The sequence below is a fragment of the Carcharhinus amblyrhynchos genome, chromosome 13 (genome assembly GCF_965287045.1).
Source record: "Carcharhinus amblyrhynchos chromosome 13, sCarAmb.v2.hapA, whole genome shotgun sequence".
Classification (NCBI taxonomy): domain Eukaryota; kingdom Metazoa; phylum Chordata; class Chondrichthyes; order Carcharhiniformes; family Carcharhinidae; genus Carcharhinus; species Carcharhinus amblyrhynchos.
Window position 1 is genome coordinate 73,437,792 of NC_137336.1, and position 60,948 is coordinate 73,498,739.

At 44.3% G+C, this 60,948-nt stretch overlaps 1 protein-coding gene across 1 annotated transcript; it reads left to right on the plus strand.

Annotated features, from left to right (window-relative positions):
• Positions 1–20,413: 20,413 nt before the first annotated feature.
• LOC145351982 (NACHT, LRR and PYD domains-containing protein 3-like) lies at positions 20,414–60,646 on the plus strand. Its single transcript, XM_080201829.1, has 9 exons — positions 20,414–20,523; positions 24,916–25,005; positions 26,392–26,558; positions 34,348–34,516; positions 34,620–34,685; positions 42,022–43,753; positions 54,313–54,399; positions 60,046–60,213; positions 60,369–60,646. Exons 2-9 carry the CDS (start codon positions 24,942–24,944, stop codon positions 60,454–60,456), a joined length of 2,541 nt encoding a protein of 846 aa, XP_080057955.1. The 5' UTR covers positions 20,414–20,523; positions 24,916–24,941; the 3' UTR covers positions 60,457–60,646.
• Positions 60,647–60,948: the final 302 nt, after the last annotated feature.

Consider the following 60,948-nt stretch of genomic DNA (forward strand, 5'->3'; position numbering starts at 1 on the left):
GCAGAATTCTCAGCATGCAAGTCACTGGATGTATTCAGAAAGTAGAATTACTTGTATGATTTTAATTTGAAAGAGGAGTATGGGGACAATGCGCAAAGATGGGGTTGAGGTCACGGATCAGCCATGATATTATTACATTCTGGACCCGACCCGAAAGTCGAATGGCCTATTCCTGCTTCAAGTTTCTATGTTACTCCATATGCATGTGCTTTGCTGTAACATAGAATCAACGCGTATGATCCAACAAAATGTATGTGTTAACAATTTCAACTTCGCATATTGCTCTCATGCCCACGTGTCCGTCCTAAGCCGACTGAAATGCGCTATGATGCCCAACGCAAACTGGAACCTAAAAGATCCGCCCCCCGCCCCCCCCCCCGCCCCCCCCCCGCACCCCCCCACCCCCCCCCCCCCCCCCTCCCGTGTTGATCTTGGAAAAGATTTTCCGGACCCATCTCCTATTAGGCACGTTACACCCTTCTAGACTCAATATTAAGCTCATATTGCTTCTAATTGACTCCCCTTTTGTTTTCTGTTGGGCTGTTCCCTGGCTTGTCTCTGCGCAATTCGAGCACTTCCCACTCATCCTTGGTTTCATGTTTTCTGCCACTGAGCACTGACCTTTGTTTTCCTATTAACGCATACTGCTACCTTAATTTTGCTATGATTAACACTCTTAAGTCCCGCAATTCATTATTAACATCCTCTTTCTCTTATGCCTATTACCTAAATGTCAATCTTGTTTTAGCTCCAAGCGATCGCTGACTTTCTATTCTGTCTTAACACCTCTCCAAATATGCAATTCGTAATATTTATGCCTCTCTTCAGTTCTGTAGAAGAACTGCATATGGACACCAAACGTTAACAGTATGTCTGTCCCACTCGAAGCCACCAGGTCTGTTTATTTTATGCAGCACTTTTCATTTGTTATTTCAGATTTTCAGCACCCACAGTATGTTGCTTTTATTAGGCACATGTAGTAATTGTCTTCGAGACGAATCACCGTTGTACTTACTCCAACTGACACTTCCAACATATTTTCTCCCTTATGCATTTATCCCAGTTCCACTGAACTACTTATAAGCAATTCTCTCCGAAGCCCATCACGGAACAACTTTCTGTCGCCATAGCATTAACGATTTAATCATCGGCTTCTTAATGTTTGGATTATTTTGATGAACCCATGATCTGGACTTCTGTTCAGAAGAGTTCATGGATGAGAAGGGCGTGAAGCGATATGGTTCGGCACAGACAAGAAGGGCCAAAAGACCTGTTTCTGAGTTGTAATTTTCTATGGTTCTAAGAGTCTTTCTCTCTTCTGTTGCATATTATTTAAAATAAAATCTCTATTCCTCAGATCTCAGTCTTCTTCAAGCCCGAGAGACGCACTGAGCAGTGTTTCATGTTTTAAAAGATAAAAATGCGTTCCTTGAAATGTTTAAAATTTAACATAGATTTAATGGGAAATTGTGAGAGAGAATTAGGTAAACACGTGGAAAGAGAAACCAAGTCTGTGACAAAAGGTATCATAGAATACTCACGGTGCAAAATGGGAGCATTTGGCCTATTGTGTCTACACAGACATTGAGAAAGAGCACTCCACCTAATTCCCGCCTCCCCCCTCTCACCGTAATCCCCCGCAGTTACCATAGCCATTCAGTCACCGAAGTCTCGAGTCGAACCCGGGTCCCGAACGCTGTGAGGCACTATTACACCTGATGCCTGAATGGGGTCTGGCAGCAACGATATTTCGTTGTTTCGCACAGACACGGAAGGCAGAACGGCCACGTCCATGGGGTATATGACTCGTTGTTTCAACAATTTCCTGGCAAATGTGGTAACTCCACACTGGAAGTGGCCAGAACAATTTTAGTCAGGACACAGGGAGACCTCACTGCCATGGGATTTCTTTATATCATATTGAGGGCACAGGAAGGGTATGAGGGCTCTGAATGGTGCTATCCCCAACAATGAAAATCTTTCTTAGTACTGCTGTTCGTAGCTGCCTGATTCAAGCAATGTTTTTGCCAAGCTGACATTTCTGAAACCCAACTCATTTCAAAGGATCATGGAATCATAGATTTTCTACACTGCAGAAGGAGACCATTCGGCCCATCAGGTCTGCACCGACACAAACCAGCCCTTCCCTACCCCCTTAACCTCATGCATTTGTCCTAACTAGTCCCCCTGACACGAAGGGACAATTTAGCACGGCCAATCCACCTAACCCGCACATTTTTGGAACTGTTTTAGCTTTTGCAACTCAATGACTTTGCATTGTCGTAAATTCCAGGGCACCGAATTTTACTCTTCCATTTGGTTGGGGACCAGATCTTTTAGAGATTTTGCTTTAGTTCTAATTTACTTCGATTCTGCTGTGGTGACACAGTCGTTAGCACTGCTGTCTCACAGCGCTAGGGATCCCGAATCAACTCTGGCCTTGTGCGGCGTTTGCAATTTATCCTATTTTTTGTGTGGGTTTCCTCCGGGTGGCCCGGTTTCCTCCCACTGTCCGAAGATGCGCAGGTGACGTCATGCTAAATTACCCCTTAGTGTCCCAAGACGAGTAGGTTAAAGGGATTAACCATGGTAAATATGTGGGGTATTTATTGGTTGAATCTTATCTCTAGAACTGTAGGATGTAATTGCTTTGTCGCAATGTTAATTATGTTGTTTTCCATGTATGTTGTTTTATTTTCCATTTAAGTGCAGACTATCTTAAGATGGGCATCCGATACGTGTTGCACACTCATAACGTAGACCAAATTCATTGTTTAAAATACAATATTTCTCAATAACTTAAGGATTCTCCTTCAACGGTTTCTATCAGGCGTAGATATATTTTCGGCAAGAGATTTATCATTATTCTTACTGACCTCAACATATTCCTACTACTGATCCGCAGAGATTTCGTTTAGGCCTAGTAATCCTTCTGTTCCTTCTGACGCTTTTGGAATTCGGGATAGCAATTATTGTTTCCATTATTGGATGCACCGCGCTACGGAACTATTCTGAAATGCAGCAAAATAAGGTTGGTTGTTAAAAATCAAAACTTGCATATCGACATTTTCCATTATCATGCATGGAAATTAATCGCGAACGATGACACTCAATGGGCAAAATCGTACCGCGTCCAAATTCTACAAAGCATGCAACGTTTAATTTTGCTGCAGCCAAAACTCGGCACTGTAGAGAATGGAGAAACGATCCCCTGATAACTCTTTGCCACCAAAATTCGAATCTTTGCCTCCAAACTTCTAGTAAAATGTGCATTAATTCGTAAAATAATCGAATGTTTAACTTCCTTCACATTTAACGATGACAATGTACCAAATTGCTTTGAATTTCTCTTATGAAGCAATTGAAAGAGAAACGCAATTGATCTGATTTATTTGATTTGCTTTGATTTATTCTTGTCAGATGTACTAACACACAGTGAAAAGTATTGTTTCTTGCTCGATATACAGACAAAACATATCGTTCATAGAGAAGGAAACGAGATAGTGCAGAATGTAGTATTACAGTTAAAGCTAGCGAGTAGAGAAAGATCAACTTAATGGAAGGCAAGTCCATTCAAAAGTCTGACAGCAGCAAGGAAGAAGCTGTTTTTGAGTTGGTTGGTACGTGACCCAAGACGTTTGCATTTTTTTTTCCGATGGAAGAAGGTGGAAGAGAGAATGTTTCGGGTGCGTGGGGTCCTTAATTATGCTGGCAGCTTTGCCGAGACAGTTGGAAGTATAGACAGAGTGTCTATGCTGGGCTATTGAACGCCAGTGGCAGCGAAATTATTATTTGCCTTCTGATCACACTTCCTGCTATTCAGTGGATGAGGGCGTCACTTGCTGGACCAACATTTATTGTCCATCCCTAATTGCCACTGAACTCACTGGCTTGCTAAGCCAATAAAGAGCTCATTTAAGTGTCAACTGCGTTGCTAAAAAAAAATCTCGAGTTACAAGAACCAGTCCAGGTAAAGATTGCAGATGCCCATCCCTGAATGATGTTATTCTACCTGATGAGTTTTCACGACAATCGACAATGATTCACAATTCATCATCAGGATTAGTTCCAGATTATTATTGAGTTGAAGTTGGTGGTATTCGGACCGGTGCGTCTCTGGATTGCCAGCCCTGTGGTAGTTCCACATTGCCCTCCCCTTACCACAAGAAGAATCATATTAAAACCGTAGAACCTACAGTGCAGAAAGAGGCCCTTCGAGTCAGTACCGAACACAATCCCACCCAGACCCTACCCCCCATATCCCTACATATTATACCCACTAATCCCTCTAACCTACGCATGCCTGGACACTAAGGGGAGAATTTCTTAGCATGGCCAATCAACCTAACTCGCACATCTTTGGACTGCGGGAGGAAACCGGAGTACCCGGAGGAAACCCACGCAGACACGAGGAGAATGTGCAAACTCCACACAGACAGTGACCTGAGCCGAGAATCGAACCCAGGAGCTGTGAAGCAGCAGTGCTAACCACTGTGCTACCGTGCCGCCCAAGTTGCTGAAAGCCCAACTGTTATTAATTCAGCGTTACGTGGCAGAAATCCAATAATAGATGTTGCGATGAAAGCTTGATCAGGCGACTGGAACTCGTGTAGTCTAAAATGAAACGCATTGAACATTGAGGCTTTCGAGTGGCCATTCATCCTGGTGTGCCTATCCGTATGGTTGAACGCCCCATGCAATTCTCACCCCCTCATTAATTCTCCAGAAACACATTTTTTTTGTTGACTTTCCACGTAATATATCATGTCATTTTAATAATTACTGTGAAATGTTCTTCAGCTCCCTTACTGGAAAATGAATGTACAGAGCGAAAATAAATCCAGGACACTTGACCGCCAGTTGTCGCAAAGAAACCTTATTTTAAATTAGCAACTTAACTACAGGTTGAGGGATCATAATATTAATCGAGAAACTAGGAATAGAACCCCTATCGGTCCTCTAAATACTACCAGGTACTCAATGTCGAAATGCGAAAACAAACGGCGCCTCTGTGTAACGCCTAGTCATGAAAACAAAACACACATATGCTGTATATTTTACTGCTCATTCATTCATTTTCATTTTGTCTAACATTTACTTTTATTTCTTTGTCAGGCTCCAACAAAATCTACAGGTGAGGAAACTGCCTCCCAATCGCCAATATATGAGGATTCAACTTGTCTCAATGTGATGTCTCCGACATCTGTCTAGAGTGGATTTCAATCATTTATTTACAGATATAATAGGAAGACTAACTGGTGTCGCGGCATCCATCATCCATGTAAGACGGTTTTGCTTCATTGTAAACGAAAGTACTCGTGAAATACACTGACCTGAAGAAGTATAGAGAATCTATCAATGAAAAAGAATAATTAAATTTAAAAAGCGAAAATGTGATAAAACCTTCGAATTTAGAAGTGTTTTTTTTTCCAATTTTTGTCCACCTGTGATGGAACCTTTCTGCACATCTTAGAAAATAACGTTATTGCTTCCTGTTCCATTGTATTTTCCAACATATTTTTAATGTTGCTACAGAACCAGTTTCCAACATCCATTCAGACAGTGAATATTCCTAAAAGCTTACAGAAGTATTTAAGCGCAAAAACGAGTGTAAGGACAGACTGTTTTTTGATTATTTCCTGCTATGAATTCACAGAACAGAACGACACAATATCACAGCGACAAAACCTGTTTGATCCGTTGGACGTCATCGAAAACCAATTCAATTAGTACAATCGCCCTGATTTGCCCCATTGTATTCTCAGCTCCAATTATTTACCCCGTATTTGTTTTAACATTGAAACCTTTCTTTTTTTTTACATCTCACCATACGATAAATCAATGCATTGCGAATATTAAGCAATCTTTGCCTTTTTTTTCTCACCTGTATATGTTACTTTCTTCTCAAGGATCACTCAAACCTGCCAACTCATAATCAAAATATAATCCTTGAAAATATGTCCACCAATGTTTTCTTTGATGGAGACAGCTTTTTTCTTTAATTTTAACTAAGTTGATACAAATTTCCCCTTGCCATGTCTTCTTGATTGAGAAAATGTCTAGCTTCTCCAGTCGGTAAGAAAACTTCTATCTTCTGAAATGAGTCAAGCACTTCCTCAAATGTGAGTCACAAAAATCGACAAAATATTCCCCAGAGCAATGAAGTATGCATGTTAGCATAGCTTTCTTGGTTATTGCGTTATATTTCTCTACTTATTAAGTCTAAGATCGCTCATACTTTACTAACTGCTTCGTTAACTTGGCCTTCCTCGTTGATTTATGGAGGTGTGCATTCGAGACTTTCCGGACGCCCGAGTCACTTGCTTTATGCCTTTATCCAAATGAAGAGAGCCGACCACCATGGAGTCAGGTCGAGCATTCCATTTATATGTTCTTTCACGGGCATTCTTTTAATCAGTGTATGGGCTTGTTGGCCAGGGTAAAGGCGAACGAGATGCCAAAAGTTCCGTCCATAAAGTCCAAACTCTGAGGGACAGAAGACAATGTCACCACACACACACATACACAAACACACACGAAGATGAGGGAGAGATGCATGCCGGCTGAGTCTCGGCTTTCATCACAGGGCAGCCAATAGGTTTCGCATCTCTGTCCCTTCACCATTGAGTACAACTGTTGCTGTGAGCGGGCCCATTACCCAGCACGGTTCACCAATGCAACAGGACAAGGAAATTAGCAGACTACTTCCGAATCCTTTGTTAATGAGAGGTTTGGATCTACACGGAGTGTGAAGCAAATAGCTTGGAAGAAAGGAAATGCAAACACGAATGTGGCAATGGTGAATTCACCGCGCCTGCTTCATGTTCTAAAATAGAAACAACATCTGCCTTTTGCAATCAATCAGAATTAAGACTTTCCGAGGGCTTGTCCATGTTTCTCATAATGGGCAGAATTTCATGTTTGCCCACCTGTGGGTTTGCTGGCGAGTTTCAGTGTAATGTTTGCCTGCTGGTCTTCCCACAGGATTCCCGCCCGTTCCGATTTTTTTTTTTTAATTTCACGCTGGGACAGAGGAAGCCCAGGCCAGTCGTGGGGGTTACAGATAGTGTGACATGAACCCCAGATCCCGGTTGAGGCCGTCCTCATGCGTGCGGAACTTGCAAAATCTCACTAATTGTCCTGGCTTGAGACAACTCGCACCTCTTTTCCCAATGTTTAACCCTCCAGTTGTATTGTGTGTACCTGTGAAGACTTGATTATCTGTTAAGACTCACATTCCAACCATTACCATGTAATTCAGTTTGTGTCTATATATGTCCTGTTTGTGAACATGACTTCCATTCACTTGAAGAAGGAGCAGCACTCCGAAAGCTCGTGGTATCAAATAAACCGTTTGGACTTTAACCTGGTGTTGCAAGACTTCTTACCGTGCTGTTATTCAGTTCACATGTACCACAGAGGCATCTCTGCGGGCGAATCGTTCCAAAATTTAACACTGATTCAGAAACTCCCCTATACAGAGTGCCGTGAATTTAACTTTAAGGATCCCGCCATTGTTAGCAACCAACCCGAACCAATACGACTTTCATCCATCTTTAAAATTCTGTCTGACCGCCCACTGCCCACTCCAATTAATGACAAGCTCACTCCGCACGCCAGGAACTTCCTTCCAACACTCATACACCATAGTCCGCTCCACCTCCCTTACTCTCATCATCACCTCCCTACAATTGTCTTCTATCCATTAAACAACATCCACCCTACACCCAGCTTTCAACCTGTAGACTTGGTCAACTGAGTCACAACTGCACATGGCAGATTGGTGCGCGCCATTGAATTTATCAGGAAGGTGCAACTTTACTGATAATCAATGACGTTAAAATATACTACAAATAGAAACCCTCTGAATACGTCACCAACACATTGCTCGCTTTGACTCTGCCTTTCAAACCTCCATCATGGAATGGGAACCTCACATAGTGCCTATCTAAGTCGCTTTTCGCACTCTTATGGTCTCCACAAATCTCCACCCAGGTTCAACATAAATTGCATTTTTTTTCTTTACATCTTTCTCTGCTGTTGGCGTTGACCAGCCCTAAAATTTGTTATTGAATCACTGATGGTGAACCCATTAAGATATTGTTATTTTTACACGATCGAGCTATTATTTTATTTAAAAGATCTTAGCCACCATTTAGTTCCCATCATTAATTGTATTTGAACTGACTGTCCGGCTAGGCAATTTCAGAGGGCATTTATTAGTCAACCACATTTCCATGAAATTAAGAAAAAATAACTTCTGGAATGCGGGTGTCAGCCCATTCCTAAGTATTCTTAAACATTAGGGCAATTAAGACTCAAGCACATTGCTTGTGAACCGAGCACTCATGTGGGCCAGAGTAGTAAAGGATATTATTGAATCTGATGAGCTTTCACGACAATCAACATTGACTTCATGTGTATTATCAGATTCAAATGCCCACGTTTATTTTTTAAAGTTTAATTTAATGCCCACAGGGATGGATTGAAATGTCCGGTTTCGAAACAAGAAGTACTGGTATGGTGCATTCAGCAAATTATACTGGGCACATAGTGCCAAATTCCTCTAGACATTCCAATTCAGCTTCGACTTTGGGATTTAGGGCACAGGGGACCCATCGTGCCTCAAAGTATTTAAAGTATTTAAGTCGGGCCTCTCGGTCAACATAAGCCTTGGCCCTTGAACCCTTAATATTCCCTGAGCCTTTTTGGATATTTCCCAATGTCTTCATGTAAATTTCCAGTATCCATTTTAAAGATCTGTTGCCAATCCAGGTGGATTTTCTGGAGCCAGTCCCTTCCCAAAACGCTGGGCCCTGGTCCTTTCATCAATATGAAATATCGATATCGATTAGTGGCACGGTAGTAAAGTGGTTAGCACTGCTGCTTCACAGCTCCAGGGACCAGGGTTCGATTCCCAGCTCGGGTCACTGTTTGTGTGGAGTTTGCACATTCTCCCTGTGTGTGCGTGGGTTTCCTCCGGGTTCTCCAGTTTCCTCCCACAGTCCAAAGATGTGTGGGTTAGGTTGATTGGCCATGCTAAGAAATTGTCCGTTAGATGCGTCCGTTAGAGGGATTAGTGGGTATAATATGTAGGGATATGGGGATAGGGCCTGGGTGGGATTGTGTTCGGTGCAGACTTGATGGGCTGAAGGTCCTCTTTCTGCACTGTAGGGTTCGATGATTCGATGAATATTGAGGTTAGATGGACTAGCTGTTCCCTCGGGTAACTGGGGGCTGGACGTGGTGGGCAGATCCTAAGTTGGCCAGAGAAAACAGCTGCAGAGGAGTTATGCTCTCTAATGCACTTTGAGAATGCCTCTCACCTCCCCACACAGACATCAGATCACACTAACCCTCATTCCCCTCCCCCCATTATCAGCAACATTGCTACTCTTCACAAGAGTCCACACGCATTGCCTGCACGGGAGCACCAGGACCCTTCCAATGATTCCTCTGGTGGACGCCTGACATGCCCCCTCACCCATTATGATACCCTCCATGATTCAGCCCTGCAGCCTCCTTCCATGCATCCTTTTCCAGCCCAGGCACACGACTCACCCCCTTACATAGCCCTCTGTGCATGATATCCCCCCTCACAGTGTTCCACCCTGCATATGATCCCCCTTGCAAAGGCCCTCTGACGAACATACTTCTTCCAGAGCACCCCTTTTCTTACCACCATCTTGCATAGCCCCATGAATGTCAACCTCTTGCGAAGCTCTCCCCTGCATGAGAACCCCTGTCATTTTGCACACATTCCCTATCATAACCCCAAGCCTCAGAATCACAAAGTACTACAGTGTGGAAGAGGCCACTTTGCCCATTGAATCTGCACCAACATGTGAAATGCCCTGACCTGCCCACCTAATCCCATTTGCTAGCACTTGGCCCATAGCCTTGAATGTTGTGGCATGCCAAGTGCTCACCCCGGTACTTTTTAAAGGATGTGAGGCATCCAGCATCCTCCAGCCTCCCAGGCAGTGCACCCCAGACTGCCACAACCTTCTGGGTAAAAGGTTTTACCTCAAATTCCCCCTAAATCTCCCACCCATCACTTTAAACTTGCATCCCCCCTTGTAACTAACCCTTCAACTAAGGGGAACAGCTCCCTATCCACCCTGTCCATGCCCCTCATAATCTTGAACCACAATCAGGTTGTCCCTCAGTCTTCTCTGCTCCAACAAAAACAAATCAAGCCTATCCAAACTCTTTTCATAACTTAAATGTTACATCCCAGGCAGCATCTTGGTAAATCTCCTCTGCGCCCTCTCTAGTTTGTTCCCATCTTTCCTATAACGTAGTGACGAGAACTGCGCACAACGCCCCAGCTGTGGTCACATCAATGTTCTATACATCTCCATCATGAAATCTCTGCGATCGATAAAGGCAAGAATGTCTTATGCCTTCTTCACCACCCTATTAACATGACTTTCCACCTTCAGAGGTCTATGGACAAACACGCCTGTTCCTTGTTCTTCTGAACTTCCCAGTGTCAAACCTTTCATGGTATATTTTCTTGTCAAAGTGCTTCTTCCAAAATGCATCTTCAAACACTTTTCAGTGTTAAATTCCATCTGCCACTTAACTGCCTATTTGACCATCTCATCCAAATCTTCCCGGAAACCAAGACACTTAATCTCACTGTTAACCACCCAGGCAATCTTTGTGTCATTGGCAAACTTACTAATCCTATCCCACACATAGCCACCTATGTCATTTATATAAATTGCAAATAATAGGAGGATCCCTGTGACACGCCACTGATCACTGGCCTCCAGCCTCACCCCACTGACATTGCTCCTGGCATATTTATGGTGCCCAACCAGGCATGACCACAATACTAGATGGGCACTGCCAGACTGCCTTCCAGTCCACCCAGCGTGGCCATAACAACTGATCTCACTATTGAAGAGCAGAAGTGATTCACGCTGGCATAACATATCACCACTGAGGGGGGAAACATCTATGCAGGAACAAGTAAGTCCTTTTAACTTTGATTATTTTCATGCGATTAGGCTTTGCGACATTTCTGGGCGCAAAGCCATTCTTGCTGGCAAAACAGGGCCAGATACTGGTGCCTCCTTTGCACTGAACGATGTGTACTTTGCTGCAGGACACAATCCTGTTCACCTGAGCCGATCAGGAGTTGTCACCTTTCCCCTGCAGCTCCCGTCGCAAGCCCCTCAACAGCTCAGAGGAGAGTTCCAAGAATAGCTCCGAGAAAAGCACCCTACAGTTGAAGCAGACACCGACAGCACCACCCACCGTAGTAACAATCACCTCGATGGGACATGTTAGTGGGGAGGCTTCTGGTTCACATTGTGGTTCGCACTACACAACATAATGCACATCGGGTGGAGTGAGAGGGCTCAGGCACCAAGTAGACAGTTGGCTCCAGCTTGTTGCCAGGCCACTGGGATCAGTTTTCAAAAATCTGATGAAAATTCAGAAGCAGAGCCCAGGTTTGCAGGGGGTGTGTCAGCAACAGTTCAGCAACTGTAAGTCTGTTTGGATGAGACCCACAGCTGTCAGTGACCGGAGATAGTGCCAGCATTAATTACATTGTACCTGGTCAACAGTGCAAGGGTGGCGAGAGCAGTGGAAAGACTCAGGCAGGGAATTGATGCCATGGATGACAGGGTCCAAGGCATGGCCAAGTCCCTGAGGACCATGGCTGTGAACTTCGACAGCCTGGTCACAGCAGGCCATCGCTGAGGGCTGCAGAGTTTGACCCAGTCTCAGTAGACACTGGTGGAAGGGATCCAGAGCTTGGCTCCCCTGGACAACAGGCCATCGTTGAGGGCTCACATACCACGGGGCAGATGCAGTTGGGTCTTTAGGATTGGCAGAGCCAAGTGATGCCAAGTCATCTGGACATCACCCAAGCTGCCTGGCATCCCATGGCAACTCCCAGGGGCCAACAAGAGGAAACCTTGAGGCAGGAGGAAGTACTAAAGCCCATGCTGGGCCTTCCACCCACAAGATTCCAGCCATCTCCAAGCCCTCTAAATCCCCCATTTCCGACACTGGAGCATCTCATGGGCAGCGGGATGAACAGGATGGCATGGCTACATCTATGTCACCTGAAAGACGGCCATGACTCTCCAAGTCCTGGCCATCCAGGGGACACATGGCAAGGGCATCATAGACTACAGGGCACGGATCACTGCTGACCACCTCCACCTCTGATATTTAAAATTTTAACTTGAAAACTTTTAATTTTAACGTTTAAAATTAAAGTTTAAATTTTTAAAAATGTATTTATTCATGTCACAAGTAGGGTTATATTAACACTGCAATGAAGTTACTGTGAAAATTCCTTTGTGGCCACAATCTGTTCGGGTACACTGAGGGAGAATGTAGCATTGTCAATGTACCGAACCAGAATTCTTTTGGCCTGTGGGAGAAAGCCAGAACATCCGAAGGACACACACGCAAACACGGGGAGAATGTGTAAACTCCACATAGATAGTCACCCAAGCTGGGAATCAACGTGTATTTTGGGGACCACTGAGATGTCGCAGTCAGGGTTAAAATTTGCTAGAGTATTTGGGGTGGGTTTGAACTAAAATGACAGGGACATGAAAACCTTTGTGAGGAGTCAGAGAGGGGAATTAGGCACAAGAAGAAAAAAATACAGAAAAGAGAATAAGAAAAGTGATGAACAGAGAAATCAAAAGCCGGAGTCAAAAAACATCATAGTGATAAATACTGGGAATGGGACAAGTAATGTTAAAAAGACAAGCCATTAATGCTTTGTGCATTCACAATAAAGTGGATGAATTAATTGCGCAAATAGATGTAAATGGGTATGATATTGCAATTATGGAGACATGGCTGCAAGGGTGAACAGGGATGCCAATTGAATAGCCAAGTGTATTCAGTATAGCAGGAGGACAGACAAAAGGAGATGGTGGTGGAGATGCATTTCTAGTTAAAGAAAGAAAAATACAATAATGAGAAAAATTATTAGCTCTGACAATGCGTGGTACAAGCAAAGAAAAACACCACGTGGCAAAAATATATTAATTGGGATTGGATAGAGACTCTTAAACTTTAGAGTGATGTTGGGAATGATATTTAGCAAGAAATTAGCGACACATGAAATAAAGGAACATCTGTAATTATTGTTGACTTTAATCTGCATATAGGGCAAATCAAATTAGTCACAAAGCAAGTAAGGAGCATTTTCTGGAGTGGATATGAGATGATTTTAAGGTTACAGAAATTGATTGGATGAAGCCCGATACATCCCTGGAGCCTGATAATCTGAACCCCAAAGCACTTAACAAAGTAGCCCAATAAGTAACACATGTGAACAGAGGTAGAATTGAAAGGGAAATAATCTTGATGAATCTAATGGAAGCCTCTGAGGATGTAACTTCGAGGATTCTATAGACTCCAGAACAATTGTTGCAGATTAGCATCAGCTAATGTAAGTCTACAATTTTAAAAAGGAAGGTAGGAAGAAAACAAAACTATGGACCAGTCAGCCTGTTGTAAATCGTGGGGAAAATTCTGGAGTCCATTATCAAAGGTTTGATTGCAGAGCACCTGGTAACAGGAAAAGGAAATCATGCTTGACAAATCAAATGGAATTCTTTGAGGAAGTAACTAGCAGAGTTGATGAAGGGGAGTGAGTGGATGCAGTTCATTTTTCGGGATTCTCCCAAAAAAAAAAGTGCCAAATTTGTTAAAAACTGGAATAACTCCCATTGTTTCTTCAGTGGGAATTCCAAAATGAATTTCCCACACTATGAGCACTGCAGAGTTTTCAAGCATAATTCACAAATAAAGACCTGGAGTAGGGCCTATTTCTGCCAAAGAGCCTGGCAAATAGCGCTGAGCACACCACTGTGCACGTGCCAATCAGTCAAAGCGGAGATAGGTGCATGCGCAATGGCTCCGCACTGCTGGCCTCCTGAGCACTGGCCAGCTCAATCACTGCCCTGTCCTGTGACACTACACTGCTGCCCCTCCAAGTGCCTCACCAATTGTTGGCCACCAGATGTCTCTGGGACAGACCTAACCCCTCCACCCTCACCTATGGCCTGCTTCAATCTACTCCCACATCCCAGCAATCCTGGTTTCCCGATCACCCACACCCCAACAGCAGCCCCTACACCCCCACCTGCAGTCCCGAACCCCTCCCCTCACCATCCCGATGACCAACGCTGATCGCTGTCCTCCCTTCCTCTGTCACTGATTCTAGATGCAGAGTGGCAGCAGGATACCCCATCCCTGCCCCAACCTCACCAACAGGTCCCGCCCTCTCTGGCCCCACCACCTTGGCACTGTCCGATGCCCAGTGGGCATCAGCCAAGAGATCTCAATCAGATCTCAAGCAATTGCCAGTTTGCCGCTTGGGTGCTGCCAGAGTGCCAAATTGGCACTGCCAGGTTGGCAATACCCAGGAAGCACCCACTTGACCCCAACCTTCCGGGTGGATCTCCATGGCCTCCCTTCACTCCAGGAAGGTCGAGCCACCAGCTTCTGTTTAGTGAGGAGCTGTTGTAAACACCGCTGGAGTGAACAACTCCAGTGGTGGAAGGGGCTGGGCATGCGGAGGGAGAGGCTAGAGGGCCCAGTGACCTCAGGCCTATTATTAGGAAAGTGAATTGATACATTGGGGCCCACAATTTGAATGAATTGTTCAAATGGAATGGGGAGATGATATCATTTTTTTCTAATTATTAGATTAATTTGGAGAGCAGAACCTCCAGGTACAGGTCATAATATCACCGTGGATCCTTAATACAACACAACAATGCTTGGAATCAAAGAACAAAGAAGAACAAAGAACGACACAGCACGGGAAACAGGCCCTCCGGCCCAACGAGCCCGAGCTGCCATCTGAACAATGTGTTTTTCCTCCTCCACCCTTGACCCATGTCTATGCTTATGGTACCCCCGTTGGAAACCAGATTAAGGGGAGAATAATTTAGGGACAATTTGTTACACCAATCAGCCTAAGAGCACATCTTTGGAGTGTGGGAGGAAACCGGAGCACCCGGAGGAAACCCACGCAACCACAGGGAGAATGTGCAAACTCCCACAGACACTGGCCCAAATCCATGTATCAGCACAGCTAGCAGTGATAGTCACTGAGCTGTCACGGTGCCCATCAGCTGGTCCAGTTTTAAGCGTACACAAACATCGCGAAGTACTAGGCCACTCTCAAAACATCCAAGAGCAGCCCACGCACGACCCACCGTGTGCATGCCCCTCGTTAGACAACATGGTGGACCGACGCACCTGCGGAGTAGAAGAGAAAAAACATCAACACATGTAACATTAGATTTCCAGCAACGTCCCGAGGCTCTGATCCTTATTTAAAACAGTCTCCTATAACCCTCCATCCCTGTTTCGCTCATGTGTCTATCTAAGTAAACCTTAAACAAGTCCAGCGTGCCTGCCTCCACACATTACTTGGCAGTGCATTCCATGCCCCCACAACCCTCTGTGTGAAAAACCTCCCTCTAGCATCCAAATTATACCTCTCCCCCGAATCAGCAGGTTGTATTTATTTTGCGATGTTAGATTAGGGGATAACACTGTCAATAGTTCACATACAGGAAAACAACCTTCTAAGCAATTGTTGCCTTGTTGTTCCAGGTCGGTGCAGAAGAACCATTGCAGCTCACCGGACAGAGATGGAGAGTTGGAAATAATGCTTGAATTCACAATGCTCTGGCCTATCTCACTGTTCAGCAATTTAACATCAAAATGGATATTGAAACTTGCGACCACGGTACTGAATCCTGGATATTTTGGATCTGTTTCTGCGCAAGCAATAAATCAGAATCTGTAGAATCAAAATCTCTCGACAGAGACCCTCTCATTCAGAATTTTTAGTTGATCTGAGAATAATACCATCTGACTGTGTACAGGACGGAAAATTTGAGTGTTTTTGCTGAATTGTCATCTACAAAGCCCTCTTGAACCACTTATTTAATTTTTGTTGGAATTCTGTGACATTGGAAAAAATGTTACTCAGTTTAATCAGAACGGGGCGGCACAGTGGTTAACACTGCTGCCTCACAGCTCCAGGGAATCAGGCTCAATTCTGGCCTCGTTTGATCATCTGTGTGGAGTTTGTACATCCTTCCCATGTTTGTGTGGGTTTCCTCCGGGTGCTCCAGTTTCCTCTCACAGTGCAAAAATATGCATGCTAGGTGGACTGGCCATGCTAAATTGCCCCTCAATGTCCAAATATGTGTAGGTTAGATGGATTAGCCGAGGGAAATGTGTGGGCGTATGTGGATGGAACAGGGGAGAGGGTCTGGGGAAGATGCCCTGTCAGAGAATCAGTTCTGACCTGGTGGGCCGAATGGCCTCTTCTGAAATGATGGGATTTTTTGAATGTCATGAGTTCAAGGGGACTTTTCAAACCTCCAGAATCTTTACATTCATCAAATACTTCAATACATTATTCAGGCTTTCCTCTCAGGAGTCTGCTCACCCATCTCCTGGCCCTCAGTGAGAGCCCTCGCCCTCCTTCCTGAGGCTATGGCAGTGGCTGCTTCTGCGGTGGTGTCTCCATGCCCACCACCTCCTGAGTTGCCTTCTCCTCCTCCACTCCTGCTGCCAACATGATCGAGCAAACCAAGATCCATCTGCACTGTGGGGTCGGAGACAACACAGAGTGACAGATTATTCACATTGGCCACATAGACCCAGCACCACCCCAATGCCTCACTTGGATCAGTACCCCCACTTGAGGATGCTGGCACCATCACACACTCCATGGTGCCATGCGGGTTGTGTGAGATTCCCATCATGACAAATGCTGGCACAGATTATGATGGTTGATGTGCAGACGCAGGCAATGCGCGCCTTTGAGCCATTGCTACTGCAGCATCCATTACAGGCACGTGTTGCTGGTCCGTGTCACCGGGCAGGGACAGACTGTAAATCAGCACCAGTTGTGTGCCCACTGACAGCAGTTTCCGTGCAGTCCGTGTCTGAACCTCTGCACCCCGAGCTGGAGCAGCAGCTGCTTCATCTGGTTAGGTCTCAGTCAGCACATGGTGCACTCCTCTCCCACCCCGGAACACCAGCCCTCAGCGGAGACCTGACCATACCCCGCGACAAGACAACGCCACTGCAAAGTGCCCTGGAGGGGAAGGCTGAGCAGGATTCCTTTGCGGAACCTCACCCAGAGAGTTCTGAAAAAAATAAAAGCACCCCCCCCACCCCCCGCACCCCACCCATCCCCCACCCCCTGCCCACCCAACCCCACATTTAACTGGTCCATGAGCCTGAAGACAGCAGGAAGAAGCCCACCAGACCTCTCCAAGAGCTGTCTGCAACATCCCCTTCACCCCACTAGCAGCCCTTCCCTCATCCAAGGCTGCCACGCTAGGTTGAGACTTTTATATATCAACTGTGATTCGCAACAAAGTGACATTACGTCAAAGAAGTGAGAGACACAAACGTGGGCAGGGATTGCCCTGCCAATCCCGATAATGGCATGCCAAGGTATGGAAAGTAATGCAAATCAGCAGCACAACGGTTTTCTACGTGGTTCCGACAGTACCATTTTTTTCCAATTGGAAGATGCACGCGGGTCATGAACACTCGCAGCGAACCCGCAAAATGGTCAACATGCGTATCTCCTGACCCGACCCGCCAGAAAATATGCAATGAGAGAATGACCCCTGTGATTTCCTGCCAATTCAATGGCATTTTCCTTCAGCAGTAAAAATGATTGTGTTCTCTTGTAAAGGTGGTTGTATCAAAACATCACACACTGAGGGGGCGATTTCACAGGCACGATGTGGTGTTAAAATGGGGCATAAAACATGATTGGTGCCAGTTTTCGTAGCCAGCACCATTCTAGGACTGCCAGACTTCCAGTGCGGTCAGCTTCTTGTCAGAAGTGAACAAGAGGCAGCAACGTACATTTATTTTAATGCTGTTTCACATCTGCTCAGCTAGCTTGGCGCTCAATAATCTGGGCCTACCTCTCCTTATGACTTTGCTGGGAAAGGTTCTCGCCGACGGGGAATAAACACTCTCCATCTCAGTTGGGAGCAGTCAACTTGGCCTCGCCAGTGGAAACAGAGGCCATTGAGGCCTCCAAGGAGGCTGAGGGCAAGGGCAGGTGCCATTTGGGCACTGCCAGATTGGCAGTGCCACTCTGCCATCTGAGCAATGCCATGCTAGTACCTGGGCAATGCCGTAAGGGCAACTCAGCAATGTCCACTAGGCAATGGCAAAGTGGGACCAAAAGTTCGATTTGGTAGAGGAGGGAACAAATACAGAGAGAGACTCACAAATTCAGCAGCTGCGATCATTTAACACTGATCCCAATGAGCCGGCCGTGCTGACCCAAGAGAAGCAATTCCAGTGGGCCTTTGAACAGTCTGCCCAATTTTCTGCCTCGTGGCTGGTGAGAAAGGAAAATTTCATTGCAGTCATCACAGTGAAAATCATCATTTTAGCTGATCCTTGGTTCCACACACTGGTGAAATTGAATTTCAGAGAGAGAATAGAATCCTACAGTGCAGAAGAAGGCCATTTGGCCCATCAAGTCTGCACTGACTACAATCCCACCTAGGTCCTATCCCCGTAATCCCACATATTTACCTACCTAGTCCCCCTGACACTAAGGGATAATTTAGCACGGCCAATCTACCTAACTGGCACATCTTTGGACTGTGGGAGGAAACTGGAGCACCCGGAGAAAACCCACGCAGACACTGGGAGAATGTCTCAGCTTCAAGTTTCAAGTCCGCCCAGCACTTCAGAACAAAAATGGTACATCAGTGCAGATTTTCAACTAGTTTCAGATAGAAACGTAAAAATACATTTTTAAATATCTCTTATGAAACTGACCCTGAAACAGCACCGAAAGAATTGCTTGTAACTATTATTTTCACAACAGGCTGGATTGTTAAACCAGTTCAACTACATGTTATTACAAAAGTGGGAGGTAGCACAATTTTCAAATTACAGGTTTCAACTCCAATTATCAAGTTGTGATTTGCTGAAAGAAAATCAGGAACAACTTTGGCACTCATGGTATTGAGTTTACGAAGGCTCTACCTGGAAATAAGAGAATTCACTGATAAAGGTAAGGTTACTACTGTTCCTGAACCTGTATTCTGATTCTTTCTTTACTTTTTGTTGGAAAGGTGATTTGCTGTGGTGGGATTATGTTACTCAGAACATTGCAGCCATTCCTCTCCCTGATGACCATTCGCTAGATGGCCCTCAGACAGTGACGAAGGGTATTAAGTATTTTAACCGTGAAGGTCTCAGAATCAGCTTCCTCCTGGACTGCATTCTCCTTATATTTTCTGATTTGAATTTGAATTGATTTGATTTATAATTGCCACGTGTATTAGTACACAGTGAAAAGTATTGTTTCATGCGTGCTTTACAGACAAAGCATACCATTCATAGAGAAGGAAATGAGAATGTAGTATTACAGTCATGGCTAGGGTATAGAGTAAATTCAACTAAGAGGGATGGAATGAAACGAATCAATGTTATCCCATCTGAGACAGCCACGATTGGTGTGGGAACTGGACTCTTCCTCTATCAATGTTTCCACATGCTGCATCCTTTTGTGGATTTTTTTTAAGTCATGGAGGACCAGGTTTGCAAACTCTGGCAGTCTTCACCCACAGAGTTTAGCCGCACCCATCCACCCCCACAGCCCGTACTCAGGAATTCAGATTCCGAAAGAAGCCTCCGGAATTTGACTACAACTCAAAAAACAGGTTCCATCTTGCTGGAATCAAAATTAACGTGGTGTCTATTTCACTGATTGTCTTGAACAGGAAATGTTTTTTTAAAAAGAAACAACTTTTTCAACATGTTTAACCTTGTTTTGTCATGCTTTTGCCTAAGTTTCATCCACTGATGAGATTGATTTTATCTATTTTTTTCAGTAAAAACATAGCCTGTCCGATAAAAACAAACTGAAGCACATTGGCAAGTCCTTGTCCACGGGACCTTAGATAGAATCTGAGGGGTGGCACGTGGCACAGTGGTTAGCACTGCTGCCTCACAGCACCAGGGACCTGGGTTCAATTCCCGGCTTGTGTCGCTGTCTGTGTGGAGTTTGCACATTCTCCCAGTGTCTGTGCGGGTTTCCTCTGGGTGCTCCAGTTTCCTCCCACAGTCCAAAAATGTGCCAGTTAGGTAGCTTGGCCATGCTTAATTGCCCCTTAGTGTCAGGGGGACTAGGTAGGTAAATTGTGAAATTACGGGGATAGGGCCTAGGTGGGATTGTAGTCAGTGCAGACTTGATGGGCCAAATGGCCTTCTTCTGCACTGTAGGATTCTATTCTATCTTTCAAAATCAATCTCAGCAGTGTGTGGAACCAAGTAGCAGCTAAAATGATGATTTTCACTGTGATGACTGGTTGCAATGAAATTTTCCTTTCTCACCAGCCACGATGCAAAAAAATTGGGCAGACTGTTCAAAGGTCCACTGGAATTGCCTCTATTGGGTCAGCATGGCCGGCTCATTGGGATCAGTCTTAAATGATCACAGTTTCTGAATTTGTGAGTCTCTCTCTGTATTTGTTCCCTCTTCTAGCCATTTGAAGTTGCCTTTTTGCATGATCCGTGATCTCCTGTGGTAAATCTATCCTGTTGAAGCGATAACCATGGCTTAACTTGAACAGGGACTGAGAAATGCAGGAGGAGAGTTTCTTCGAAAGAATTGCGTAGTATAATACCCTGCTCTCAGCACACCACCCCTAGGGATTGCGTTGGCATGATTTTCCCTGCCCCTCATCAGTGAGGTTCTTGGTCAGGAGCGGGAACTTCATCGTTATCATTTTACGTATATTTTGCTACATTGCCCACCGCCCCCCCCCCCCCCCATGTATTTTTGACCATCGATGAGGTTTAAAAGAGGGTGATAGGGGGCGGCTGCAAATGTGAACATAGCCTCATCGGAGAGAGGCAAATGACTGGGCAGTGCACCCTGCCACAGGTTGGCACTGCCAGTTTCACATAGAGTGAATCTATGCCAGGGGCAGGACTAGGGTCAGGCCCTGAGAAGAGCCTTACGTGTTGGGACTCATTTATTTGTGGTATGGGGTGAAGTAGAACATAAGCTCAGTACAGACCCTTCACCCTCAGTATTGCACCGACCAGTGGAACCAATCTAATGACCTCCTAACCTAAACTATTCCAATATTATCCATATGCCTATCCAATGACCATTTGAACGCCCTTAAAGTTGGTGAATCCACAACAGCTGCAGGCAGGGCATTCCACGCCCTTACTACCCTCTGAGTAAAGAACCTAGCTCTGACATCTGTCCTACAATTATCACCCCACAATTTAAAGCTATGTCCCCTCGTGTTACCCATCACCATCTGAGGAAAAAGGCTCTCACTATCCACCCTATCTAATCCTCTGATCATCCTGTATGCCCCAATTAGGTCCCGTCAACAAAAACAACCTCAAGTCCCTCAGCCTTTCCTCAAAAGACCTTCCCACTATACCAGGCAACATCCTGGTAAACCTCCTCTGCACCCTTTCCAAGTGGACATCAGAGCAATGGGGATGCTGGGAGAGATCAGCGGGAAGGGGTTCGATACTGGCAATGATAGTAATGGGGCAAAGGAGTGCAATGACATTAATGATAGGAGGGGGTGCCAAGATGATTTGGGGGTAGTGGGCTGATTCAGGCTATGATGGAGGGAGAGTTTTGGGGTCGGACAGAGGGAGGACATGTCCCCTTTTCTTCATGCTCTGTCTCTTTTCATTTGGCTCACGTCCAACTCTTGTTGCCTCTTGTGAAGCCTTGCCCTTATATTGTGACTAGTTGCCTTCTTGTTTCCTGGACCTTTTCCATTGTTTAAAATTATTACTGATGTAAGTGTGTTCTTGTGTGGAATGGTGGATGGGAAGGTATATTCATGTGGGGGAAAAAAGATGTGGGGGGGTGGGATGTTGAGCGGAACCCCTGGTTGAAGAGGGTAGTGGTTGCCTGAGTTCTGCCAAAAATTTAGGTGGTTGAGAAGAGGTGGTGTGTGTTTGGCTCTGTGTGGAGTTTGCATGTTCTCCCCGTGTCTACCTGGGTTTCCTCCAGGTGCTCTGGTTTCTTCCCACAGTCTGAAAGATGTGCTGGTTAGGTGCATTGACCCGAACAGAAGGTGGAGTGTGGTGACTAGGGGAATTACACCGTAACTTCATTGCAGTGTTAATGTAAGCCTTACTTGTGACTAATAAATAAACTTTGAAACTTTAGGGGGAGGATGCTGTGAGGTTGGGGACTTATGTTGTGTTTCCAGGAACTGGGGTGGATGTTAAGATGGTATGTGTGTTGGAGAAAGACAGACCCAGCTGAACAAATCTCTCATCGGACAGTCCTGCTAACCCTGGAATAAGCATTCCCTCTATGACAAGTATTTCCTTCCTTACGTAGGGATGCCAAAACTGCACACATTAATCTGAGTGTGGTCTCACAAAGGCTCTGTATAATTGCAATAAAAAATCCTTAATTCTGAACTCAAATCTTCTTGCAACGAAGCTACCATTTGTCTTCTGAATTGCTTGAAGCACAACTATTCTTCCTTTCTGTTTTTCACACAAAAAGATGGAATTTTCCGGCCATTCATGTTGGCAGATTTTCTGTCCACTGCAGTGAATGGAAATTTAGCTTAGCGCCAATTTTTCAGGGGGCGATTTTACCATTGCATGTGCCCATTTTCAGACACGGCGCAGTGGTAAATTCGAATGGAAAGTATTTAGCGCAATTGACTCTAGTTTTCACGACCAGAACCATTTTACAAGCACCGGGTTTCCAATGCAGTCAGCCTTTCACCAGAAATCGGCAAGAGACAGGTTAATGCTTGCAAATTTATTTTAATGTTGTTTTGCAACTGCTTAGTGAGCCCAACGCTTAAACCTCCGGGCCCACCCTACTTTGTGACCTCACCAGGCTAGGTTCTTGCCAGCGAGGAATAGACATGCCCTTCATGAATGAGGAGCAGTTAACTTGGCCTCGCCGGTGGAACCTGTGGCCATTGAGGCCAGGGAGGCAGTGAACAAGGGGCAGTGCCAGCCTGGCAGTGCCACCCTGGCAGTTAGGCAATGCCAGTCTGGCACCTGGGCAATGTCCAGTGGAGGGGGCCAGCGGAGGAGCAAGTGGGGGAGGGGTCAGGGGAGGGGATAATGGGAGAGGGGGTTATGGACGAGGGAGCCCGCTGCTACTTTGCAGGAATCACTGGGAGGAGGATGGCGAGTCCACGATTGGTGGGGGGAGGGCAGCATTTGCGGGGGGTGGGTTGGTGGGGACTGCATCTTGGTCTGTGGGTCCCTGTGATTGTATGGGGAGCTGCTTCATGCAGCCTGCAGTAACACGGGCCTAACAGCTCTCATTGTCTGTCAGACCCCTACTTCTACTAATGCGCATGAGCAGCATCAGAGGCCTGCACATGCGCACTAGCTCCCTCTGCAGGCTTTCAGGCATGTAAAGCCCCGCCCACAGGCTTCTGCAGCGAACAACAGACTCACTCAAATTTGTGCAGGTGGCGTGCGTATGGGCCCTGAAAACACATCAAAAAGATAGATCTGAAACTCTTCCCGTTTCAATTCCACCCAGCACTGAGAGAAAAATGGTAAAATCGCCCAGTTTTCATTGGCAGCAGTGGCAGACATGAATGGCCAGAAAGTCCAGGCCAAAATATATAACTTCACATCTCACTACATTCTGCTGCACCTTCCATGTGTTTGCCCACTCACTAAACTTGTTACCTCCGATTCTCTGCTACACCAGTGGGCAATTTTGCTAGTGCAAAACATGTTTGGAATATATGCCATGCCGATATCAGGATTTACCTGAACAATAGTTGGGGTTCCTCTGGAGTTCGGGATGGAGGCTGCCAGTAAACGTAGGACACCATAGCAATGTGTCAAGGAAGCATTTGCAGTTGAATTTTACACATCAGCGTCCTGGAGGACATCCACCTTCCAGCCTCAGAATGTTCTGGGAGATCCATCTTCTTTCTCCAAAGATCTACCTTCCAGTCTCAGAATAAATGGGTGGCACGGTAGCACAGCGGTTAGCACTTCTGCTTCACAGCTCCGAGATCCTGGGTTCGATTCCTGCCTCGAGTCATTGTCTGTGTGGAGCTTGCACATTCTCTTCATGTCTGTGTGGGTTTCCTCTGGGTGCTCTGGTTTCCTTCCACAGTCCAAAGATGTGTGAGTTAGATTGATTGGCTCTACTAAGAAATTGCCCCTTAGCATCCAGTGATGTGTAGGTTAGAGAGATTAGTGGGTATAATATGTAGGGATATGGAGTGAGGTTGTGTTTGGTGCAGACTCAATGGGCTGAAGGGCCTCTTTCTGCACTATAGGGTTCTATGATTCTATAAACTGGGAGATCTATCTTTAGTTTCTTTTGTAATAGTCAGTAATGTTGAGTACCTTTTATTGAGTTGTTTTTTAATTCCACCATCTGCCATGGATTCGAACCCAGATCCCTACATCATAACCCTGAGTTTCTGAATTATTACTTACAAGAAAATTCCACTTTGCCGTCACATCCATGCCTGCCTTCATGTTGCCACTGTTCTTCTTATTCCATAGATTTCAAATTTTCTGCTAAGTCTGGTATGCTAAATACTTATTCCAAAGTGCACAGACATCACAGTAACCTCATTGCCCTTGACAACACTTCTTCTTATTTTCCCAGTGAGCCATGTCAGAAAATAGTACCCTGAAACTATACTTTGGAGTCTCATTGGATTTCAGCGATCTGCTCACCTCCTGATGAGTAGAGTTGTCCGCAGAACTTGGGAAATGCTTGATCCCACAGCCAGCAGCTATTTTAATGATGTGAAAAGGGGGACTATTTTTATGGCTAATAACACCATGTTCTCCTCATTTTACTATTTCAATCTAACCCTCCTAATTGTGCTATGCTTGTTTCAGAGCCTTTTAGAACAACAGGCACCACCATGGCTGACAGTCCAAATGAGACAGAAGATCCGATATCTCCAACAAGAGTGAAAATGAACTCAGGTAGATTCACGAGATCCTTTAAAATATAATTTCTATGCAGAACTCAAATATTCAAGCAGAAAACTTGAGTGAGTGGGAGCAGAATAGGAAAAGTGGGAACTTAGTGACAATCCTGAGTCGCAGCGTAATCAAATGCTGAGTGTTACTGAGTGCTGGATGTTATTTTGTACTAAGAACATAAGAACATAAGAAATAGGAGCAGGAGTAGGCCATCTGGCCCTTCGAGCCTGCCCCGCCATTCAATAAGATCATGGCTGATCTGTCGTGGCTCAGTTCCACTTTCCCGCCCTCTCCCCATAACCCTTAATCCCCTCTCTTATCAAAAACCCATCAACCCGCTTCTTAAAAATATTTAGCGAGGCAGCCTCCACCACTTCAACGGGCAGAGAATTCCAGAGATTCACCACCCTTTGAGTGAAGAAGTTCCTCCTCAACTCCGTTCTGAACTGCCCCCCCTTTATCTTGAGGCTGTGCCCCCTAGTCCTACTGTCTTTTTTGAGCGGGAAGAGTCTTTCCACCTCTATCCTATCCATCCCATTCATCATCTTATACGTCTCAATGAGATCTCCCCTCATTCTTCTAAACTCTAACGAGTACAAGCCTAGTTTATTCAGCCTCTCCTCATAGCTCAACCCCCTCAACTCCGGTATCAGCCTAGTAAACCTCCTCTGCACTCCCTCCAAGGCCAAAATATCCTTGCTGATAGAGAAAGATAGAGTTGGTGACTCAGAGCAGGGTCTCCCTGAGCAGGACTGTGAAATTAGGGAGCTGGAGACAACACCAAATCGGGGAGGGTGAAATGTAGGAGGACACAGGAATAGGAGAGCAATAGTGGTGGTAGATTCTAGAGTCAGAGGAATGGAGAAACACTTCTACAGCCCTGAGCAGACCTAAAATTATAAGTTTCATCCTAGGTACCAGAGCAAAACTATTCTAGAACTGATGATTCCAAATGGAGTATTCCAACTTGAGTAAATTAGTAGCCAGGGTATTTGAATTGTGACCTCGAGAGTATATTTACCTTCATGCAACTAGAAGCAACTTTGTAGTCCTTCACACTTTTATTAACACTTCCTCTGTCTTGTATCCTAAACATCTTTGTTACAATAGCCTACCTCGCATCTGCCACTGGCCTTATCTGTTCCATCCTGAGCACCCGCTCCCTCTTATACTGTATGTAATGCATTGCTCTTCTCCCTAACTCTGAAAAACTCAACGTTAATGAATTTCTCTCTCCACTCGTGCTGCAGAGCTGTTGAGTTTTCCAGCATTTTCTGTCCTCATTTCGGTTGCCCAACATCCGTAGCTTTTTACTTTGATACAAGTGGATTATAGCCAACAGGGTCATAAGTTGATACTGTATTTAATTTTTGCTTGTGTTCACAGATCAGAACCCCACAACCACTGAGTTCCTGACAAAGTGTGATGATGACCAACTGTTCCACTTTACGAAATTCTTCCAGGACAGGCTAGTGCAGGCAATTGAAGAAGGTGTGGATGGAATTAGCCTGATGTTAACATTCAAAAAGATTTTCACTGGACAGGAACATTGCGTAAGTGAGAGGGACATTGATGATATTTCAATTATTTATTTCTAACAAAATTCAAAGGAACATGACTAGCAAATGCCAGGTGAAGAATAAAAGGTCAAGTTTTGTCTGGGCTAGCTACTAACCCTCTTAGAAGTCACATGGTGTGGCTATTAAACCAAGTTAATATTGGAGTTATTAACCCATCATAGATATCCATTTGTCTGTGAAGAAGCCCATCATGAACTGAGAACCACACTCAGGATGTTGCCTGGTATGGTGGGAAGGTCTTTTGAGGAAAGGCTGAGGGACTTGAGGTTGTTTTCATTAGAAAGAAGAAGGTTGAGAGGTGACCTAATTGAGGCATACAAAATGATCAGAGGATTAGATAGGGTGGATAGTGAGAGCCTTTTTCCTTGGAGGGTGATGGCTAACACAAGGGGACATAGCTTTAAATTAAGAGGTGGTAATTATAGGATGGATGTCAGAGGTAGGTTCTTTACTCAGAGGGTTGAAAGGGCGTGGAATGCCCTGCCTGCAGCAGTTGTGGACTCGTCAACTTTAAGGGTGTTCAAATGGTCAGTGGATAGGCATATGGATAACATTGGAATAGTTTAGGTTGGAGGGTCTTTAGATTGGTTCCACTGGTCGGCGCAACATCGAGGGCCGAAGGGCCTGTACTGTGCTGTAATGTTCTATGTTCTCATGCAGTTTCCATAACCACAGTTGCAAAGTTAACTGTACCTCTTATGGATTTTGCATATGTCATAGACCAACATTTGACTAGGGACTCTGTTCCATACATCAACAAATACATTCACTGCATGCTTAATGGTCCCAATCCTACCTCTGTGTATATTGATGAGTTTTACATAAGGTAAACTTCATACAATGCTTCCTGAGTTGGGATTTCACCACGATGGTGTGATTGAATATTCTGCGCTTGCCTGGATAAGTACAACTCGCAAAATACTCAAGGAGCTCTAGACAATTTAAGATGAAGTGGCCCAGGTAAGTGGCATCCCAAAAATTAGCCTTGACAAGTATTTCTTCCACCAGCAATGTGCACTTGCAACAGTGCATCAGCAAGATGCACTAAAACAACAAAACCTATCTAACAGCAGTTTTCAAACCCATCACATGAGAAGCATGAGGTCAGCAGATGCATAGGAACATTACCACTTTCCTGTTCCCATCTCAGCAACTCAATATCCTGATTTCAAACAATATCCTTAACTGTCATGGGAACAAGTTTTCAAAACTGCATCCCTAAACCACATGGCTGCAGTTCAAGAAGCTGGGTCATCAGCACGTCCACAATGCAAATATTGATGGGCAATAAGTAATTCCTTACACAGGGATGCCCTCATCCCCTGGAAATAATATTAAAAAACATGGCCAGTTGAGGTCCTGTGTAACAAAGTTCAAAGAATGCCTTTACAGATCTGACACTCACATTGCAGTAATCATGGAGAGGAGAGTGGTATGGAGGCCGGGTGTACTTGTTTCAACCTTTCAATGTGTGCCTTTGTACAAACCACTGAAGAATCATATCTGAGCTGGATGGAATAGATAGATGGTTGGTGGGAATAATAATACCTTTCAAAGAATGGAGATACACATGCTGCTCCACGCAATGATTTCTGAGTTGTAAGGATCGTTTAAAATGTGGAATATCTCATGCAGTGTAGGGAGAGGAAGTTGGTTTGTCGTGCAGGCATGATTCTGAAAGTGAAAGTGTCAACTCTGATTGAGAGCGCAATAGTTACGATGATCCCATAACCAAGGTGACACAGTCTGAATGTGATCAGCCCTTGGCATTTGATGCCAATTACTGAATCTGAAGGGTGAAAATGTTTCGATTGTGGTTAAAGGTTTCTTTCTACAATTAATTAATTCGATAAGCCGTGTCATGACAGTTAATGACAGCTTACCTGTATTTTCTTTCCACTTTTCTACCCCGCGCACTGAAGCTTCACATTTTATAAAGAACAAGAACAAAAAGAATAAAAACAGCCCTGGAAACAGGCCCTTTGGCCCAACGAGCCCACACCGCCAATTTAATATTACCAGTCCCCCCCCTCCACCCATGACCCCTATCTACTGTTTTTATGGCAATCCACATTGAGGGAAACTAATTTTGGGACAATTTATTACTTCCAATCAGCCTAATAGCACATCTTTGGGGTGTGGGAGGAAACTGGAGCACCCAGAGAAAACCCACGCAAGCAGGGGGAGAATGCGTAAACTCCCACAGACACTGGCCCAAATCCATGTGTCTGCACAGCAAGCAGTGATAGTCACTGAGCTGTCGTGTTGCCCAGCATCTGGTCCAGTTTAAGCGTACACTAACGACATGAAGCACTAGGCCAATCTTGAACATTCAAGAGCAGCCCCAAGTATGATCCATCGCGTGTCTGCCCCTCGTTGGACAACAAGGCGGACTGACTTAAAGCCTGTGAATTAAAAGAGAAAAAACATTATTATCATCCCATATCCTTTTCCATTACCAGGGTCGTCCCACTGTTTATGAACTTTATTTAAAACAATCTCATATATCCTCCCATCTCCAACCCACTCATGCGCCTGTCTAAGTTACCCTTAAACAAATCTAGCGTGCCTGCCTCCACCACCTTACTTGGCAGAGCATTCCATACCCCCACTACCCTCTGTGTGAAAAATCTCCCTCTAATATCTGTGTTATACCTCTCCCCGCTCACCTTAAGCCCGTGGCCCCTCGTACTGTGTGTCTCTAACATAGGAAATAGCTTACCTCTGTTTACTCTATCTATACCCTTCATAATTTTATATACCTCTATTAGATCCCCCCTCAGTCGCCATCTTTCAAGGGAAAACAGCCCCAATTTGCTCAATCTTTCCTCATAACCCAGTCCTTCCATACCAGGCAACATCCTGGTAAACCTCCTCTGCACTCTCTCCACGTCCTTCCGGTAGTAAGGTGACCAGAACTGAGCGGGAAGAGTCTCTCCACCTTTATCCTATCCATCCCATTCATCATCTTATATGTCTCAATGAGATCTCCGCTCACTCTCCTAAACTCCAACGAGTACAAGCCCAGTTTATTCAGCCTCTCCTCATAGCTCAACCCCCTCAACTCCGGACATGGGTTGATGGGTTTTTGATAAGCGAGGGGATTAAGGGTTATGGGGAGAGGGCGGGAAAGTGGAACTGAGCCACGACAGATCAGCCATGATCTTATTGAATGGCGGGGCAGGCTCGAAGGGCTAGATGGCCTACTCCTGCTCCTATTTCTTATGTTCTTATGTTCTTATGTTCTTAGAACTGGACACAGTACTCTACATGTGGCCTAACCAATGTTCCATACAACTGCAACATTAGACTCCAGCTCCTATATTCTATACCCCTTCCTACAAAGGCTAACATACCATACGCTTTCTTCACAACCTTCTCCACTTGTACTGCCACCTACAAAGACTTGTGCACTTGCACCCCCAGGTCTCGCTGCTTTTCCATACTCCTTATGGGCTTTCCCTTTCTCATATAACTCCCCCTACTTTATTCCGGCCAAAATGCATCACCTCACATTTATCCAGATTAAACTCCATTTGCTATATATCTGCCCAATATACCAGCCTATCTATATCCCGTTGTATTGCCAGACACTTTTCCTCACTGCCCGCCATACCAGCCATCTCTGGATATAGGTAGGGCTTGGGAAAGTGCAGATGTCATTATGCAGATGGTTCCTCAAGATGGGTGCAGGCTCAATAGCTAAACACCCTATCAATCTGGGTGGATAATGTCTGAAGTAATAAGCTAGTGTCTCAGCCATCCAGTCTGCCAGGCTAATCAGCCAATGACTGCCGTTTTTCTAAACAACAATCATGAGCCCACCAGAATCACCAATCCGTCCTTGCCTAATTCACGGAATTCTGCTGTCTCTTGTCATCGTATCCTGCTTCCTTAATCTTCACTCTTTCTTCAGTCCAGGCCGGAGGATGGAGGAGCACTAGGTAAGTTATACAGTACCTCATGTCTTAACACTCAGGCCCCACTTACTGCCCTCAAGCCACTACTCTTCATTTTAAAATAGAGTTCCTATCCGGTGGAAAGTTCTTTCAGTTCCTTCTCATCAAATTCATGTGGCCTCGTCCTGCCAAATAACTGACCACACAGGGACATACGCACACACACACATACACACACATGTGGGGACTTCTTCCCCCCCCCACCATCCTGAAACATTTTTTCCTGTAACCTATCCACACAGTGATGAAGGAGCAGCACTCTGAAAGCCCATGATTCCAAATAATGCGAGTAGAAACAGGAAGCATTGGAAATGCTTTGCGTGTCTGGCAGCACAGTAGCACAGTGGTTAGTACTGCTGCTTCACAGCTCCAGGGTCCTGGGTTCGATTCCCGGCTGGAGTCACTCCTCATCTCTGTGTGGGTTTCCTCTGGGTACTCTGGTTTCCTCCCACAGCCCAAGGATGTGTTGGTTAGGTTGATTGCCATGCTAAATTGACCGTAGATGCATAGGTTAGAGGATTAGTGGTTTGAAAAATATGTTCGAGTATGGGGGTAGGGCCTGGGTGGGATTGAGGTCAGTGCAGACTCGATGGGCCGAGTGGCCTCTTTTGTACTTTTTGGCCCTCTCTACGCCCTGCTACTTTGTAATCTGTTTCTGCGCCTCTGAAATAGTCAGTTCCTCAGAACCTGAGTCTTGTATAATTCTTTTTCACATCACCACTCGTTGACAAGCATTCAGGTTTCTTATTGCTCACTCCTTTAAATTAACTCACCTTTCTACCTCTCTCTCTGTAGGGATATGGGGGTAGGTCCTGGGTGGGATTGGCTTTGGTGCAGACACAATGGGCTGAAGGGCCTCTTTCTGCACTGTAGTGTTCTATGTTCTATGTTCCCCCCTCCTTCGAACATACAATTTATAACATGCTCAAATCTAGGGATTCTATGATTTCATCTATGCAGAGAGAAACAAAAGTCAGTGACCCCTAGTGCACATCACGGTCCTGAAACTTTGATTCTGCTCGTCTTTCCACACACGTTGTCTGATACGTTGAGTATATGCATCATATTCTATTCATATTTTGGATTTCCCACAGCTGCAATACTTAACGTAATATGGATGGCCAAGTTATGGGGCTGCACAGTGCCTCACAGCACCAAGGACCCTTCTGCCTTGTGTGACTGTAAGTATGGAGTTTTCCTATTCTCCCTGTGCCTGCCAAGGTTTTGTCAGGATGCTCTGGTTTTCTCCCACAGTCCAAAGATGTGCAAATTTGATGGGTTTGCCATGATAAATTGTCCCTTGTTATCATAACGTGAATAGGTAAGGTGGATTAGCAGGATAAATGAACGGGGTTGTGGGGATATGGCCAGGGTAACATGCTCTGTCAGATGGTCAGCGCAGATTCGATGGGCCAAATGGCCGCCTTCTGCACTGCAGGGATGCTATGATTCTAAGACACAGTGGTTACAAATTATACCATACTGAAACCTGAGCTTCTGAATAGAAGATTAGAGTGCAAAAGCCAAGAGGTTTTGCTAAACTTATATCAGACAGTTGACGGTAGTTCTCAATTCTGGAAAAGTGAAGATGTGAGGGTGGGTGGGTGGGTGGGGGGTTGGGCGGTGGCCAGAAAGCAGCATGGTTAATGACTGTAGTTTGAAGTGGTCCTGGTGGAGGGGGAGAACTGTTGGAAAAGAGGAAAAGCAGCAGGGTCGGTGCATTATAAATGCACCCCTCATTTGTAAGGAGTTATATCCTGGTATTTATTATACTGTAGCAAATGGGGGTCAGTTAGCTCAGTTGGTTGTATGGGATCGTGATAGGGAGCTAATGTTAACCATACGGGTTCAATTCTCATACTGGCTGAAGTTATTCATGAAGTCACATCTTTGCAACCTTGTCCCCGCCTGAAGTGTCATAGTGCTCAGATTGGACCCCCACCAGTCCCATTTGAAGGGAGAGCAGCCGATGGTCATCAGGGACTACGGTGATTCCACTGATGTTTAGATATTTCTCTTTAATTGCTTACTTACATGTTTATGATCCCGCCGTAATGAATGCATCTGCTTCTATTAAACACTGAAAAGTCAAAAATTACTATCTTATTGCAGTAGCACATATGCTTTCTTCTCAGCATTTCAAAACTGAATGTATCAGCTAGAACCAAAATATCCATCACCTCACAGTCCAATCTTGAGATAAATTCACCAATGCAGATATTCTCCAATATAAAGATCAGGTTCTCCTAACCTCATCACATTGCCTGTCTCCAGCACAGTATTAGCTCACCTCCTGCTGAACCCTAATACAAACCTGTTTTAACTGCTGGCCAACCTGTTAATTTATTTAATTCTGAGGAGCTCAACGTCTGATCTTTGTCCCCCTGCCCTCCTTATGTCATGTTGGGCTTGTATATTCACCTGTTATGACTCCCAATCTTTGACAGTCTCCTGTTCAAATGGCCATCCACCTGTTGAAATATCTCTCTTGATCTTGGCCCTCTCTATGTCTGTAACCTCCTGCAACTTTGTAATCTGTTCCTGTGCCTCTGAAATAGTCAGTTCCTCAGAACCTGAGTCTTGTATAATTCTTTTTCACATCTCCACTCGTTGACAAGCATTCAGGTTTCTTATTGCTCACTCCTTTAAATTAAATCACCGTTCTACCTCTCTCTCTCTCTGTAGGGATATGGGGGTAGGTCCTGGGTGGGATTGTCTTCGGTGCAGACTCGATGGGCCGAAGAGCCTCTTTCTGCACTGTAGGGTTCTATGTTCTATGTTCTCTCCTCCTTCGAACATACAATTTATATCATGCTCAAATCTGCTAGTATATTCGGCTTTATATCAGGTTCATTTTCTGATTGCTCCTGTGTGAACTGCAGTGGGGCTTTTAACTGACTGCCAAGGCCAAGGGGAACTGTGATTGAGTTGGTTGGATTTCCACCGCTGGTAATATTGCTCCATGCTCTGATTGATAAATCAACTATGGTAGTTTCGATTAGTCAAAGAACCCCTACAGTGTGGAAGAAGGCCACTCGGCCCATCAAGTCTGCACAGACCATAATCCCACCCAGCCCCTATCCCCTCAACTCCACACATTAACCCGACTAATCCCTCTGACAGTAAGGGACAATTTTACCAAAGCTAATCAACCTAATATCTTTGGAGTGTGGAGAGAAACTGATGCAGACACGGGAGAATGTGCAGATTCCGCACAGATAGTGACCAAAGACAGGGATCAAACCTGGGTCCCTGGCACTGTGAGGCAGCAGTGCTCACCACTGTGCCACCAAGACACCCCACTGTGCCACCGTGCTGCTAACAATGTCTCAGTTTCCTAGGTGCCTTCCTCAGTTAAAATTGTCCTTTCCTGCTATTTGATTTTTAATTTGCTGTTATTTTGTTTCTGCATGAATCACAAAGTGTGACAGCAAAAAAGTGAATGTGTGAATCATATTGTGGATCATATTGTCAATCAACAATTTGATGTTGTGTCAGATTATTAATTAGCAGAGTAAGCTAACCATATTAAAATTGCTGCAGAATCTCAATAATTTATCACAATTTCCAAAATATATTTCTAACTTCCAGTTTCATCTCATCAGATTTAAATCCCATTATTAACTGAATCACGGTATTTGCCACATATTCATCCATCTTCAGAGTGGGTTCAGCTGCTGATTCAGTGCTCCTTTCCATCTGGAAACAACTGTGAAATCCGATCACTGAATAGATTTTTCCTTCTCATTCTCAGTGCCTGTCTTTTGCTCTGCTCGTAACATACTCATTATTATTCCTTACAGAAAGTGACTGAGCTTATGGAGGAGGGAAACCGGGCAGACAGTTCCAAGCTTCTCCTGAATCTGGTGATGGAGAAAGGATCTCGGGCCGGAAGGGTGATGTGGGAATCCTTTGTGGGAATGCGCTATGGGGTCCCAAAGCTGGATAAAATACTGAAAGAAATAGAGGAAGGTGATACAATAAAATAACACACTACCAAATTTCACACTTTTCTGGTTTTACTATAATACTACAGATATCTGAATCCAGAGTAATCACTGATTACTTTTAACAGATCCTGAACTGTCTGGTTATATGTACATGAAGCGAAATGTATCCGAAGTACCCACTCACCTAAAAGGTAAATGATGACTCGCAGATTTCATACTATTCACTTGTGAGGAATTGAAATGTTCAATTGCAGCCACATGTTAAAGATAGTCAGAGTTGAAGAGTCTGAACTTTAGTTTCTAGGAAGACAGGATTGCATGTGGTTTAAATATCTCCTCAATTCTCAATTATTCTGCATAGAGTTATAACTATTTTTGATGTTTCCTGTAAATTTGCAGACGCTATCATTTACAAAGTGTTGTACACACCTAGTAAGATTATGATACACGATGGAACCCACGTCCACCCAACAGGATCCTAATAAACTGTGAACTCCCTTACACATACAACACTCTTACAGTGTAAAAACTCATGCGCACCTGGCGGGATCCTGATACACTGTAAAATCACATATACACCTGGCAGGATCCTGATACACCGTAAAACCACATATATACCTGGGAGAATCCTGATACACTGTAAAACCACATATACACCTGGCAGGATCCTGATACACTGTAAAACCACATATACACCTGGCAGGATCCTGATACGCTGTAAAACCACATATATACCTGGAAGAATCCTGATACTCTGTAAAACCACATATACACCTGGCAGGATCCTGATACGCTGTAAAACCACATATACACCTGACAGAATCCTGATACTCTGTAAAACCACATATACACCTGGCAGGATCCTGATACGCTGTAAAACCACATATACACCTGGCAGAATCCTGATACGCTGTAAAACCACATATACACATAACAGAATCCCGATACACTGTAAAACCACATATACACGTGGCAGGATCCTGATACGCTGTAAAACCACATATACACCTGACAGAATCCTGATACTCTGTAAAACCACATATACACCTGGCAGGATCCTGATACGCTGTAAAACCACATATACACCTGGCAGAATCCTGATACGCTGTAAAACCACATATACACATAACAGAATCCCGATACACTGTAAAACCACATATACACCTGGCAGGATCCTGATACGCTGTAAAACCACATATACACCTGACAGAATCCTGATACGCTGTAAAACCACATATACACATAACAGAATCCTGATACTCTGTAAAACCACATATACACCTGGCAGGATCCTGATACACTGTGAAACCACATATACACCTGGGAGAATCCTAATACACTGTAAAACCACATATACACGTGGGAGAATCCTGATACACTGTAAAACCACATATACACCTGACAGAATCCTGATACATTGTAAAACCACAAATACACCTGGGAGAATCCTGATACACTGTGAAACCACATATACACCTGGCAGGATCCTGATACTCTGGAAAACCACATATACACCTGGCAGAATCCTGATACACTGTAAAACCACATATACACCTGGGAGAATCCTGATACACTGTAAAACTACATATACACCTGACAGAATCCTGATACACTGTAAAATCACATATACACCTGGCAGAATCCTGATACGCTGTAAAACCACATATACACGTGACAGAATCCCGATACACTGTAAAACCACATATACACCTGGCAGAATCCTGATATACTGTGAAACTGCATATACACCTGGCAGAATTCTGATACACTGTGAAACCACATATACACCTGGCAGGATCCTGATACACTGTGAAATCCGTAGGAAAGAATGCTGGAAGCTCTTTATGTGTCAAATATGAGGCTAAAAGAAAGACATGTCCATTCACAATGCATCACTCATCCAGTTCACCAGATGTAGCAAAGAAGCTGCCTCCCATACACATACACGACAGGATCCTGATACAGTGTGAAACAAACCGTCATTTTGTGGCACATTCAGTTCAGTAACAAGTAAAGACCTGAGCCTAGAATCAGATGTAAAGTGTGAACAGCTGCCCTAGAAGAATGTCCCACCGTAAACTGTCAAGGAAGAGCTGGAGAAATATTTTACTTCTACAGTGTTAAATGTGCAGTGGTGTCCATACTGAGCATGTCTATCAATGTTGAACAGCAGAATATTTATCTGTGCAGAAATATGAGGATAGGGTTATATTCATGGTAACTGGGAAGTGATTGACTTGCTTATCAATTGCAATGTAAGAGATAGGGAACCTTGTTCTGCTCAAATAATGATTTTTTAATTCATTACTTTTTGATCAAATACAATACCACATGGAAATACAGGGGTATTTTTCCAAACCTGTATTACAGAAAGCTCAAATCGCAGTTAAACAATGGGGCATATTTATTGGAAGATCACTTTGAATGCAGTGTTCTGTCCTACAGGCCATTATGTGGTGAAGGGAGCTGGAGTTCCATTAACACTGAAACATTAAGGCTGCATTAAAAGCGTGGTAGAGAAATGTTATCAGAATGCTGAAAAGCTCAAAATAATGGAGATTCAAACAAACTTAATGATTCTGTTGCTCTATAAAAACACTGTTCACATCTAGCAGAATCCTGATGCACGGTGAACGGATATCATGAACTGGAAACAATAGATGAACAAATATCACAAATGGAAATCATGGAGAAGAAAGAATGCTGGAAACTTCTTCTATGTCAAATGCGAGGCTAAAAGAAAGATGTGTTCATCCACAATCCATTCCTCACCCAGTTTACCCGATATAACAAAGAAGCTGCCTTAGCTTGATAGAGTGACAAATTCCTGTCCAGGTGTATTCTGTCATAAGAACATAAGAAATAGGATCAGGAATAGGCCACCTAGCCTTTCGAGCCTGCCCCACCATTCAATAAGATCATGGCTGATCTGAAGTGGATCAGTTCCACTTTCCCGCTTTCTCCCCATAACCCTTAATTCCCCTGTCTACCAAAAACCTATCTACCCGTGACTTCAATATACTTATCCAGGTAGCCTCCACCACTTCAGCGGGCAGAGAATTCCAGAGATTCACCACCCTTTGAGTGAAGAAGTTCCTCCTCAACTCCGATCTAAACTGCACCCCCCCCCCCCTTATCTTGAGGCTGTGTCCTCTAGTTCTGCTTTCCTTTCTAAGCGGGAAGAATTTCTCTACCTCTACCCTATCCATCCCTTTCATTATCTTATACATCTCTATAAGATCCCCCCTCATCCTTCTAAACCCCAACGAGTACAGACCCAGTCTATTTAGTCTCTCTTCATAGTCCAACCCCCTCATTTCATCTCCATCTACCACACTTTTAATGCAGCCTTAATGTTTCAGTAATAATTATGTCCATCTCTCAGTGTGCACAATTCACAGATAATCCACCCAGTTTGAGATCTAGTGACAGTCAATATCCTGACACCACATTTACCTTCCAGTGATATCCAATGTTCTGCTTCCAAATGCTGCAGAAGATAATATGTCTCATTGACTATTTCACAGTTCGACACATTAGAACACTACTTCCTAAACCATTTTCCAACGTGAATGGATTTTTATCAGTTGACACCAGCAATAAAGTAATATACTAATATTCTCCACGCAATTAAAGATACGTATTATAGATTAACATGTAATTGATCATTTAAATATGAAATTTCTGCCATTTTAAATGACTTGGAATGATGCTACGATTTTATTTAGTCACTAAAACTTTTCTGGATCATCTGCAGTAGGAAAATGCTGATTGTGGGAGTGAAACCTCATGGTGACACAATGGTTAGCGCTGCTACCTACTGTGCCAGGGACCTAGGTTCAATTCCCACTTTGGGTCACTGTCTGTGTGGGATCTGATGTTCTCCCCATGTCTGCGTGGATTTCCTCCTGGTGCTCCAGTTTCTTTCCACAGCGCTGGTTAGATGCATTAAGCATGCTAAATTCTCCCTCACAGTGTATCCAAACAGGCACCAGAGTATGGTGACTCGGGAATTTTCACACTTACTTAATTGCAGTGTTAATATAAGCCTATTTGTGACTAATAATAAATTAAACTAAAATACCTGGCAAAGTTCCTCAGGCCTACATCCCTCGGTTCTCTCTTTAAGCAGAAACGTCTCTGCCCTTTCTTTAATTGCAGTGAACCATGTTCAGAATCCAATTCTTTGTCCCTCTGATTTCACTCTTCTTGGGACCTGTCTTTTCACCTTCCTTCTGATTCCACTTGCTTTCTGCCCATTATTCAATTCTCCTGCCTCTGCTGGAAGTTTCAATGAGCATGGCTTTCCTCTCAGGCACCTAATTTCAAATGAAATGCTTATGCTTTCCAGTGTAGTTCCGTCATTGCTAAGCAACAGCTATTTTTTTCTCTATCAATTCTTTTCTGTTTGCAATGAAACCAAAGCCACAGATGAGCCGCACTTGCATTTAACATGAGCTAACTGAAGTTTTCAAGTTCAGAAACACAAAAATAAATTTATTTTAAGCTATACGATATTTCTAACACCCACAAATGCAAACATAAATTATTTTAAAACACTACTGTTTCCTGACAATGCTGCAACACACAATACACTTTCAAATTAATTGGATTTAATTCACAATGTAAGAGATTTCCTGAATGTGAAACTATGTTCCTCTAAACCCGGAGCCTTGTTTAATGTGGAAAGTTAATGCTTCTGAACAGGGTTAGAACACAAAGCGGTACAGTAACTAACAACTGATATTTCAGCCAAACTCCCCGTACTTGCTGGCAATAGAAAACTCAGTGAAACCCCTTTCTCTATCCTCCACCAGCCCCTCTGCACACATTGTTATCAATTCCTTATCTCCATATTCTTTCATCAGCCCCTTTCCCCCCAAAAAAAATTATTGTCAACCTCTCATCACATACATCCATTGTAATAATCCCTTGACTCTACACATCACTATACTCTTTCCATGATATAGCAATGCCAGTGTTGGACTGGGATAGGCACAGTAAGTAGTCTCACAACGCCAGGTTAAAGTCCAACAGGTTTAGTTGGTAGCACGAGCTTTCGGAGAACTGCCCCTTCATCGGGTGATACAGGATTCATTTCACAAACAGGGCACATATAGACACAAACTCAATTACAAAATAATGGTTGGAATAACGAGTCTTAAGCGGTAATCAAGTCTTAAAGGCACAGACAATGTGAGTGGAGAGAGGGTTAAGTACAAGTTTAAAAGGTGTGAATTATCTCCAGCCAGGACAGTTAGTGAGATTTTGCAAACCCAGGCAAGTTGTGGGGGTTACAGATAGTGTGATATGAACCCAAGATCCTGGTTGAGGCTGTCCTCATGTGTGCAGAACTTGGCTATCAGTTTCTCCTCAGCAATTCTGCGTTGTGAAGATTGCGTTGGACAATGCTGATCCAAAGATCAGAGGCTGAATGCCCGTGACTGCTGAAGTGTTCCCTGACAGGAAGGGAACACTCCTGCCTTGTGATTGTCGAGTAGCATCCATTCATTCGTTGTCATAGAGTCTGCATGGTCTTGCCAATGTACCATGCCTCGGGACGTCCTTTCCTGCAGCGTATTAGGTGGACAACATTGGCTGAGTTGCAAGAGTACGTACCGTGTACCTGGTGGATGGTGTTCTCACATGAGATGATAGCATCCATGTTGATGGTCTGGCAGAGGTTGCTGTGGCAGGATTGTGTGGTGTCATGGTCACTGTTCTCCTAAAGACAGGGTAGTTTGCTGCGTACAATGATCTGTTTGAGATGGTGTGGTTCTTTGACGGCAAGTAGTGGGGATGTGGGAACGGCCTTGGTGAGATATTCGTCTCCATCAATGACATGCTGAATGCTCCAGGGAAGATATTGTAGCTTCTCTACTCTGGGGATGTAATGGACAATGAAAGGTACTCTGTCCTCCATGTCCCGTGTTTATCTCCTGAGGAGGTCAGTGCGGTTTTTCACTGTGGTATGGCGGAACTCTTTCCATGCACTGATAAGCTACTCTGCATTCCCCCATCATCCTGCATTCCAATCAGTCCTTCTCCCTTCAGACAGATAGTGTAATCGTCACTCTCCCAGACCCAGTCTACGTATACCGCATTCGTACCTCTTTCAGCTTTCCACCGATTCCACCCCCAGGGCAATCTGTAATAGCTGTAATCAGTCCCCGTCTCCAATTCCCACCCACTCTCCCATTCCATCCCGAGCTAACATTGATGGTGATCCATCCATTTCTGCTGCTGTTGATCCAGCAAATTTGTTAACCTGGGGTAAAACGCAATGCAACAGGCAGAAGGCAAAAGAACTGGACAAGAGTTCAAAATAGCAACTCGCCTTCTCAGCCATATGACTTAGAATTCCTTCCACAACTCAAGACTGTTCATCAGTCAGACAGTCACTAAGTTGCCTGTAGCTGTAACAGTCTGAGCCATGTCTGAACATAACACTTCAAACTTGTTTGAATTTGCTGATAATTGTGTTTCCTAACATTGCAGAGCAATTTTGGACTGAGATTCTGCACTTAATTGTTTGACAGCACCTGTACAATGAATACTGGACTGCGCTGACCTGCTCCTCTCCATGGTCAATGGTGATTTTGCAGGAGGAGAGGATTGCAACCCCAATTACAAAGTCCCAGGACCCACAGTTTGGGAACATTTCAATTGAACTTCTCTTGCCCTCTAACCAGAATGAGATGAGCATTATTAAGATAAATTTTTTGATAACAACAGGATAGATTATGAACCAATAAAAGTAAAATACATCATAATGTTTACTAAGCATAGAGATTTCTATGAAAGCTAGGCATTATCATGAAGTTTAGTACTATAGTCATCATCTATGAACAACACTTGGATAATCCACATTGATAACTTTCAAGCAACAATTCCAATAATTGTCTCCAGAAGACCTGAGGATTTTGCCTCGTAAATTAAGGGTTTGTGGCTGACACCGGGTGTTTAAGAAGTGTCACAATCTGCCTGCCGGCTCCATTTGTGTTTCCAATTTTATTTTGGGTTTTGGATCTGCACTGATCTTGGTAAAAACCTCAATTCAAAACCCACTCCTTACAGTGTGTCACCAGGTACTTGGCATGCTCCAGCTCCCAAACCAGGATGGGGCCGTTGACGTGGGCCTGTTCCCTGGAGGGAGGGCCCATTTCCGGTTTCATCCCGCAGTCTGAAGAAACACAGATTAGGTGGATTAGCATTGCTAAACTGTCTAAGTGTTCAAAGATAGGTAGGTGAGAGGAATTAGCGGAGTAAATATATGGGGTTAGGGGGTTACTACGTGGGTTTACAGTGTTAGGGCAGGGAAAGGGCCTGGGTAAGATCCTCTGTCAGAGAGTTAGTGCAATTTTGATATGCCAAATGGCCTCTTCTGCACTGTAGTGATTCCATAACTATGTTGACTGTGACAAGCCTTAAGTTTGTGTATAATATGTTGTGCCATTTTACTGAAACAGACTGTTATTTTTGCATCAATACAATTAAGATTCAGAACCAATTTCTGTTTCATTGAAGGTATTCAACAGAAACACAAGGAGACACTTCGGGTACAAACTGAAACACTGAGAGTAAACACTATCCTAATAAAGCAGAAGGTTAAGATTTTCCAGCTGGTTGATCGATACGCTGATCTAACGATCATTTCTAATGTTCGAGATCGGACACTTGTAGAACATGAACTGCTGGCAAGAGGCCGAGACCATGAAGAGTGGAGACAGAAACATCTCCGGAGAGAACTGGAAAAAATCCGAACTGATCAATTGTTCCAGAGCAGTTTTTCCTGGAGACATTCCAAATTTGGGAATTCAGGAACAGTGAGTGGAGTCCCTGGGATTGGAAAAACAACAATGGTACAAAAGATTGTTTATGACTGGGCCACTGGGAAAATATACCCACACTTTCAGTTTGTTTTCAGTTTTAAATTCCGGGATTTGAACACAATTAACGACAGAATAAACCTGAGGAATCTGATACTCGATCAGTATCCTTACTTTGGGAAAGTTCTGGGAGAGCTCTGGAAGAACCCAGAGGGATTGCTGTTTATATTCGATGGTTTGGATGAATTCAAGGACAGTATTGATTTTGCTGACAATCGGAGAAATACAGAACCTCAATTCATGTGCACAGATCCTGAGTGCTGGTGTGAAGTGTCTGACATTGTGTACAGTTTAATACAGCACAAGCTGCTCCCAGGATGTTCAGTGCTGATCACCAGCCGTCCCACTGCATTATATTTATTGGAAAAGGCTGAGATCGGTGTCTGGGCTGAAATCCTGGGATTTGTTGGTGATGAACGGAAGGAATATTTCAAAAAGTTTTTTGAAGATCAGGCAGTGGCAGCAGCTGTTTCCAAATACTTGGAGGAGAATGAGATTCTGTACACCATGTGCTATAACCCTTCCTACTGCTGGATCCTCGGTCTCTCACTGGGCCCCTTCTTTGGACTAGATGGCAGGAAAAAGCAGCAAGTCCCCAAAACTATCACACAACTATATTCCTATTTTATTTACAACATTCTGAAAAACCATAGCCAAGAGATTAAAGATACACGCAAAATGTTGCAGAAGCTTGGTGAAATGGCATTCAAAGGAGTCTCTGAGAAGAACATTGTGTTTAGAAATGAAGATTTGATCGCTAATGATCTGCAACCTTCCCAGTTTCTGTCTGGATTTCTGATGGAACTTTTGGGGAGAGATGATTCTGCACAGAGTGTGGTTTACACATTCCCACACCTCACCATCCAAGAGTTTATAGCTGCACTTACACAATTTCTGACTCCAGATCCCAGGGATATCCGGAAACTGCTCAGTGAAGCCCACAGCAAGAAAGATGGGCGATTTGAGATATTTCTCCGTTTTGCTGCTGGTCTCTCCTCTCCACAATCAGCTTGGCCCCTGGAGGAGATTCTAGGTCAATTTTGTCATCAAACAACTTGTGGAGTGATTGACTGGGTAAAGGAGAAGGTTCAAGGACAGATTGGAGAGAGTGGATTTTGTAAAAGGAATCTCCTGAACACATTCCACTATCTGTTTGAGTCTCAGAATAAAGCACTGGCACTGAACACAGTGGGATCTATGAAAACACTTCCATTCTGTGGATTGCAAATGACTCCAATTGACTGCGTGGTCCTGTCTCATGTCATTGGATTGTGTGATACAATAAGACATCTTGACCTGGAGGACTGCTACATAGAGTGTGAGCAACTCAAGCGACTGGTCCCTGTTCTGCACAAATGTCAGCAGTTAAGGTGACTATTTTTTGTCGTGGGTATTTCGAATCATAGAGGTTTGCAGCATGGAAACAGGCCCTTTGGCCCAATTTACCCATGACACCCTTTTTTTTATTAAACCCAATTGCCTGCATTTGGCCCATATCCCTCTATACCCATCTTACCAATGTAACTGTCTGAATGCTTTGTAAAAGACAACATTGTATCCGCCTCTACTACTACCTCTGGCAGTTTGTTCTCGACACTCACCTCTCTCTGTTTGAAAAGTTTGCCCCTCTGGACACTTTTGTAGCTCTCTCCTCTCACATTAAACCCCGACATTTGGGAAATGATATTGACTATCTAGTTGACCTATACCCCTCATTAATTTATAGACCTCTATCAGCCTTCTACACTGCAGAGAAAAAAGTCCCAGTCTATTCCAGCTTCTCCTTATAACTCAAACCATCAGGTCCTGGTAGCATCCTATTGATCTTTTCTGCAGTCTTTCTAGTTTAATATTTTTTCTATAGTAGGGTGACCAGAACTGTACACAGTATTCGAAATGTGGCCTTACTAATGTCTTGTACAACTTCAACAATACATCCCAACTCCTGTATTCAATGCTCTGACCAATGAAACTAAGCATGCCGAATGCCTTCTTCACCACTCTGTCCACCCGTTGCTCCACTTTCAAGGAGTTATGAACCTGTACTCCTAGATCTTTTACTCTGTAACTCTCCCCAGTGCCCTACCATTAACTGAGTCAGTTCAATCAACCAAAATCATCACCTCGCATTTATCTAAATTAAACTCCATTCACCATTCGTCAGTCCACTGGCCCAATTGATCAAGATCCCGTTGCAATCCTAGATAACCTTCTTCACTGTCCACTATGTCACCAATCTTGGTGCCATCTGCAAACTTACTAACAAAGTCTTCTAAATTCCCATCCAAATCATTAATATAGATGATAAATAACTGTGAACCCAGCACCGATCACTGAGGCACACCACTGGTCACAGGCCTCCAGTTAGAAAAACAACTCTCGACAACAACCCTCTGGCTCCTGTCATCAAGCCAATTTTGTATCCATTTAGCTACGCCACCCTGGATCCTGTGAGATTTAACCTAATGCAACAATTTGCCATGTGGTACCTTGTAAAGGCCTTGCTAAAGTCCACGTAGACAACATCAACTGCTCTGCCCTCATCTACCGTTTTTGTTACCTTTTCAAAAAATCTCAGTCAAAATTGTGAGACATGATCTTCCACTCACAAAGCCATGCTGACTTTCCCTAATCAGTCCTTGCATCTCTAAATGTCTGTAGACCCTGTCCCTCAAAGTACCTTCCAAAAATTTACCCACCGCAAATATAAGGCTCATCAGCCTATAGTTCCCAGGATTAACCCTGCAGCCCTTTCGAAACAAAGGCACAACATTTGCCACCCTCCAATCTTCAGGCACCTCATCTGTGACTATCGATGATTCAAATATCTCTGCTAGGGAACCTGCAATTTCCTCCCTAGCCTCCCACAATATCCTTGGATACACTTCGTCAGGTCCTGGGGATTTATCTACCTTGATGCACTTTAAGACTTCCAGCTCCTCTTTCTCTGTAATATGTACGCTCCTCAAGACATCACTATTTATTTCCCCAAGTTCCCTAACATCCAAGCTTTTCTCAACAGTAAATACTGACAAGACATATTAATTTAGGATCTCACCCACCTCTTGTGGATCTGCACTTAGATGACCTTGTTGATCCTTAAGAGGTCCTACTGTCCCCCTTGTTACTCTTATAGAACATAGAACATAGAACATAGAACATTACAGCGCAGAACAGGCCCTTCGGCCCACGATGTTGCGCCGACCAGTTACAAAAACAATGACCCACTAGCCTATACCAATCCCTTTTCGTCCATAAACCTATCCAGAGATCTCTTAAACGCCCCCAAACTAGACGCATCTACAACTGCAGCAGGCAGGGCATTCCAATCCCTCACCACCCGCTGGGTAAAGAACCTACCCCTGACATCCGTCCTGTAGCTACCCCCCCTTAATTTAAAGTCATGCCCCCTCGTGCTAGCTTTCTCCATCCGAGGAAAAAGGCTATCACTATCCACCCTATCTAAACCTCTAATCATCTTATATGTTTCAATAAGATCCCCTCTTAGCCGCCTTCTTCCCAACGAAAACAACCCTAGATCCCTCAGTCTCTCCTCATAGGACCTCCCCACCATACCAGGCAACATCCTAGTAAACCTCCTCTGCACCCTCTCCAACGCCTCCACATCCTTCTTGTAATGCGGGGACCAGAACTGCACACAGTACTCCAAGTGCGGCCGCACTAGAGTAGTGTACAGTTGCAACATTACACTGCGACTCCTAAATTCAATCCCCCTACCAATAAACGCCAAGACACCGTACGCCTTCTTGACAACCTTATCTACTTGATTCCCAACTTTCAGGGATCTATGTACACACACACCTAGATCCCTCTGTTCATCCACACTATTCAAAGTCCTCCCGTTAGCCCTATACTCGACACATCTGTTGCTCCTACCAAAGTGAATTACCTCACACTTCTCCGCATTAAATTCCATCCGCCACCTCTCGGCCCAGCTCTGCAACCTATCTAAGTCTCCCTGCAGACTATGACACCCTTCCTCACAATCTACCACACCTCCAACTTTGGTGTCATCAGCAAATTTACTAATCCACCCAACTATACCCTCATCCAGATCATTAATAAAAATTACAAACAACAGTGGCCCCAAAACAGATCCCTGAGGCACACCACTCGTAACTGCACTCCATGATGAATATTTACCATCCACCACCACCCTCTGTCTCCTATCTGATAGCCAATTCCTGATCCAACTTCCTAGATTACCCACAATCCCATACATCTGCATTTTCTGCAGAAGCCTACCATGGTGAACCTTATCGAACGCCTTACTAAAATCCATGTATACCACGTCAACTGCCTTACCCCCATCCACCTCTTTGGTCACCTTCTCAAAAAACTCAATAAGGTTAGTAAGGCACGACCTACCTGCTACAAAACCATGCTGACTATTTCTAATCAATTCATTACACTCCAAATAACTATAAATCCTATCCCTAATAATTTTTTCTAAGACCTTGCCCACAACAGAAGTAAGACTCACCGGTCTATAATTCCCGGCAAAGTCTCTGTTCCCCTTCTTAAACAATGGGACAACATTCGCTATCCTCCAATCCTCCGGGACTACACCAGAGACCAATGACGACCTGAAGATCTGAGCCAGAGGCTCTGCAATCACCTCTCTAGCCTCCCAGAGAATCCTAGGGTAGATCCCATCCGGACCAGGGGACTTATCTATTTTCAGCCCCTCAAGAATTTCCAGCACATCCTCTTTATCAACCGTAATACTGTCTATTTTACACCCCTGCAACCCAATGTCCTCCTCAGCTATATTCATGTCCCCCTGCGTGAACACCGAAGAGAAATATTGGTTCAATACTTCTCCAATCTCCTCCGGTTCCACACACAACTTCCCCCTGCTGTCTGTAACTGGCCCTAATCTTGCCCTGACCAACCTTCTGTTCTTGACATACTTATAGAACGCCTTAGGATTCTCCTTAATCCTATCAGCCATCTTATGCCCTTTATGTATTTGTGGAAGTTCTTTGGATTATCTTTTGCCTTATCTGCCAAAACAATTTTGTGTCCCCTTTTTGCCCTCCTTATTTCTCTCTTAACTCTACTCTTATACCCTCTACAGTATTCAAGAGATTCACTTGATCCCAGCTGCCTATGCATATCATGTGCCTCTTTCTTCTTCTTGACCAGACCCTCAATATCCCCAGTCATCCATAGTTCCCTACTTCTGCCAGCCTTGCCCTTCACTCAAAGAGAAAAGTGTTTACCCTGAACTCTGGTTAACACTCTTTTGAAAGCCTCCCATTTACCAGACAGCCCTTTGCCTCTCCACAGACTCCCCCAATTAACTTTTGAAAGTCCTGCCTGATACCATCAAAATTAGCCTTGCCCCAATTTAGAATTTTAACTTTTGGGCCAGACCTATCATTTTCCACTGCTGATTTGATTTGATTTATTATTGTCACGTGTATTAATATACAGTGAAAAGTATTGTTTCTTGCATGCTATACAGACAAAACATAGCATTCATAGAGAAGGAAACGAGAGAGTGCAGAATGCAGTGTTATAGTCTTGGCTAGGGTGTAGAGAAAGATCAACTTCATGCAAGGTAAGTCCATTCAAAAGTCTGACAGGAGCAGGGAAGAAGCTGTTCTTGAGTCAGTTGGTATGTGATCTCAGATTTTTGTATCTTTTTCCTGAAAGAAGAAAGTGGAAGAGAGAATGTCCAGGGTGTGTGGGGTCCTTAATTATGCTGGCTGCTTTGTCAAGGCAGTGGGAAGTGTAGACAGAGTCAATGGATGGGAAGCTGGTTTGCGTGATGGATTGGGCTACATTCACAACATTTTATAGTTCATTGCCGTCTTGGGCAGACCAGGAGCCATATCAAGCTGTGATACAACCAGAAAGAATGCTTCATGATGCATCCGTAAAAATTGGTAAGAGTCGTAGCTGACATGCCAAATTTCCTTAGTCTTCTGAGAAAGTAGAGGCGTTGGTGGGCTTTCTTAGCTATAGTTTTGGCGTAAGGGGACCAGGTAATCAAGATGTAGAGATGCCAGCGTTGGACTGAGGTAAACACAGTAAGAAGTATCACAACACCAGGTTAGAGTCCAACCAGTTTGTTCCAAAGTAAACTGGTTAGACTCTAACCTGGTGTTGTGAGACTTCTTACTGTAGGGGGACCAGGTGAGGTTGTTGGTGATCTGGATACCTAAAAACTTGAAGCTCTCGACCCTTTCTACTTCATTCCCAATGATGTAGACATGTTCTCCTTTACGTTTCCTGGAGTCAATGACTACCTCCTATTTTAAAGCTATTTTAAAACTAATAGAATTATGGTCACTGGTCCCAAAGTGATCCCTCACTAACATTTCTGTCACCTGCTCTTCCTTATTTCCTAAGAGGAGGCCAAGTTTTGCCCCCTCTCTAGTCGGGCCATCCACATACTGAATGAGAAGTTCTTCCTGAACACACTCAACAAATTTCTCTCCATCCAACTGTCTCATACTACATCCAGGTCAATGTTGGGAAAGTTAAAATCCCCTAACATTACATCCTATTTCTCTTGGACCTATCTGTAATCTCCTTACATATTTGCTCCTCAATTTCCCGGCGACTATTTTGGGAACTATACAACCCTATCAAAGTGATTTCCCCCTTCTTACTTCTCTGTTCTACCCATATAGGTTCAGTGGCTGAACACTTGAATACATCCCCTCTCAGTACTGCCGTGATGTTTTCCTTAATCAAAAGAGCAAATCCTTTTCCTCTTACCTCCTGTTCTATCTTTCTGATAGCATCAGTACCCAGGAACATTGAGCTGCCAGTCCTGTCCCTCCCTTAGCCATGTTTTAGTAATTGCTATAATATCCCAGTCCCACATACCCATCCATGACCTGAGTTCACCTGCCTTCCCTGTCAGGATTCTTGCATTGAAATAAATGCAGTTTAATCTGGCCTTCCCTGTCTTACTTTTGCCTGATCTGTTTGGTACTAGGATTACTGACACTGCCTTTATTACTTAATGTGCTCTCTTCTGCGCTGCCTTCAACCTTCTCTTCTGTTTCCCTACTGCTTTGGGTCCCATCCCTCTGTCAAGCTAGTTTAAACCCTCCTGAGTGGCTTTAGCAAATCTCCAGCCAGGATGTTAGTCCCCCTCCAGTTCAGGAGTAACCCATCCCTTTTGAACAGGTCACCCTTAACCTAGAAAAGACTGGAATGATCCAAAAATCTAAATCCCTGCTCTTGCACCAGCTCTATAGCCATGCATTCATCTGCCTAATCTTCCTATTCCCCCTCTCACTAGGACATGGCATTGGTGGTAGTCCAGAAATTACTACCTTCAAGGTCCTGCAGTTTAGCCTTCTGCCTAACTCTCTATATTCACACTTCATGACCTCATCTCTTCTCCTACCTACGTTGCTGGTATGAATTTGTACAACAACCTCTAGCTGCTCGCCCTCCCCCTTAAGAATGTCCTGCAACCATTTAGAGAAGTCCTTGATCCTGGCATTAGGGAAATAATACACCATCCTGGAGTCTCGATCGCGGCCACGGAAACGCCTGTCTGTGCCTCTAAATAACGAGTCTCTTATTACTACTGCTCGCTTGCTCTTTGCCCGATCCTGCTCTACAGCAGAACCAGCTATGGTTCCACTGGTCTGGCTGCTGCTGGTATCTTCCCTTGCCAGGTTATCCCCCTTAACAGTATCCAATATGGTATGCTTGTTTGAAAGGGGAATAGTCACAGGAGACTCCTGCACTACATGCCTGTCTCTCCTGGCGGTTACCCATCTACCTGACTGAACCTCTGGTGTGACAACCTCCCTGTAACTAGTGTCTATCACATTCTCTGACTGCTGTATGCTCTGCAGTGCATCCACCTGCTGCTCCAACCGAACAATGCGGACTGTGAGGAGCTCCATCTGGACACACTTCCTGTAGACAAAGTTGTCAGGGAAACGAGATTGCTCCCTAATTTCCCACATCTGTCAGGAGGAGCATCCCACTGCCCTATGTGCCATACAGCCCTTATAAAGGTAGAAGGATAAAAGAATCTCAACTCGTCTTTCCCTTGCTTGGGGTCCTCCCGACGACTTTTGTTTTGGTTAGAGGAGGAACTAGGGAGGGAAACACTGAAATTGTGTTTGGAGTTTAACTGTCCCTTTACAACAGCTCCTCCAAAAACCACTTTCTGGCCGCAATGACTGTTTCTATGTAAGTTTTACCTGCAGAAGCCAACCACCTTTATCTTTCTGCTTCCTTTACCTCGACGCTTGCCTTCACACGATGACAGAAGATATCTCCCAGAAATCCACATTCTGGTTGCAGAAGGTTATTTTCATTGTTGATCAACCATTTACTCTGTAAGATAAGAAAATACCTTTCAGTTTAAGCTGCTGGTTTACTTAATTGTGAGTTAGTTTGAGAATGGAATGAAAATGAAAAGGAACGGTAGTGTTTATTTACAAGAAAAGCAAATCATTGACATTCTAAACATCTTAGTCACTAGTGCATACAACAATGTAATATAAAAATACTGATAAAAACTTATGATATCAACTAAACTACATAAATCAAAAGGGAAAATATACCCAACTCATCATCATAAATAATCAAACGATTCCTGGCAGGGAGGTTGAAGTAACTTACTTATTAAATTGATCATTTTAATTCTAATTAATTTAAAATTGCTTCCAATGTTTTTATTAAGTGAGGAAACTCGTTGTTTCAATGTCCAAATTAAGCCACTTTAAAACCAGGATGCAGTTGCACACTGCACAGCCATGAGAAACTTCCAGGAATCTGCACATCTCATGCTTTTTGTACACAATGCACAATTTCTTGTAAAATTGTCAGTGATCTCCAACAGGATTTCCCAATAATCCACCTATTGTGAGAGAATCATTTGACTGTGGGGAATTCTCATGGGTTCCCTGAAGCTGATACAGTCTGTTTAGTGGGGCATAAAGTGGGAAACAACCATTCCCAAAAAACAAGGTGAAGAGGAACACTCCATCGTTGTTATGTTACCTCACTGTTTAAGAAAGGACAGAGAGGCAGGAAACTACAGACCCCTTAGCCTTGCGTCAATAGCAGGGAAATGGCTGGAATCTACTATAAAGGATGTGATAAATTGACACTTGGACAATTATCATCTGGCTGGCATAGTTAGCATGGATTTACAAATGGGAAATTGGTTTTACATAGAATCGCTACAGTGCAGAAGGAGACCATTTAGCCTATTGATTCTGCACAGAACACAATCTCACTCAGACCCTTTTCCTATAGCCCATCATACTTATCATGCTAAAACCCCGACACTAGAACTAATTTAGCATTACCAATCAACTTTACCCTCTTTGGACTGTGGGAGGAAACCGGTGCACCTGGAGGAAATCCATGCAGATACGTGGAGAATGTTCAAACTCCACATAGACAGTGAAACAAGGCACGAATTGAACCCGGGTGCCTGGTGTTGTTGTGGCAGCGGTGCTAATCACTGTGCCACCATGCCGTCCTACCGCGCTGCCCCTCCACGTTTGATGATCGTGGAGATTATTGAAGATGTGATGAAAACAAATATAAAACAGAGTACATGGATCGAGTATGTTTGGATTTTCGGAAGGGTTTTGATAAGGTTCCCCTCAGATGGTTAATTAGCAAAATAGAAATACATGAAAGGAGTCAATAAACTGGCACGGATTAAGGAATGACAAACAGGCAGAACACAGAGGGGAGGTATCAACAAACCATTCTGCGTTGGCACTTCCTGGCTGATTATGTACCATGAGGATCAGTATTGGGCCCCACTTATTCACAATATAGATTGATTGGACATGGGGACTAAATGTAAGCTGACTGCAGGGGCAGTCCTCTTTTGGATGGGTGACTAATTAATATTAAAATGAAGCAGCAGTTGGAGGCCAACCCCTGCCCCCAACTTCTAATGCAGGGGCTGAGCAGGTTTCCTCTTGCTCCCTGTCAGCCAGAACACTGATGGTTGGTGAGAAACTGCCCTTAATTTGTAAATGAATGGCCATTCCAGGTCTTCGCACTGGTACAAAGGTGGGCACACTGATCTAGACCTTGCCCATACCAGCAGACAATTGTTTCGAATTTGGAATGTGCTGAGAGCAGTTGAGTCATCTCCACTTACAACACATTGGTGGGGTAACAATCTTACCTGAGATGGGGACTTAAAACTTGGTGGCACAGGTAATGGAACTTTAGGATAATGATTCATCAGAAAGTGAGACCAGACTGAAGAACATTTACTGGCTGCAGACAAGCATGTCTAATGAGACAAGTGAAAGTCAACAGAAACTAGTGAGAGTGAATTGTTCACCAATTTACACTGTTCATGATATTTTTCCACTCAATTTAAAGGGCAATTGGGTGCGGTGTCGTTTAGACAGCTGATTACCCTTCACCCACAATGGACAAAACATCAAACTAAACCCTATAGATTTAATTTTCAGTGGAAGTTACATCTTCACATTGATTTCTGAGGTTGCTCCCATGTTTGCTGAGATAGTTAACACAACATTATATTCTGAGCTGAGTTTTCACTTAATGGGCTGAAAACTTGGGTCTTCCTGAAGGTGGGACCAGAGTTGGGCAGGGATGTGAAGGGCAAAGGTGCCAGGTGGGTGAGTCAGTTTCAAGGTGGTAATTCTGATTCCGACAATAATCACTTGGTAAAGGAGAAGTGATCAGGAGTCTTAATTGCGTTCAATGAAAACCTCATTAAGCATGTAAGATAGGTGGAGATTTAAGGTTTTAAAACAATGTGCAGTTTAACTGTTCATCTCAAGGGAAGAGGGTAGGGAGTGTACAACCTGTCAATGATTCCCAGCACCCCGGATCTTCCAGAGCATCAGTGCCACAGGGGTACTGGCCACTGTGTGTGTGTGTGTGTGTGTGTGTGTGTGTAGGATGGGGTAGGGGTGGTGTTACTTGATGCTGTGCTAATGGCAGTGTTTACGTGCACTCTGCGCTCAGGGTTTGAACGAAGTGGACACTACCCACAGAGGCAGAAGATCAGGAGCAAGGCTGTTGTGAAATATGTGGCACTACCAGCCCAGATAGAAAAATTAAGCTGGTAATGATGGTAAAGTTGTCAGATGATGAATGAGGGGCAATGGAAGGAGAACCGAACACAGAGGGGCAGCAGGGGCGGGGAAGGAGGGGCGGGAAGTTGACAGATGAAGCACCCTTAACACAGGAACAATTGCTGAAGATGGAATTACCTTGACATGATCGAGGCACGGTGATGCAGGAGGTGGAGGCACTTTAGGTAGATGGTCACAGATATCTTTGCTGTGTGGCTGAAGACCTCACAAAACTGGCCACAATAATTATGGTCTTGAACTTCTTCACTTCTAGCTCCTTCCAAAGATCAACAATGGACCTCAGGGGCATGTTGCACACAGTTACACACTATATCGCAGCTCCTGGGCACTTTCTTTGCCAAGAAGGACTGAACATTTGCTTAATGTCATCATAATGTGTCCTCCTTCTGCCATCCTCTGGAAGAGGAGCTCTCACCACTCCCCCATGTCCTCCAGCATGGCATCGAAAACAGGATGTGATGCCCCGAGTGCCAAGCCTCTGTCTTCTCTTCGACATCTCACTTAACTGTGGTGCTGTGCCTGTTTTGATACAAACCACAGATTTCTCCCTCTGGGCAACCAGCAGCCACAGTGATGGCTGCTATGTGAGCCCAAATGAGCCATTTCATCTGACCGATGTCCATTCAAACCCCAACTGGCTCTAACTGAACAAGAAACTTGTCTCCATCCCACTCAGTGATATGCGCATGCAAAAATAATTTAATCAGTTTGCACCAGTTATGGGCCTCTGCCCCAAAAATAAACACAGTTCTTCTTTCTCCCTTCATGGAGAAAATTCAACCCATTTTAATATGTTTCTCAATCTCTCTGTTTAGACTAAGTCGCAATAATCTGGGAGATTCAGGAGTGAAGCTATTGTCTGTGGCTCTGAGCAATCCAAACTGTCAAATACAGAAACTAGAGTAAGTACCTGATTGTGTGACAATGTATGGAATGTAACTGGATATCTGACAATTACTATTAGTGTTGGAAATAGCATTATTAATGATACTGAGAATCAATACTAGTACTAACATTAAACCGTGAGATCATAATGGACACAGGCAAAAACATGCAAAATCACGTGTTGGTCTTTACCGGAATACCTGATATTTCGCTCTAACGCAACAATACATTAATACCATAACAATTCAGTTTTGTCCCCTGCCTCAGGATCAAAAGGATATGTTTCAAAGCTACAAATGCTGTTCACCCCATCCTTTTCCTGCTGAATGAGCAAACATTTCCTCCAATTAAATATTGGAAAAGCTGAAGTTATTGAAGCTCCACCACAGAGCCACCTCACTAACGATTATTTAGGTCTGAACCAGACAAGTCCAAATCTGAGAAACCACTTTCGCACTGACTTGAGGTTTCAACTCCAACCCAATCACTAAGATCACCTACTTCCACCACATCATAAAACTCAATTGTTCCGCTGCATCTGCCTCAGCCCAACAGAGGCCATCATGGCTTTTTTTGTCTCAGACTTGACAATTCCATGGTTTTCCTGGGTGATTTTCCAATCTTTCTCCCTCTGCAAATTGACATTTACAACTCTGCTGTGTATCTTACCCTGTGCAAAGTTCCACTTTACTATCACCCCTTCGCTCAATGGCCCACAATAATTCCTGCTGTGTTAATGCCACACATATAAACACATTTGTATTCTCAAATACCTGTCAGAAGTCAACCCTCCAGATCACCCGCACTCTGTCTCTCATCTGCAACTCTAAAGATATATTTGTACATTTCTATTTCTGACCAATGGTGTACCTCCAATTTTCTTTGCTCCATCATTGGTGGGTACCCATTTAGCTGACTAAATCCTACATTTTGGAGTCTCGTTGGTAAATCTCTGCAGCTCTCTACTTCACTCCTCCTGTGAGACCTTGCTTCACACTGATCTCTTTTATTTGCTTTAATGCCTCCTTTTGTGGCTCACTTTGTGCAATGTTCATTTTGATGATGCACTTCTGGACATTGTATTTGTACTTTTAAGTTTAAGTTTATTTGTCTGTGTCACAAGAAGGCTTAAATTAACACTGCAATGAAGTTACTGTGAAAATCCCCTCGTCGCCACACTCTGGTGCCTGTTCACTATACTGAGGGAGAATTTAACATTGTCAATGCACCTAACCATCACAACATTCAGGCTGTGGGAGGAAAATGGAGCACCTGGAGGAAACCCATGCAGACATGGGGATAATGTGCAGATTCCACATAGATGGTGGCCCAAGCTAGGAATCCAAACCAGGTCCCTGGCACTGTGAGGCAGCATGGCTAATCATTATGCCACCATGGTGCCCCATTACCTGTTTCCCGTGCTGTGTTCTTTGTTCTTTGTACATCACATCACATAAGAAAAAGAAATGTGAGTGGAAAATAAGATTGAACGATCCTCTCAAAGAACAGTCAAATTTATTTCAAAGATTAATGCTGAAGTTACACCTGATTACTAAGAGAATCAATCCATATAATCCATCTTGTTAAATAAAGAGGAAATTTTTCTGTACAAGAGTCAGCAAAGTGAAGAGATGATAATATCTGTCTGAGACCCAAACATTCAAGTTTGACATGAGGCAAAGAAGAATTAACAGATAATCTGTTGTTGAATACTCCACAAAATATACTTAAGTTGCCGACTCCGCCAGGACAGACCCCAAAAAATTCTCAGTAACCGACCCAAATGACATTGATCAGTGTGAGTCACATGAATTAATACCAGCCTGTTTTCCTAATGAAATTGTTTGGCTCCTCTCCTTTGAACATTTTGATTTCCTATTTTCCCCTGAACACAGTTCTGACTCGTACTGGAAGACATGAGCTGTCAGTGCAGCAGACACAAGGTCAGACTGCCAGGTATCTGCTCACCCACAGGCCTCAATCACTTCATTCAAGAAGGTGCCTCAGTGCATTGCCCGGCTGTGACCCAATAGCTAAGCAGCTGCACATTCCTATTTGCACTGAGTGAATGACTACTGCTCACCACAGGCTTTTCTTTACCAACAAATGCCAGGTTCACAGAGCTGACACCTTTGCTTCAGTCTCACCAATTTGGCAACTGCTCCAGGGCTTTTCTGAGCACATGTTCCCAGCAGTATTGAGTTAACATGACCCCAGGGCTTTACTGAACCCCCACTCCACAGCAGCACAAAGGTGTTGCTCTTCCCTGAGCCGCAAATCCCCAGCAGCATGTAGTTATTAGCACTGCACCAGGGCTTTTCTGAAATGCAATCCTCAACATTACAGAGCTTTCACTGCCCCAGGAGTTCTGAAACCTTAATTCCTCAGTAACAGATGCTATATCTGCTCTAGGATTTCACTACGGCCCAATTTCCATGTGGCATCTCTGAGACCCAGCTGCACAGAGCTGGTGTTCTACACTTTTGTTAGCTGTGGGCCAACCTTCTTACACGTGGGCTCGTTATCTCTCGGACCACAAAATTCCTAGCCACTTTGCCACTCTCTTTGCCCCCAAACTCTGGGCCGATGAGTGGCCTTTCAGTGGGAGGCAGTTTTAAGCCATCCTTTGTACATATGCAGCCTGTCCCCAACATAACACTCTGTGTGCTTGTGTCGGCGATCTGGACGTGCAGAGTTCTAGTCCTCAGCCATTTCTTAGCTCCCACTCTACCTTGCAATGCCTCCCACAGCACAATCCAGCATAGCAGACAGGAGTGTCAGGTTTCCCCACAAACTGCTGGAAATAATCAGCAGGTCCATAACAACTTCAGAGAAAAGTGGTCAGTTTTCTCGGACTGGAGGGAGTGCATTCATTGAATGGCAACAAACCTACTGGAAGGAATGCTCAACGTGTTGTAAATGGCTGGGCTGGAGGCAGAAGTTTCAGTTTGAAACTGATGTAAAGTAATTAACTCACATAAACAGACATTTAACTCTGTTTTAATGTGTTATTTTGTTGTTAAGAGGGGTGCACAGGAGCAAAAGAGCTTCAGAGTCTCACCAGCTCGAATAAGACAAGAACTCAGTGGAAGCTGTCATTGCTGCAGTCAGTAGTCATTGTGAGTGTTAGTGTGGCTTAATAGGGTAGTTAATACTGACTGCAGAGAGGCTTTAACAATATTGAGCAAATACAAAGCTGGCTGGTGTACTGGGGCACTCTGGTTGACTATCTGGTTGACACTGACCAGCCACATTATAAGCAGGAATGAAAAAGTGAGAGCAGCTACTTGTTCTGGATCTCATTCACCCAACTATTGAAACTGGAGGAATATTCAATAGCAGCTATGGAAAGCGGGGCTACAAAATCCAGAGTAGCACCAGGATTATGAAGCTGCTGGGAGTACAAAGGAGGAGGGTACAGAGAAACAAATAACCGGACTCCCCCGCACAGAAGAGGCCACCCACTCCAGGAAGTTTGCCATCCAGATGTTCAGTTTCCTGCAATGTGAGAGCCACATTGTTACTGAAGGTTGCTTTCCTCCATAGGAATGCTGTGGTAAAGAGAGACTAAATAGACTGGGTCTGTACTCGTTGGAGTTTAGAAGGATGAGGGGGGATCTTATAGAGATGTATAAGATGGTGAAGGGGATGGATAGGGTAGAGGTAGAGAGATTCTTCCCGCTTAGAAAAGATAACAGGACTAGAGGACACAGCCTCAAGATAAGGGGGGGGAGCAGTTTAGATCAGAGTTGAGGAGGAACTTCTTCACTCAAAGGGTAGTGAATCTCTGGAATTCTCTGCCAGTTGAAGTGGTGGAGGCTACCTCACTAAATATATTTCAGTCATGGGTAGATAGGTTTTTGATAGACAAGGGAATTAAGGGTTATGGGGAGAAAGCGGGAAAGTGGAACTGATCCACTTCAGATCAGCCATGATCTTATTGAATGGCGGGGCAGGCTCGAAGGGCTAGATGGCCTACTCCTGCTCCTATTTCTTATGTTCTTATGTTATGGTAAGTAACTCACCTCTTGACCTCCCCAAAGACTGTCCACCATCTACAAGACACAAGTCAGGGGTGTGATGAAATATCCTCCACTTACTTGGAGGGCTGAAGCTCCAACCGCACTTAAGAAGAACCACAACATTGAGGAAGGAGTAGCAGTTTGATTGCTACCTTCCATCAACATTCAATCCCTCCACTACAGATGAACAGTGACAGCCTTGTGTATCATCTGCATAATGAATCAGGAACTCATCAAGCTTCCTTTGACCATTCCTTCCACGTCCTCAACCACTTCCATTGAGAAGGACATGAGCAACAGAAACCTGCGAATACCACCATCTGGAAATTCCCATCCAAATCACTCACCATCCTGACATGGAAATATATTATCGTTCCTTCCCTGTGGCTGGGTGAGCAGTTTGTTTTTTAGAAAGTTGGCACAGACATCATCAGCCAAAGGCCTTCTTCTGCACTGTAGGAGCTCTGTGTTTCTATGAAGGGACTGGTGTTCCCTCCCTAACAGCACGGTAGCACAGTGGTTAGCACTGCTGCTTCACAGCTCCAGGGTCCTGGGTTCGATTCCCAGCTCGGGTCACTGTCTGTGTGGAGTTTGCACATTCTCCTCATGTCTGCATGGGTTTCCTCCGGATACTCAGGTTTCCTCCCACAGTCCAAAAATGTGCGAGTTAGGTCAATTGCTATGCTAAGAAATTGCCCCTTAGTGTCCAGGGATGTGTAGGTCAGAGGGATTAGTGGGTATAATATATGGGGGTAGGGCCTGGGTGGGGTTGTGTTCGGTGCAGACTCAATGGGCCGAAGGGCCTCTTTCTACACTGTAGGGTTGTATTCTATGATCTATAATATATGTGTACCTACATCTCAAGAACTGCAGTGGTTCAAGAAAGCAGCTCACCACTTCCTTCTGCAGGACAACTAGAAATGGGCAATGAACACCCATATCTAGGCAGCAAAGTCCACGTCCCATAAGATGGATTTTCAAGAAAACACACTCATCCCATGCCTACAAACCAGCTGAAGAGGGCTGCCCACTATGTTTGAAACTACTGTTGGCAGCCTCTAAATATGATGCCAGCATTACCTCAGCCAGTTCTTCCCCTGCCCATGCCATCAAAGTGGATAGCTTCCCCTATCTGCTAGCTTGTATTTGTCCAGCTCTGACAATAGCTTGTCCTTACCTCTCTCTGTTATACCCACATGGCCACACCACCCATTTCCAAACCTGAAGTCAGGACTTCAGTGCTTTTGGTAAACTTATAGCCATTATTTCCAACTCTACCTCAATCTCTATTCCCAAGCCATTGACAATCCCATGTCCTGCCTAGTGATTTATGGGGAAATGGGGATATTGTGCATTTGTCTTGCACCATCATGCCTTTTTGTTACTCAATCAGTCCTGCACTTTCATTTTATCCATTCCCTGGCCCCGTGCTTTCCTTATCACTTAAAACCTATTCAGATATCACATTTCCCACTTCTAATGGCAGCTCATTGAACTGAAGAGTAGATTAATTTACTGCACCAGTGGCATGTTTCCTTCCATAAGAATTGAAGTTTTTTTCTTGAATGTCTGTTAATGTACATTATTATTATGACTGGGGATTTAGCTGCTTACAATTATTTTTCTCTCTGCGGTCCCCAGTCTATGCGAGGTTGGCCTCACTGATTCGTGCGCAGAACATCTCGCTTCTACTCTCGGCACAAACCACCCACTGAAGGTTCTGCACTTGGAATCAAACTCCTTCACAGACCAGTCTGTCCCCGCTCTCACCCTCCTCATCCAGAACTGCAAGAGCTTAATGGAGATTGAGTGAGTAATTGTTCACATTAACCTTTAATACAAAACAGTCTGTTTTTGTCAACAGTAAAATAATTCAGTCACATTTATGAGCCATATTTCTCTTTAATTGTTATACTTTCTCTGTTGTTGTTCAATCTGTTTGTTTCTTGTTTGATCTGCTTTAGGCTGAGGTGGAATCAATTCAATCCAACTGGAAAAAGACACTTGGAATCACTGCAGGAATTCAAGAGGGGACTGAGAGTGACAGTGTGAACATTTCAATGTATAGTAATTCCTGCTCTCACTCTATGAACATTTGTGCCTGGGTTCCTGTCCCTCCCCTTTAAGCGGCCGCGCTCCAGGTTGAAATCTTACTGGCCGTCTCCCAGTTTCCAGCTTGAGCAGGGTGTCATTCCCCATTGTGATGTCAGAGGTCCAGCAGCAGGGTAACATGACTCAGCCATCCAGCTCTCCCCCCCCCCCCCCCCCCCCCCCCCACCCCGCCAGCGCTGCTCCTGCAGGATATCCGCAGCTCAATGCTCCCCAATGGGGAACTGAGCAATTGTACACACAGGAAGGAGCCAGCGTGGAAATCAGCCTGGGCTGCAGTGGGACATTAACAATTACACTCATTCATGGGCTTGGGGGTAAAGTACCCAGCGTTCCTGCTCAGTATCGGTGCCCAGAGACGCTGCTGGGAAATGAAACTATATGGGTTAAGGATGGTCATGATGTAGATCAGGTTTTCTGAATAGAATCTTCTAC

What these genes read in the sequence shown, in the direction of transcription:
- LOC145351982 (XM_080201829.1), top strand. Translation starts at nt 24,942, where the DNA reads ATGGCTGACAGTCCAAATGAGACAGAAGATCCGATATCTCCAACAAGA. An exon ending in AAGAGTGAAAATGAACTCAG is followed by an intron (nt 25,006 to 26,391) that starts GTAGATTCACGA and finishes TTGTGTTCACAG; the next exon opens with ATCAGAACCCCACAACCACT. An exon ending in CACAAATGTCAGCAGTTAAG is followed by an intron (nt 43,754 to 54,312) that starts GTGACTATTTTT and finishes CTCTCTGTTTAG; the next exon opens with ACTAAGTCGCAATAATCTGG.